Source organism: Nicotiana attenuata, unplaced genomic scaffold (assembly GCF_001879085.1).
Source record: "Nicotiana attenuata strain UT unplaced genomic scaffold, NIATTr2, whole genome shotgun sequence".
Taxonomy (NCBI): domain Eukaryota; kingdom Viridiplantae; phylum Streptophyta; class Magnoliopsida; order Solanales; family Solanaceae; genus Nicotiana; species Nicotiana attenuata.
Window position 1 is genome coordinate 684,986 of NW_017670317.1, and position 72,089 is coordinate 757,074.

The window sequence follows — 72,089 nt, forward strand, 5'->3', positions numbered from 1 at the left end:
TTTGTGTTTCGCGAACGCGAGGCGTTGACCGCGTTCGCGATGAAGGATTTTTAAGTGCTGGGCAGAATGTTTTAAAAGATCAATTCCGCGGATTTTAGCCTAAGTTTCACCATTTTTGGGCGATTTTAGAGCTTTTTTAAGAGGATTTAAGAGGGAATCAAGGAGGAACACTTGGAGGTAAGATTTATGGACTTAATGCTCAATCCTAATGTGATTTCTACCTAATTAATCGTGAAAATAGTGAAAAATAAGCCTGGAAATTTGAAGTTAGGGCTTGGGAATTGGAGACCTAAATCTAGGGATTTGAGGGGTCATTTGTGGTCGAATTTTGAAGTATTTGATATGCATGAACTCGTGGGAAGATAAGGGTTCCATTGATGTAATTTTGTCGGATTTTGAGATGTGGGCCCGGGGGTCGAGTTTGGTTAATTTCGGGATTTGTGTCATAATTTGATTATTTTTGCATGGGCTTCATTCCCTTAGCATATTTTAACGTCGTGATTCTAATTTTGGTTAGATTCGACGCGAGTTGAGGCCGAGACGAGAGGCAAAGGCATCGCAGGCTAGAGTTTGGACCAGTTAGAGGTAAGTAATGATTGTAAATGTTGTCCTGAGGGTATGAAACCCCGGAATTCACATCGTTGTGCTATTTTGAGGTGGCACACACGCTGGATGACGAGCGTGGGGTCGTGCACCATTGGGGATTGTGACTTAGACCGTCCCGTATGACTGTTTAATTGCGTGTTTGATTGAAAACTGTTTGCTATCATCATGGTTTGGGTTGAATGCCAAATTTGGGTCTCGTGCCAGGATTTTACTACTATTCCTCACTGTTTTGACATAGTATTTGTATTCAGTCATGCTATATTCTACTGTTTTCACAACTCAACCATCTTTACTTGGTTTTGATATTTTAAATGATATTTTTGGGCTGAGCATCATGTTTTATTGTTGCCCATGTGGCTTGTGAGATTCTGACTGATTAAGGCCGAGGGCCTGTGTTGTGAGGATACGATGGGATTGGGCTGCACGCCGCAGCATGTGGTACTGATTGTGACATATGAGAGGCCGAGGGCCAGATTTATTATGCCACGAGGTGGCTTGTGATTTATATGAGGCCGAGAGCCTGTTGATTATGCAACGAGATGGCTTATTATTGCGCTTGGGCCGTAAGGGACCCCTCCCGGAGTCTGTACACCTCCAGTGAGCGCGGGTACCCAGTTTGTGTTGTGATATAGTTCGAGGGGCTGATGTTGTTCCATGTTGTTGCCCGAGGGATTGATACGAGTGATTGTGAGATAGACCGAGGGGCTGGTTCTATTGGTATTTTGCCTGAGGGGCTGTTTTGTGTTTCTATCTTTTATACTTATTTTCAACCACTTGTTTGAACTGCTGAAAGATGTTTTACAAAGGTTTTATTGAACTAAGAAGTTCTTATGAGTTTTTACTGTTTACTGTATTGTGCTGGTTTTACACTGCCTCGTTGTAGCATTTTGCTGTGTATTTACGTGTTTTCTTATCGCTCAGCTGCCTTTTACTTTTATTACTTACTGAGTTGGCATACTCACATTACTCCCTGCACCTCTGTGTGCAGATTCAGGAGTCTCATGTCATGCTAGCGAGGGTTGATTTGCTTCCAGCAGGCTTGTTTGGAGTTGATGAGGTAGCTGCTCAGCGTTCGCAGCCTAGTGCTTCTCCTTCCTACTTTTCTTTCGTTGTCCTAGTTTCGTACTAGACTATGTTGTCTTTTCATACTCTTAGACGGATTTTAGATGCTCATGACTGGTGACACCCCGATGTCGGGATGTGTTTTGTTTCCGCATTTCTTTTATTTTACTTTATTTTGGGATTTATCACTATTAGTGACTGCTTATGAGTTATTATAGCTGTTAATTTGTATTGGGGGTTTGTGTCGGCTGGCCTTATTTCACGAGAGGCGCCATCACGACCGGTTCCGGTTTGGGGTCGTGACAATAACCTATCCTACAATGTGGACAGTATTTTCCATGTTCTTATCATTACCTCAAGCCTACCATAGGCAAGGTAATACTACAACACAACTAGCAATTCCTATAACAAGTTTTAAAGCCCAAAAAAAGATACAACGAGCGGAAAGCTCGGCTACGATTATCAACCATACTTCTCCAATCATTTCTTTCCTTGAAAACACATATCAATGACCACACCAATTGTATACTCAAGTTACTCCACCAATTTCCAACCACAACAAAACTTAGAAAATTACCGAATAGACGATACAACAACAAGGTCAAATTATGATTTTCCGCTATTAGTTCCATAATCCTCATCATAAAATTTAGCGATGACCTAGACAAATTAAAGTATACAAAAGGAGAGGAAAATTCTTACCTTATTTTCCAAGAAATAGTCTTATTGCTCCTTACTTCGCATCGAAGAAAGTCCGATTAACCAACGTGCCAAAACGGAACAACAAGATCAAAGTGGTGCCTAAAACCCGCATATTGTCTTTGAGAAAGATTACACTCTTATTCTAACTTACTTCGCTTCGAAGAAATCTCCGATTTGCTATTGATGGGCTTAAGGTCTTTTAATCTACGTTTTGATGATCTAACAAACTTTCTGTATAGAACCAGATAAAGGACTAGAAGCATGCCTGGTACAATCATTCAAGTTAATTGACTCAAGATAATCTAGGTAGTGTGCCTCTAGATTCACAAGAACCAAATTAGGGATCTGATTCCTTGGTGCTCCCCTGACAGAAGTATAAGTCAACTATACAGCTGGAAAGCAACTGCAGAAACTGACTGCCTGCAAGTGTACACGCAATAGTGCAGCAGACAGTGCAGCAGTCACTTCCCATTGAGAAGAAGCATGCACTAACCAAGAATTGACATCACCATAGTGAATTGACATCAACATGGTAGTGTCTTTTGTGGTATAACAACCTGGTGCAAGGGATCTGATCGGTTGAACACTTGCAAATCAGAAAAGAAAACCTTCTCTCAAGTGCTAGCAACAGACTCTCTCAAGAACAAAGCTGCAGCAACCTCAAGGACCGGATCCAAGATTAAAGATATCTTAAGTCCTTAGGTTTGTTGAGTCTTTGTTATGTGTTCTTCATTGTAACTCCTATCCTGCTTTCTTAGAAGCGTTGATTAGGAAACCTTTTGTAAAATCCGTAAACTCTCAGAGTTTATGTTGTAACTAGGTTTAGTCATAAGTTAAAGTCTTTGTTACTAGAGAGTGACAAAGTGGCTTGTGGTGAGAGCATCACTAGTTAGTAAAAGTCTTTGTAACTAGGGAGTCACAAAGTGGCTTGTGGTAAGAGTACCACAAGTTAGTTTAGTTGAATTCTTTATAATGGAGTCATTATAAAGTGGCTTGTAATAGGTATTTTAATAGTTAGTGAAGTTGAAAGCCTACATGTGTAGGTCGTGGTTTTTGTCCCCTTGTGTGGGATTTTCCACGTAAAAATCCTCTGTCTCATTTACACACTGGTTCTTTAGTTAGCACTGTAGGAACTGATATAGGACCAGATCTCTAAACAGTCTGGTTCATAAGTATTTTCAGTGGAAACACATAGAGGACCAGGTACTCTATAGTGTGTTGGACTCATACAAACTAACAATTGGTATCAGAGCAGGTTCTTTCTAAAAGGTTAACACCTAGAAAAGATCTCAATGGCTGCTCCGCCTAACTTTGAGGAAGGACAATCAACCTACAGACCCCCTAGATTCAATGGTCAGTATTACGGCTGGTGGAAGACTCGTATGCTTGATTTCATAATGTCAGAAGATTCAGAGCCGTGGGACGTCATTTGTGATGGTCCACATGTTCCAATGAAGAAGCTTGGAGAAACTAGACCAATGGTGCCGAAAAACATAAAAGAGTAAAGTGATATTGACAGAAAAGCTGTAGAAAAGAACTTTTGTGCCAAGAAAATCTTGGTATGTGGTATAGGACCTGATGAGTACAACAGAATCTCAGCATGTGATTCTGCCAAGGAAACATGGGAAGCTTTGCAAATGGCACATGAAGGAAACACTCAGGTTAAACAGTCCAAGATTGACATGCTCACCACCAAGTATGAGCTCTTCAGGATGAAGGATGATGAGTCTATACAAGATATGCACACTAGATTCACATCTATTATAAATGAGCTTCATTCACTTGGAGATGTCATTCCCAGAAACAAGCTTGTAAGGAAGGTTCTCAGTGTTCTACCTGGCGTTTGGGAAAGTAAGGTGAATGCTATCACCGAAGCTAAAGATTTACAAACTCTAACCATGGATGAGCTGATTGGAAATCTGAAGACATACGAGATGAAAAGACAAAGAGACAGTGAAAGTAGAGAGCCGAAGAAGGAGAAGAACCTGGTGCTCAAGGCTGAAAACAATGACTCAAGTGAAGAAGATAGTGATATGGCCTATCTTACTAAAAGATTTCAAAAGATGGTTCAAAGGAATGGTGGTATACCAAAGAGGGGCAGTTCAAGCAAAGCAAGGAGCAATGATCTCTGTCACAGGTGTGGAAAGCCAGGGCACTTCATCAAAGACTGTCCACTTGCAAAATAAGAGCAACACAGATAAAACCCTAACAAAGCAAGAAAAAGGAACCTGGTTCCAGACAAACGATTCAATCGAAAAAGTGCAGCTGGCAATATTGTGAAGCAGGATCTTGCTGTTTTGGGAGACTCCTCCAGTGAATCAGAAAGGGAACCAGATGCAGAGAACAGTTCCATGATGGCAGTGGAAACTGAAGCAACGAAGTATGATTCACTATTCGCGCTGATGGCTCAGTTTGATGATGATGAAGAAGATTAAGATGATGAGGTAAATTTCAGGAATGTTCAGAGAAATCTGAAATCCTATTCTTCTAAGAAGTTAAGGTCATTAGCAAATGTTCTAATTGATGGTTTTTATAGCCTTGATAATGATAAGGAAATCCTGACCATAGAACTAGGAGAAGCCGAACAATCTAGAGATGATCTGGTGGTCTGTGTAGTGGACCTAAATGAGACCATAGCTAATTTTGAAAAAGAAAAGGAAGCCTTGAATGAAAAAATAACTAGTGTGGAAAATAAGAGAGATGACTTGATGGTAGTAGTTGTCGACTTGAAGGAAATAATAGAAGGTCTTAGCGATGAGAAACACACCCTAGAAGAAAAAATTGCAGCTACTGAGCAAGAGAGGGATGACCTTTTAGTGATAATTACTGATCTAGAGGAAACCATTGAGGGACTCGATAGAGAACATAGGAATGTAAATCTTGGGAAAGGGGAGGGAGTAGCTAGTAAGACACACATCAAACTTGAAAAAGAATTAAATGATGTGAGAACTAGTCTATGTGGTGAACTCGAGAAAAATAGGCAGCTTCAAGCTGAATTGAAGACAGTAAAAATTGATCTCGAGAAATCTCTCAAGTGGACCTGGTCCTCAGATGATGTCATTGCCATGCACTTCAACAATAGTGGAAACAAGGAGGGAATCGGGTTCCAAAAGGAGAAAACTCCTTACAACCCTCACAGCAAGTACGTCACAGTTCCTGATAACTGGCTTCGTACACACTGTGGGAACAATGGGCACTTCAAAGAAAATTGCCAGGCCAGGGTTCAATCTGTACAGAAAAACAAAGTGTTTGTTGAAAAAATGACTACTAAAGAGGGACCAAGTACCACTCGCAAGAAATGAATGTTGCCTGCATGTACTAGAAAAGCCCTTATCCATCCCTTTTATCATAAGAACAGACTCAAACTAGTTTGGGTTCCTATATCTAACCCATAATTTAGATGTTCTGGGAACGGTGAGAGGAAGCGGACAGCAATGGATTATGGACAGTGGATGCTCAAAGCACATGACTGAAAATACCATGGATTTTCTCTCACTGAAAGCCCTGCAAGGAAGGGATGTACCCATTGGAAAATGGAAAGAAGGGGTACATTCTAGGTATGGGGAAGAAAATAAGTCCTATGGGAATACTGAGCAGGAATGAAAAGAGAAAATCCAAGTGAAGATGGGATTGAAAGTAGCTTACATCATATCTGACCCTGGAACAAAATTTGACTATGCAAGGACTCCTCAGCAAAATTGTGTTGTTGAAAGAAAGAACAAAACTCTGGAAAACATGGCACGGACAATGCTCACTATCAGTGGAATAGCAAAAATTTCTGGGCAGAGGTAATCAACACTACGTGCTACTTGATGAACAGGTGCATGATCAGATCTCTCCTGAACAAAACCCCCTATGAGTTGCTGACTGGAAGGAAACCCAAGCTGACTCACCTAAGAGCATTTGGGTGCAAATGCTATGTTCTCAACAATGAAAAGGATCAGCCTGGTAAATTTGATGCCAAGAGCGATGAAGGAATCTTTTTGGAATATTCCTCTTAAAGCAAAGTCTACAAGGCTGCAACAAAAGGACACAATGTGTGGAAGAAAGTGGTCATAAGCTATTCAACAAGACTCCCTCTTCTGACAAAGGAGGAAACAGTGATGATCAAGATAATGAACCACTTTTAGCTCCTGGGGAATTATCTGATGTTTCAAATGGCAAGGTTGATATGATGAGTAAGATAAAGGAGACAGGTGAGGACAATGCAACATCTTCTTTCACTTCTCAAGAGGAACCTGGTACTTTAATTACTACCAATGAAGTTGAAGAAAGAGTTGGAGATGCAGTGCAAGGCACTCCATAAGTAACAGAACAAGGAGTGCAGGGAAACCCACTTAACTTACCCAGTTCCTCTACCAATCAAACTTCAGTCCCAAATTGGAAACACAAAAGCTCCCATCCACTGGATAATATAATCACCCCCTTGATTCTGGAGTTCAGACAAGATCAAAAATCACAAATTCCCTAGCCTTCTCAGCATTTCTATCCCAAATAGAACCCAAAAAAAATATCAAGGAAGGCTTGAAGGATGCAGACTGGATTACTGCAATGCAAGAGGAACTACATCAATTTGAAAGAAACAAGGTATGGCACCTGGTACCTAGACCCTAAGACAGAACCATCATAGGGACCAGGTGGGTATTCAGGAATGAGCTGGATGAACATGGAAATACTACAAGGAACAAAGCAAGGCTTGATGTCCAAGGATACAATCAGGATGGAGGGATCGATTATGATGAGACTTTTGCCCCAGTAGCTCGCATGGAAGCTATTAGGATCCTTATTGCCTTTGCTTCACATATGGAATTCACCCTATTCCAAACGGATGTGAAGAGTGCCTTCCTGAATGGTTTTCTCAAGGAAGAAGTCTATATCAAGCTACCTCCAGGTTTTGAACGTCATGTACATCCTGAACATGTATTCAAATTGGATAAGGCACTATACGGACTGAAGCAGGCTCCTAGAGCCTGGTACGAGAGACTATCCAAGTTTCTCTTAGAAAATGGCTTCACAAGAGGAAAGATTGACAATACATTATCTTTGAAGAAACGGGGAAGGAACCTGCTCATTGATCAGATTTATGTGGATGACATCATATTTGGGGCTACAACTGACTCATTATGTGAAGAATTTGCCAAACTCATGGAAAGTGAGTTTGAAATGAGTATGATGGGGGAATTGAATGTCTTTCTGGGTCTTCAAGTGAAGCAGTCCATAAAGGGAATGTGTATCAGTCAGCAGAAATATATCAAGGAACTCTTGAAAAGGTTTGATATGGAAGCATCAAAGGTGATCGATACCCCTATTGCTACTGCTACTAAGCTGGACATGGATGATTCTAGATAACATATAAATCAAATAATGTATAGGGGAATCATTGGATCTCTACTCTACCTTACTGCCAGCAGGCTAGACATTGTATTTAGTATGGGATTATGTGAAGGTTCCAATCAAGTTCTAAGGAATCTCATCTGAAGGCTGCTAAGAGAATTCTGAGATATTGTAAGGGCACACAGAACCTGATTTTGTACTATTCTTCAGGCGACAATTTCAACCTTATTGGTTATGCTGACACTGATTATGCAGGCTATCTGGTGGACAGGAAAAGCACATTTGGAGTGGCTCATTTCCTTGGATCATGTTTTATCTCATGGGGTACAAGGAAACAAAACTCAGTAGCTCTCTCAACAGCTGAAGCAGAATATGTTGCAGCTGCCTCGTGATGTGCTCATTCACTATGGATCAAGCAACAATTGGAAGATTTTGGTGTATACATTGATTGTGTACCGCTTCTATATGACAACACCAGTGCTCTCAACATGGCAAAGAACCCGATTCAACACAAGAAAACCAAAGCACATTGATGCCAAACACCATTTTCTCAGGGACAATGTGGAAAAGATCTTATTTGTATAAGATTTTGTTGCATAGAAAATCAAATTGCAGATATCTTCACCAAAGATCTAAGCAGGGAACACTTTGAGAAAGGAGCCTCCCCTCTGCTAGAATCTCAAGGGGAAGAAACTTCATTCTTAGGGGATAAAAGGACTCTGGTGTTTTTTTCGTCTCCGATTCATGACACCGTCACAGAAAAACCTGTTGAAGAACCTGATTCTCTTTCAGCTGAAACAAACCTGGCGGTTGCAGAAGAAAGAGGCTTTTGAGTCTGCCTTGCAGAAGAGTAAGCAGAGTATTAAGAAAAAGAAGAAGAGGTTGATGAAATAGGGGGAAGTTGTGGCTGACAAACACATTCTAGTGGTTGAGGTTGATAAAAATGATGTGGAGGAACCTAGTTCCTTACTGAAAAGATCTACAAAAGTTTGTGGTTGAGAAAGATTTGTTTGAAGGTGACATTGTGGCTGTTGCAAGCAGGAACGGGAAGTTTGTTGAAATGTCTAGAAAACAAAAGTGGGAAACTGTGGGAGGACCTGGTTCAATGAAGACCATTCCAAGTGACAGTGGCCTTGGGCAGGAGAGTTAACTCAGAAAAGTCTTGTGGGGTCGCACGTTTAACCCGGCAATCTCGGAGATGGCAGGTTTGAGACAAGTTTTAGACTTAGGCAACAAGTGGAGAACCTGTAGGAGACATTGCTTGACTAACAGTTGTCTGCAAATGCCTGCATGGATCTGGTTCTCAATACCATTGCTGCCTCCTCTTCCAAGCCTCCCTCTTCTAGCGCCCCCTAGGATCCACTCAGTGGCCATATATTTTTTGCTCTGATGTTTTGTGGCTGTTGTTTTTCTTTTTGTGATGGCATGTTGGATTTCACCATTGCTGCTCCTATTGAAATAGTCTAATTTCCTATCAATGAAACAACTCTACTTTTGCTTGTACAATGCTTGTTTTCCTTTTTGCTTCTCTTTTCTATCATGTTGTGTGCACATATGTGGCATGAGTAGCTTTGTTAGACTTCTTTCTACCATTTTGTCTGGCTGTGTCTTTTTGTTGATGCCAAAAGGGCGAAGAATTGATTAAACTGAAATTGTAGCAAGTAATTAGGGGGGGAAGCATAGAGTCAGGGGGAACATATGCGGTTGCTGGTACCTTATCTATTTATGTCAAATAGTCATCAATGTTTAAAGTTTGTCATCATCGAAAAGGGGGAAATTGATGGGCTTAAGGTCTTTTAATCTATGTTTTGATGATCTAACAAACTTTCAGTATAGAAACAGATAAAGGACCTGAAGCATGCCTGGTACAATCATTCAAGTTAATCGACTAAAGATAATGTGGGTAGTGTGCCTTAAGATTCACAAGAACCAGATTAGGGATCTGATCCCTTGGTGCTCCCCTGACAGAAGTATGAGTCAACTATACATCTGGAAAGCAACTGCAGAAAGTGACTGCCTGCAACTGTACACGCGACAGTGCAGCAGACAGTGCAGCAGTCACTTCCCATTGAGAAGAAGCATGCACTAACCAAGATTTGACATCACCATAGTGAATTGACATCAACATGGTAGTGTCTTTTGTGGTATAACAACCTGGTGCAAGGGATCTGATCGGTTGAACACTTGCAAATCAGAAAAGAAAGCCTTCTCTCAAGTGCTAGTAACAGACTCTCTCAAGAACAAAGCTGCAGCAACCTCAAGAACCGGATCCAAGATTGAAGATATCTTAAGTCCTAAGGTTTGTTGAGTCTTTGTTATGTGTTCTTCATTGTAACTCCTATCCTGCTTTCTTAGAAGCGTTGATTAGGAAACCTTTTGTAAAATCCGTAAGCTCTCAGAGTCTATGTTGTGACTAGGTTTAGTCATAAGTTAAAATCCTTGTTACTAGAGAGTGACAAAGTGGCTTGTGGCGAGAGTATCACAAGTTAGTCAAAGCCTTGTAACTGTAGAGTGACAAAGTGGCTTGTGGTGAGAGCATCACAAGTTAGTAAAAGTCTTTGTAACTAGGGAGTCACAAAGTGTCTTGTGTTAAGAGTACCACAAGTTAGTTGAGTTGAATTCTTTGTAATGGAGTCATTACAAAGTGGCTTGTAATAGGTATTTTAATAGTTAGTGAAGTTGAAAGCCTACATGTATAGGTCGTGGTTTTGTCCCCTTGTGTGGGATTTTTCCACGTAAAAATCTTCTGTCTCATTTACACACTGGTTATGTAGTTAGCACTGTAAGAACTGATATAGGACCAGATCTCTATACAGTCTGGTTCATAAGTATTTTTAATGGAAACTCATAGAGGACCAGGTACTCTATAGTATGGTGGACTCATACAAACTAACAACTATCGTGTGGAGGAAATCGATTTGGGCATAATCTCTATGTTGTTCTTGCATTTTGCTTCAATGCAAGGACATATCTTTACCTCCACGCGTTGTAGCTCATATTTTTCAAGGGGACCTTTTTCTAAACTATGTTGAGAAGAACCAAAATATGTATTTCCTCCACACTTGCTAAAACGTTGCTGATAATAGCTATACATATATTTTAAAGACATAAGTTTATCCGCCAAAAGGTAAATGTAATAGTTATAGTTAGTGGACAGTGGGGTCTACCCTTGCCTCCACTTTGAAAATCATGAATTGTCCTATAGATGTCACCCTTTAATACATATTAGTCACATCTTTCTTTAGTTGCCATGGTCCCACGTGGACAACACAATTTTTACACTTATTCACTTATAACTAACTCCATATTCTCCAAGTTTATACCAACATTTAACCAATTATCCACACGATTAATTTCTAGATCTCATTTCACTTAAATACTCATATATTTCATATACCTTACTATCATGGAATGTGGTATAGCACTGGTCCATAAATACGGGGTAGTATAGTTTGGGCCGTATTTTACCCAAAAATGTCAAACTTTGACAAAACTCATTTTCTTTGATTCGTTTACTCTCTAACCTTCACGACATTACTTATCACTTGTTTGAAATAGCATAATACTTATAACCTAAAAAATAATCTTGTCCCTGAACTTATGTCAATTATCTTACGACAAATCCAACGTACAAAAGTACGGGATGTAACATCCTTCCCTCCTTTAGAAACATTCGTCCTCGAATGTTAACTCTTAGAGACTTATGAAAATTTTGTAGACTCTCCTCTATAAACTAAACTAAAACCCAACCTCTATCTGAAGTTTGGATTATTCACAACCTTCTACACTTGAGCATCTCGTATCTTCTTCACCTTTACCTTACTTACCTTTCAATCTCGCATCGTATCTTCTGTCGCTTTCACAACCTCCCTCCCACATAGGTGGAAATTACATCCACGCCTTAAAGCTCTACTATGATACTTGCACCTCTAGTGCAAACAAAATCTGGCGGAAGCTTCATACTAACTTCTTACGACTCAACTCTATGGCACGATCTGGAAATAAAAGATGGGAATATTTCCTAAATGCCCTATTACTTCTCAATTATAAGTGTGGCGCGCAACACACCCATAAGTAAGACTCTACTAGGCGCGACTTTGTAGATTTCCTAAGACATGACTTGCTCTGATACCACTTTGTTATGCCCCAAACCTGGGAGGCGTGGCTGGCACCCGGTGCCGCACTAGCCCGAGCAAACCACTCTATAACTCATGATTGTTCGACCAAAACTAGAACATACATAGGTTGAGTTGACTGAACTCATTCCTTTTGTAACTATCATGGGCCAACATAGCCAGAACTCATAATGTAAAATTATAAGTTGGAAAATGTTGCATCAGTGATCCGTCGTACTTAAAACATGAATACACACGGGCCATCAAGACCTCTGACATACTATACATAATGAACCTGTGTCTACAAAGCCTCTAGGAGTATTCAACAACAAACGGGACAGGATCTCGGCCTACCCATAAGTCTATAGAAAAACTTTGACACGATAACTTAATGACACGGCTGCACTCTGAATGAAGTAGAGTCTTACCGATCCTTCAATGAATGCTAACCTCGTCTACTATGAGAGTTTGTCAAACTAATTACCTTCGCATGCAGGCATGAATGCAACGTCCATAACAAAAAGGACGTTAGTACAGATAATGTACCGAGTATGTAAGGCATGAAAATCAGTATATAAAAGTCATGAAAGAAACGTGGACTAAAGGACTCAACCTATAAGTCTGAATAGCTCTGTGAATCATGAAACATTTATTATTTCATGCATATGCGTATAAATACCATATAATGCATGGGTGTATGCGGACATAACATCATCAAGCCTCTGAGGGCATCTCAGCCTCTATGGGCGAAATCATCAACGCATACCAGCTGATCAGGTGGTGGTGCGTATATAACGTCGTAACCCTTCCCCATGCCCCATATACATATCATGTACGCGTATATAATGTCGTCTGGTCATGGGTCAATGTACATGTATAAATGAATGCAATGCATAATGAAGTAAGTCTATAAGATCTCCCAAAAAGTAATAAGATCAATATGCTTTCGGTTAATATCATGAAATCAATTTTATTAACTTACGAATTTTTTTAGACCCATGAATAGACAATATAATAATAGGACACATGGGGAATCAAGAGCATAGGCACTCTTAGTACTTCTATGAATAGAATCATTTGTGAAAGTTGCACGTTTGATCGTTTCGTTGTATCATATGGATAATGCCAAAAGGAATGAAGGGTTAGCCTTAACATACCTGGTCTTAACCCACTGGCTCAAGAGCTCAATTCGTATGCGCTATACGATAACAAGAATAATACTATTGTTAACCACACGAACAACTCTCTTAATCGCATAACGGAAGATAGCCTATCCTACAATGAAATGGACAGTATTTTCCCTGTTCTTATCATTACCTCAAGCCTACCATAGGAAAGGTAATATAACAACACAACTAGCAATTCCTATGACAAAATCCAAACAATTATACAACCAGCGGAAAGCTCGGGTATGATTTTCAACCATACTTCTCCAATATTTTCTTTCCTTGAAAACACATATCGATGACTACACCAACTGTATACACAAGTTACTCCAATAATTTCTAGTCACAACAAAACTAAAAAAATTACCGAATAGCCGATACAACAACAACAACGTTAAAATACGATTTTCCTCTATTAATTCAATAATTCTCATCCTACAATTCAGCCATGACCTAGACAAATTTAAATATACCAAGGAGAGGAAAATTCTTACCTTATTTTATAAGAAATACTCTTATTGCTCCTTACTTCACATCGAAGAAAGTCCGGATTAACCAACACGCCAAAATGGAACAATAAGATCGAAGTGGTGCCCAAAACCCGCATATTATCTTTGAGAAAGATTACACTCTTCTTCTAACTTACTTATTCGAAGAAATCTCCGATTGCTATCATCCGGAGGAAATAGATGTGGGCATAATCTCTATGTTATTCTTGCATTTTGCTTCAATGCGAGGACATATCTTTACCTCCACACGTTGTAGCTCATATTTCTCAAGGGGACCTTTTTCTAAACTATGTTGAGAAGAAGCAAAATATGTATTTCCTCCACAGTTGCTAAAAACGTTGCTGATGATAGCTATGCATATGTTTTCAAGACATATGTTTATCCGCCAAAAGGTAAATGTAATAGTTGTAGTTAGTGGATAGTGGGGTCCACCCCTATTTGTGTCACGACCCGGATTTCTACCCTCGGGAGTCGTGATGGAGCCTACTAATACGAGCTAGGCAAGCCAATTAATTACACAATTTACCTTTTTACCCATTTTATATTCATTAACAATTTCGAAATAATAACATTTAAACAGCGGAATTTAACATAAGCAGAAGGAAGAAACAATAAGCTATCTGAACATGAATATCTAATACAACTGTTTGAGTTTCGACTACCCAGAACTGGTGTCACAGTTTCACAGACGGTCTAAGAATACTACAAATAAAGGGTCTGAAAGAAATAAATACATCACTGTCTCTAGAAATGCATGAAAGAAACAGGAATAGTAGATAGAAGGAGACGCCAAGTCCTGCGGACGCCTGCAGGACTACCTCGGGTCACCTGACGATCAAGAATCAACAACCTCATTGCGGTCTGAAGTCCACAATGCTGGGGTCTGCACAAAAGAGTGCAGAGTGTAGTATCAGCACAACCGACCCCATGTGTTGGTAAGTGCCTAGGCTAACCTCGGCGAAGTAGTGACGAGGCTAGAACCAGACTACCAAATAAACTTGTGCAGTTCAAATATGTATAGCAGAAAAAAAATACGGAAATAAACAAGTAAAGATGGGAGGGGGAAACATGCTTCGGGGAAAAACAGGTAAAAACAGAATATCAATAGAATATAAAGGAAACAAAATCCAACCACTAACAAGGATAAAGAAAAACAAAGTCAAATTTCACTTTCTTTTCACATCTTGTTGCATTCGTGCAACCTGATCCCATTTCTCATATCTTGTGGCAGGCGTGCCACCCGCTCCCATTTCATGTATCTTGTGGTAGACGTACCACCCGCTCCCATTTCATTATATCTTGTGGTAGGCGTACCACCAGCTTCCATTTCATTATATCTTGTGGTAGGCGTACCACCCGCTCCCATTTCATTATGTCTTGTGGTAGGCGTACCACCCGCTCCCATTTCATTATATCTTGTGGTAGGCGTACCACCCACTCCCATTTCATGTATCTCGTGGTAGGCGTGCCACCCGCTCCCATTTCATGTATCTTGTGGTAGGCGTACCACCCGCTCCCATTTCATTATATCTTGTGGTAGGCGTACTACCAACTCCCATTTCTTTATATCTTGTGGTAGGCGTACCACCCGCTCCCATTTTATTATATCTTGTGGTAGGCGTACCACCCGCTCCCGTTTTATTATATCTTGTGGTAGGCGTACCACCCGCTCCCATTTCATTATATCTTGTGGTAGGCGTAGCACCTGCTCCCATTTTATTATATCTTGTGGTAGGCGTACCACCCGCTCCCAGTTACAACCAACAATAATCACAAGGAATCCCGGCAAGGGAACAAGAACAACATAATAACTTCCCAGCAAGGGAACATTAATAATTCAACAACATCCCGGCAAGGGAACAATGATATCTCAACAATATCCCGACAAGGGAACAATAATATCAAACAAACATCCCGGCAAGGGAACAATGATGATAATAACATATGAGGCATAATAAACCACAACGGAGTCATAACAAATTATAACACAAGACTCGCGGGCATGCTTGACACCAACGTATAAATACTCGCCACCATGCCTATACGTCGTACTCCACAATTAACACGTAGCAAGTAGACACAACTCCTAATCCCTCAAACTAAGGTTAGACCAAACACTTACCTCGCTGCCACGAACACAATTCACTGTTCAATTATAGCTTACCCCTTGATTCCACCACCAATTCGCTCGTATCTAGTCACAAGTTACTTAATTACATTAATAAACGCTAAATGAATCAACCCCAATGCATGAAAATGAGTTTTCCAAAGTTTTACCCAAAAAGTTAAAAATCGCCCCGGGGCCACATGGTCAAAACCCGAGGTTCGAACCAAAACCCGATCACCCATTCCCCCACGAACTCAAATATATAATTTGTTTTGAAATTAAACCTCAATTTTAAATTGAACTCTGCGTTTCGAGGCCTTAAAAACCTCTTTTAGCATCACCTCGATTTGCGTGCGCAGTCCGGGCGCGTAGCGGGAAAGCCTATATGTGAAAATCTGTGAAAAATGATAAATTTTGACTATAAAATAAATTAATATGACTTCGGTCAACGTTTTGGGTAAACGGACACAGACCCGTGATTTTACGGTCCCTGAGGGTCCGTAGGAAAATATGGGACTTGGGCATATGTCCGGAATCGAATTCCGAGGTCCCAAGCTCGAGAAATGAAATTTTGAAAGAAATTATTTTCTGAAAAATATAAAGGTTTTTGAAAGTGAAATGTTATGTGAAACCTGAGGTATCGGGCCCGTATTATGGTTCCGGAGCCCGGTACAGGTTCAATATGATTTATATGTGTTGTCAGTAAAGTTTGGTAAGAAACGGAATCCATTTGACGTGATTCGAACCTTAAATGCAAATTTGATGTTTAAAGAAGTTTTGGGAAATTTCATTGATCTTGAGGATTAATTCGATGTTCATGATGTTATTTTGGTGATATGAGTACACGAATAAGTCCGTAGGATGTTTTTGAGGTTGGGTGTATATTTGGTTTGGAGCCCCGAGGGCTCGGGTGAGTTTTGGATAGGCCACGGGGTGCATTTTGAACTTAGAAAATTGTAGGTTTTTCAGCTGTGCATAGCAGGCCTGCAGGCTTCGCAAATGTGAGCGGCTTGTCGCAATTGCGAAAGAAGCTCAGGCTAGCTCCCTCTCGCAAATGCGAAGTTTCCCATTTGGCCAGGGATCGCAAATGCAACCAATGTGTCGCAAATGCGAAGTCGCAAATGCGACTTTGTTTCCGCAAATGCGAAAGTCCAGATTTCTTAAGGGTTCGCAAATGCGAGCCCTGTTTCGCAATTCCCAAGCTAGTAGAGGTCGGGGTTCGCAATTCCCACATCTGAGACCTGTAACTTTTATACTTAGACGATTTTAAACCCATTTTTCATGTTCTCTCAAACCATAAACACACTTAGGCGATTTTTCAAGGATTTCTTCTTCTCCAAATCAATTGTAAGTCGTTTTTAACTACTTTCTTCAATTCTTAACATCTTTTAACATGAATTCAACTTCAAATCAATGATCTCATGGGGGAAATTGGGTGTTTTGGGTAGAACCTAGGTTTTTCAAAAATTGGGAAATCGGAACTCAAATCGAGGTCCAAATCTTTTCCATTGAACAAAGTTTCTATCTTGCATAAGACAAGATTTGAAGATCTGCACATGATATATTTTCCATTGGATACCTTTTTGTTGAAAAATTGGATACGAATCTTCGTTAATTCAAGCGTTATATAGGTAGTAATAAGAGAATGACATCTATGAAACAACTACAATTAAAATATTCTTCCATCAATCTTGAAAGAATTTATTTTCCTAGTAGCACTAAAATGTGTGCCTTAGAATTTAAATCTTTGTACGTTTAGTTAATAAATTTATTAATAATGTATTAGCTTTCTTCAATATATACTAGCGAAATATGCATATCTTTTGAGATTTTAAATTTGAAGATTTTTCTTATCTTTTATATGTAATGAAAAAAAAAGAAAAATAATTGAGTTTTGGATAAATTTTATCTATAACAAAAAAAAATAATTTAAACGTCAAATGCTGTTATAGGTGTATAATAGCCATTCGCTATAAAAGTCAAAAAATCTCGTAATATATGATGATTGATTGATTTACCAAAATGACTTTGCCCCGTAGACTTGTTTGAATTAATGTCGGTTTAATTTACTGTTTGCTAAACCTCATTTTCAGTCTTACGCTACTCAAGCACACCCAGTTGTATATTTAGGGCAAACCTTCGATCCTTCCCGCCCAAGAACAGTCTCTCAACACACTCAAACCTAAGCTAAACAGATTGTTCCAGCGTCTCCTGAATTCACCGCGGGAAATCTCCAATGTCTACTTCCATCGAATTGGAGGAAGAGATTGAAGGAGACCAAATTGGCTCCAAAAATTATCGTTTCTCCAAAATCGGAACACCCGTACCTCTAAAGCCCGACGAGTCTTCATCCTTCGATCTCGAAAACCAATCTCCGCCTTTGCAACCTTTAGTCATCTCCGAACGCTTTCGACTTCTCTTCATTGCCCACTCCGATGGTCAGTCTCTAGTGCATTTTATTTGAGTTATTATCACCTAGTTTTTTATTGAGTTATCTAGTGTACTTACAGAGAGGTGAATTTAGAACTCTATGAGTTTGAAATCAATTATTTTTACTTATTTAGTGAATTTTTAACACATAAACATAGTTCGAGCCAAAGCTACTCGGTTCCAACGAACCCATAAGTTGAACTCTGCATTTAAAGAGATGAGAAGATATCAACTACCTGATTGTTTTGAGTTATCTAAGTGTACTATAACAGAGGCAGATTCATGATATGACTTTATGGATTCTACAGATTCGGATTTGGATGCCCCTGCGCTTAAACATATGGATAGGGATGCCGATTCTCACCATTGATATCGACACATCTGAGATCGCCAAATGCTCGGGAGTTCCTCTCGAAATGATCTTCCAGTTCGGGGGAAAATTCGCAAAATTCCGTTTCCATCGAGAATTGAATTGACCTTTCCCTTATTTCGACCGGAGAGTCTTCTTTCCGATCGAAACAAAGAGGCTGGCTCTAACGCTCTCACCCCCAATCCCCCGATCCCGGGCCCAATCACGAACCACCAATCTAATTCGACCACCTCTCCTGCATTTCCATATCCAATGCCTGGGAGCTAGGCTCGAGCTTAGCCCAAGCATCTTAAGTATTGTCCCCTCTCCTGTGAAAGAAAGAGGTTGATGCACCCAGCTACCCGAAGTAGAGCTTTCTTTGTCCCACCTTTCCTTACAAGTGGTTTACGAAAATATCCGTTAGTAGCAATCGGCTCAATTCAATAACATGTTCTATGGCATATTATTATAATAATAATGTTCGCATTTGACCAGGCTTTTTGGACGTTCCATGATTAAACCGACTAGCGGCACTTTTCGAGTTTGTGATTATACCGCAACTCATTAATTTATTGCGTTTGTATTCAATTATTTGTACTTATGTAGTGAAATTTTTAATACATATACTGTCTTTGGGCCAAAACTATTGGGTTCGGATGAACCCATACAGTGCACTCTGCATCCGCCTCTCTTAAGAGATGAGAAGAAATCGCCTAGTTTACTCGAGTTATGTGGTGCCTTTTATATCTTAATTTACACTTTTTGTTGTATTTTTTCTTTGGTTTGATTTAGGGTTTTGTGTTGCGAGGACAAAGGAGGTTATGGCATCAGCACAGGAGATTAAGGAGAAAGGTAGTGGTCCATCCATACAGGAATTGAGCATTGTGGATGTTACTATTGGGAAAGTTTCGGTACTTGCCTTGTCTGGAGATGACTCCTTGCTTGCTGCTTGTGTTGGCAATAAAATCCATTTCTTCCCCGTTAGCGCCCTTCTATACAAGGTATTTTCATTTTATCCGATGCTACAACTTTCCTAGGAATACATGGGTTTGTAACATCAAAACTTTCTGTAGCTTCATTATGTTGGCCTTGTTTAATCATATATGACATCCCTAGCTAAATGCCACGGGGTATATGGATTTGACATTATGGGTTTGAGCTTTAGTGTTGTAGCTTAGGGGGTAGTTGAGCGTTTTTTCCTCGTTGTTCTGGCTAGTCTCATAGTGTTTTGTATAAGACTACTAGCGATTTTTGTTCCATCACACTTTTTGTTTTATTTTTATTTTCAATTTTTATTATTACCATAATTATTGTCCTTCCACTTATTTGTTGTTGCTTACGGTGCTGATATTATTTGTCTGGTTTCTATAGTTGTTACAAATCTTTTGTCTTTGAGCCGAGGGTCTCCCGGAAATAGCCTCTCTACCTTCCGGGGTAGGGGTAAGGTCTGCGTACACTCTACCCTCCCCAGACCCCACTAGTGGGACTATTACTGGGTTGTTGTTGTTTGTTGGGTTTGAGTTCGGGATTCTATCACAGCCCAGTTAATTTACTGGGTTCGAAATATAATTTCTACTTATTTAGTAGACTTTTAAATACATATATAGGGTCCGAGCCAAAGCTATTGGATTTGGGTGAACCCATAAGTTACATATTGCATGTGCCCCTGAGTGCATTCTAAGAACTGCTTCTTCCCTACGAAGTTTGGACACTTTCTCGTTTTCAGTTAAAAAGGCATTGCACTTTGAGTTTTTGCTGCAGAAAACCAGTTTGTGCCTTGCTAAATGCTATCAATTTATGAGTACTGAAATTTTGAAAAATTGATGTCCTTCATTCTTGTTCGTATTGCTTATTAATAGGACCAAACACCAGCCTTTTCTCATTCTGTCAAGGATTCAAGTGTCATCACGGATATGCAATGGGCTAAAAAGGCAGAAAAGGTTTATGTCGGTCTCTCAAGTGATGGGAAGTTGTATAGCGGGGTTGGTCAAAGGCCGATTAAAGAAGTTATGGACGATGTTGATGCTGGTATGTTTCCTTTATCCCTCTTCCTCTTGATTATTGAGGTCCTTGCTATATGTGTTCTGTAGTATCTTTTGCTTAGCTTTTACCATGTAAGGTCCAGGAACTGTTAAGGCCTCTGGTAAATCGAAAGTATCCAATTCCAGCAAGTTTCCTGTTTAGAAATTTCTTATAATTGATTAAGCTTTCCTAATGGGTCTTTGTGGCTTCCTACCTTTTCAACTCGAATAAAAGTCATAAATTTAGGCATTGCATGTTCGTCTCGCAGTTCAAGTTAAAAGTACGTTCCACATCTCATTTGATACAACAAAATGCAAAAGTAAATATTCAGGGTGCCAATGAAATACAATACTTTCCAGCTTCCACGGTCTATTTCTTAGTTCAAAATCCCTCTTTAGTAGATCAAATATCAGTGGGTTGATTGTTTCGCTCTTGTTAGATGCTTCTTGTATTCATTTCCTTGATGCATTGTGGCCATTCTGGACTCAAGTTTAACCAATTAGGAGATTGGGAGCAGTTCATTTTTTTTTCAACACAACATACAACTCCCAGCTGTACTTTGCTTCTCCAATACTTGTCCCTCTTTCTTTTGTTATCTTACCAAGTCTTCGTGAAAAAACTGTGACCATAAGATTTTCAATCCAATTCGAGCAAGTTTCTAATTCAAAAATTTCCTCGGAATTGATCAAACTTTTTAGATTCCTTTTTTTTTTTTAATAAAGAGAAGTTGGGGACATAGTAAACCTCCTACTATAAGAGTGATTCCTTGGGATCGGAAGGGGGAAGATTGAATCTTGAAGGACAATGATAGGCAGACCAAGGTTTACGCTGTTGTTGCGTGCTTGCTTTGTGCACCAGCATAGCATAATTTGAATCTGCTGGCTCAGATGAGTGGCTCTTGGCTATGTGTGTGTGTGTGTGTATTCATCTAGTTCCAGGAGCCTCCACAAATGTCTCTTATGGTCTTGAATGGTTTCGACCATGAATGGAGAGGAAAACCTGATAGTTAAGCCATACATGGCAGGATCTGAGTTTCTTACAATCACATGCAATTAACAGTGAGCACCGGTCTAGCAAAAGTTTCAATACTTTCAATATCATTTCGGACTTTTATTTCTTCTGCTTCAGCTAGAATGAAACTTGAACGGGAAATACCTGTTCCTATTTGTTACCTTAATTCCTGCTGGAACTTCCCAGTTGAGTCCATCTTTGGATCACTGTGACTCAGGGATTTAAGATGTGATATAGCATCTGCTTAAATACTATTTCTCTCTTTCAGCTAATATTTTCCACCAATAAACATTCATTTATAAAGCTTTATACTTCATAAAATCTTTGCTTCAACTCTGGCCATTTTCTTTCTGTTGCTATCTTTATGTAACTCTTATTCATCTGGTTGAAGGTTGGAGCCTTACCCTTGCTGGAATCATTCTCTGCTAATTCCAATATCTTTTTACCAATATATGACCAACCTGTATCTTAGCTCTGTGTATGTAATCACTGACGTCTCCTCTTGTGTGCACCATTCCAGTGAAACTTGCCAATAATAAAAGCTATTCTAGTGAGCCATCTGTATAAGCTGAAATTTGTAGTGTGTATAGAATTGTTACTATTTCCTCCACGATTGCATATTTTACCTCATTCATATGAAGTGCTTGAAGGGGAGCCTTGGATCAACGGTAAAGTTGTCTCCGTGTGGCCTATAGGTCACGGGTTCGAGCCGTGGAATCAACCACTGATGCTTGCGTCAACCTATGCTGCCTACATTACAACCCTTGGGGTGCGACCCTTCCCCGGACCCTGCGTGAATGCGGGATGATTTGTGCACCGGCTGCCCTTTTTTTTTTCTTCATATGAAGTGCTAATATGAGAATTTTTGTACGAAGAACATGTTGCTGTCAACTTTTGATCTACTAACAAAATTTCGTCTTCTTTCCATCAGATAACACATCACTATTGTCCATTAGGTTGAATAAGTTCTCTGGCCTAAAAATAAGTCTTGTTCTTCATTATTTAAACTCTGGTTGATTCAGCTGGTTAGCACTTCATGTCACCATATCACTGGTTTTATTTACCTTGTTAACTAACTAAAATTTGTATCAGTGAAAGACTGTTTGAATTTTGTCAGAAACTCTAGAGAAAGACTACTTTTTTTTTCGTGGTAAATTATTTTATTAGCTTTTTTCTTTTGAAGCAGTAGCTTCATTCACCTTTCTCTGTAGTTATTGAGCAGTGTAGAGCAAGAATTATGAAGTCACTGATGGGTGTTCTTATTTCCTTTTCCCTTTTGGGAGGCAGGGGAATGTGCTCAATATTAGAATAAGCTATAATGCTAAACTTTCAACAACTTGATGATCTGATTTACAAGTTACATCTATTGAATTCTAATATGTACTGAGCTTGCACTTATTTACCTTCATTATGTTGTATAGTTGGGTGGAGTCCGGATGGTGAGTTTGTTGCTGTCACAAGGAAGAATTTGATTAGCATTCTATCATCAAAGTTTGAGGAGAAGTTCAGCATATCACTAGCATTTAAGTCGCTGCTTGATGATTCTAATGCAAAATGCATCATCAAAGGTATATTATGTTTTTGTGCTTTTGGCATGTTATTTCTGATATTTCAGTGAGTTAAGTACAAATAAAATCTTTGATGCATCCAGTTCTGGTATATGCTTTTGCTTCGTATTTCAGTTGTAAGCTTCTGTTATATGTTGCTTTTAGCTTCTTATATGTTAAAAGAATTAGGCAAGAAATATCTGCGGCATATAGAAGATATAACTGAAAAGAGAAAACTCCTTTCTAGCGGTTTAGGTTGTGCGATGGCAGTTATTTTTCTGAAAATATTTGAGCTGAATATATAATGCTTTTTGTAAGACATGTTAGGTACTAATTTCTCTGGATTTTTTCTAGCTTTGTAGATTTGGTATTGCCATGAAAACTTTCTGGTCTAGGGAGAGCTAATCTATATTTGGTTGAAGTCTATCTATTTATATGTTCAAAGATTGAACTTGTTTTGAAAGAAAGAAATATCCATGCAGTTCATGTTAGCTCCATAAATATAGATCCAAAAATGGGGCAGTTCTGGATCGAAACTTCCGTGACTACAAACATGAAACACTTTATTTTACTGTTGTAATACATTGCTTGTATTATTACTCTAGCTTTACCTATACTCATGTAATACATTCTAATGCTTCAAAGATAATATGTCTTACATTTGCTAATAGTGTTACAAAACCTAGATGCTAACTTGTAATACAAAATCTTTGTGAATGATCTAACAACATAAATAGTGGGGTTTATTTGCATGTTCTGTAATGTTCATTACTTTCATCATTTTCTTGATGCATTTTTAGATTCAGTTAGTAAGACCCTAGATTTTGAATTTAGTAAGAAATGGAGGTGGATTTTTAACCTGTCAGTTTTTACTTCAAGTTTATATCTATATTTGTACATTTATAGCAAATAGAGATTCGAACAACATGTTTATAAAAGCAATTATCCTGAGTGTTATACACACACACACATATATACACACACATATGTATCCTTGAGCGCACATGTTTATTGAAAAAAACCTTCATAAAAACAATTACGTAAATATACATTCTTTTTCGAGAAATGTTCGTTAAGACTGAAAAATAATTGGAGCAACAAGTGCGCGTTTAGTAATGTCAGATGAGGAACTAACAAAATGTAGTGCCACCTCCATATAGTGTTTTAGTGTTTAACCAGCTCAAATCAAGCTCTACATTTCCAGCAAAGTTATCTGTTTAATGCCTATTTATGTCTGATGAACTTGTTAGTTGAATGATATTTTTTTTGTTATGGCACAAATTATGACATTTTCTTGTAGTGTTTGTGCTGTTATGGTATTTTTTTGTTTCTCTCATGATGGTTTATTACTGTTGTATTGTTTAAAATTATGTTACTATTGTTAGATATTTATATTAATTTGTCTATACTTCTGCTGCATTTTTTGAGTTTTTACTATTTTAAATGTAGTTTCACATTTTTCATTTTTTCTTATTTTTAAATCTATAACATATTAAATGTTGAACATTTTCGATTTATGCCTTGTGCCTTGATGCTTATGCAACGTACATGCCTCGTAAAATGCACCGCCTAGAGCCACCGCCTTTCAAAACACTGTTTGAATTGACTATATTTTCAAAATGGTTGAAAATGCCTCCGCTACTTAGGTTTTAAATCTTGTTTAAAATATTGCATCTGATGTTCCATTGAAGAGTATTTTTATTTTTCTTGGTTGCTGGTGAATTTCTACTGATGCAGCATCATTTATTTAACTTTTTGTATTTCTCTTGACCTATCTGTAGATTATTGTACTTTAGCTGACTGTTGTTTGAATTAGTGGATGCTGTCAGATGGATTCGTCCTGATTGTATTATCATAGGATGTCTTCAAGTAAATGATGATGATGAGGAGGAAAATTATGCGGTGCAAGTCATCACAAGTGAGAATGGAGGAATAACTAACGTAAGTGGATAATTTGAACTGCAGAGAATCTAATTGGAGTAATAGTCTGATTGACCAAGCTTCTAAAATTAGCTTATTTTGAAAGATGCTTTCTCAAAACTGCTTTTTAAAAAAGTACTTTTAATGAGAAGTAATTTGTGTTTGGCTAATTAATTTAAAATATACTTTTGAGCAGCAATTAGTGTTTGGCCAAGCTTTTAAGAAGTGCTTTTAAGCGTATTTTTCTCAAAAGTGCTTTTGGGGAGAAGCTACTTTTTTTTGCTTCTCAAAAATTGCTTCTGCTTCTTCTCAAAAGCACTTTTTTCCTTTTAAAAGCTTGGCCAAACACCTTAACTTTAGAAAAAGCCACTTTTGGCCAAAAAGAAGCTTGGTCAAACAGGCTATAACTGTTATATTTCATTGTTCGTATCTTAATGTACTGTTCCTTAGTAGAAGAGTTCGTTCTAGTACGTGTATGACTTGTGCTACATTTTTAGAAGTCCTAGGTGAGAGATTTGTCAAAATCTCTTTAGTTATTGGCTAGATGAAGTTTTTCCTCAGGCCTGTTATAAGATCTACTTGGGTTGATAAGGCCCTCGTGTAGTGTGTTTGCTGTTACGGCTTCAGAGAGCTGGGCAAGATGTATTTTTAAAGTAGGGCTTGTCCCATTATATGCTCAACACTTGAGTTCTATTTTCTCTTATGCGTTTTTGCGATATTGTCAGTATAAGAATTATTTAGCTATCTGAAGGAGTTTTATATAAATAATTTGGGTAGTAATTCCATGATTAAATTGCTTTCTGAATTTGTACTTGTTCTCCTCTATCAATTCACAACACTTCATTTTGTGTAAATTTGAGCCATATGGAGAGAATGATGAGAATTAAAGAAGCTTTTGGAGAATAATTCTTGGAAAAATTCTTAAGGTTTCAAGGTTATATGTAACATTAGTATTCGAACATGAAATAGCCTTTTCCGACACTAGACATGACCTGTCCTAGAAAATCCTGGCGTGGTTGCAGCCTTTTACTGGCATGATGTCAAGCTCAAATATGTCCATTTTTAGACTTTCTCTTTGGTACCGAAAAGCTACAATCATGACTTACGATGCTCGCCTAAAACTCTAGATTATGACCATTCATAATGAGTTTGTGTTTGTAGTACTGGCCACCCATACTGATGCGGTGTTTAAAGCAGAAGGTTCTCAATCACATTATTTGACAAATGAAGCAATTAGAAAAGAAATAGGAAGCTAAGTGGAATTCCAAATACCCCATGCTTAAAGAAGATAAATAAGAAAAAGAACACACAAAGCTTTAGTTGTTTAGTAGCAATGGAGTTCATATGCAGACGCACGCAATGGGGATGGATCTGCAGCTTCTTAGGTTCGAAGACCACACACTAGGCAACAACCTTACTAATGGAGAAGCTAATCCTTCATGACCATGCAATGTTGATACTCTTGATCTCCACCCTCAAGTTCTAGTGTAGTTGGTAGAAAATATCCCCGGAGAGAGTTAATGATTAATTATATATTTCAGGCAAAAGCACATGTATTGATCTGATAACAATTTCTCCGGGGTAGAGGGGTTGTATTTTGATGTTGAGATTTGTTTCTTTTAGGCTTTCATTGAATAGTGAATGTTTTTATCCTCGTACCAAGGCAATTTATTACATGCTTACTTGCTAAGTTTCTTTTTCTTTTTGGGGATACGTTATTTTTTTCCTTTGCAGCCTTCCGCCAAGCCAGTTGTAAGGTCCTTCAGGGATGTGTTTCTAGACTTCCGTTATGATGCAGTTCCTTTATGCAGCGGACGCCATCTCTTCTTGAGTTATTTGGATCAACAGTACGTATTGTTACATTTTTATTTTATGATAGCTTGTCTGCATCCGGATTTAATTGCATTTTGTCCTTTGAAATTTATAGAGGATTAAGTCCTATTATTTGATTCAGTACTATCTTTTGCACTCTTTTATGTCACCGTCATGTTCAGTAAAGGTTATGAAAACTCTGCACAAATGAGACTACTCAAGAATGTTAGTGTCTCCATGAAACTGCTACAACCATATATCCGGATGTCCTGCTTCAAAATATAGAAGGAACTCTAATATTTTCATTTGAACTAATATATCTGCTGACCGCTCAAAAAGGCTCTCCTATTTTGCTGTCTCAAAACTGCATGAGGAACGATTTTGTCTACTTCCTTTTCCGTACTATGCTTGGTTTATCCACCCTTCTAATGTCCCCACTTGGACCTTAACTCCCATCCGAGAAAGATGGCCATTTTGTTCTGCCAATAATATTTTTCCCCTCCTTTCCATCCCAAAAGGGTCTTCTTTCGTTATTATGTCGCTTCACCTTCTCTCGGTTCCTCATAGGGGAATGAAGATCTTCTCATTGTGTTTTGACAACCACTAAACCCAACTACAGTCAGACCTCTCTATTACATCATCCCTATATAACAACACTTCACTATAAAAGCCAAGCTTTTCTGGAACCAATTTTTATATTATGTTATAATATATGTTCTCTATAACAACACGTCGCTATAACATCCAAAAATATTCGGAACAGACGAGGCTGTGATAGAGAGGTTTGACTGTAATAGGATAAGAGTTCAAACTGAAGAATGCCATAATCTTGGTTTTGCGAGGAAGAAACACCACATGCAAATAGTCTACTATTATCCTCAAGAGACATCCAATTCTTCCTCGTGGAAGGCTCTTGAGAGTTGATAACTGACGTTGAAGGGAATTGGTCATGTATGCGGGATTTATATTTGCATTCATGCAAACATATGTGCGACCTACATTTGAAGTGTGATTTTTTCCACTTGTGTTAGTGAAGCTGCAACCATCAGGTTTCTAGTCTATGCTTTAATCCTGACCGATATTTAGGTAATTCTGCTTGAGATAATAGACTCTCCGCCGTGTAACATCATGCTTAATGCTTTCATCACAAAGGTGAAACACAATAGTGAAAGGATTTCCTTGACACAATACTTCTTAAGCTGTCAAGAAAAACTTGACACAATACTTCTTGAGCTGTCAAGAAAAACCAATGGAGCTTTCTCTATTTGGTTGAAGACCAAGACTGAACCAATTTCTCCACCTTTGCATAGTTCAATTGATGTGATCATATGCCGTATTCATATCCAATTGACATAACATAATCATTTTTTGATAAGACAATTGACATAACATAATCAAGTGTTCCTCATGTTTATATCCATTTGACATACCATATCCTATTGATATAACAACGTTCCTCATGTTTAATGTGGACTCAGTGAGCTCATTTGCAATCGACGACACTTTAACAATGTGCGCGCCTTCAACAAAAGCATTATGTGAATCTGATACTCGACCAGTCACATCTTTTTATAGACAGAATCATTGGACGTTTTGTGTCGGCAATCCCAATCGGGCTGATGGGGCTAAGAATCTCTAATGCTGCCGGTTCTTATTTTTGCAATCAATCTATGAAAAAACTTTCTACATTTTCCCAAATGCATGTGAAGTTACAAATTTGCTAACAAGACTAAAATTAATACAAAAAGAGAGGAGTTGTACTGAGGCATAGTAGTCCATGGGAGGTATATTTTTTTTTTTTGGGGGGGGGGGGGGGGTAGAATTAGAGTTGACAATACTATTCTTGTTTGGTATATTCTTTAATTGGTGTGTTTAAACTCTGACAATTTCTGGATGAACATAACTTTTGTCCCATCGTTTGAAAGTGCCCGGGGGTGAAGATCTTTGATTTTTGGAAGTGGATATATGTTCCAAAGGTTTGGATCAGAGAGTGTTGTGTTCAACCTGTCAACATTTTGCATCTGTTACAGTATGAAGAGAATGTGTGTCCCGATTCATACATGTTTAGATTTATTGTATTTTCATAAAAAAAAAATCCTATAGGATATTCTATGAAGTACAATTAGGTAATTCTATATTTAGTTATAAAAATTGCATATTTTATTAGCTTGAAAATTGATTACCATTCATATTGTACATAGCCCAAGACTCATATAGTCCTATATAAAAGAGCACCTCTTGTATATTGTTGCTTAATTAAGTAAGTTTTTCTATTTTCACATGATATCAAAGCTATTTCTTCATAGAGACTCAAATAGCTTTCGTTATTAGCGGGTGGTGTCGGTCAAGGTACTGCATAATTCAGATCTCTTACCTCATAGTATTTTAATTTGTAAATACACTAACAACCTTTGAAATGATTTTCAAGGGCATATCTTACTTAAATTGGTAAAAGATTCAAGTTTTGGCAAGTCAATTGGTTTGTGGAAAGCACTTTAGGATATTTCGTCTAGCGATGGGCATATGTTGGACAAACCTGAAATTCGAACTGAAATCCGATATTTTTTTTTTGGATTACGGATTGGATTTCGGATTCAAGTTTTTAAATTTTTGGATTTTGGATTGCATGTTGGGATTTGGTACTTTAGATTTTTGGATATCTGAACATCTGAAATTTCTATACCTTATAGTGCTACCCGTTAGACACTAGTCCATTGTACATATGCCCAATTCTAATAGTCCTATACCCAACCCATTAAACGTTAACTCATATATCCAATTCTAATTACGAAGTTGTTAGAAGTAGTTCATGTATGGTGTCCCACATTGGTATAGAACGCTTTAGGTATATGTAAACATTTTATATAAATAGAGCTATTGTAAAACACTTAACGAATATCAATAATATATTATTTTTCATGCTTTCTCACATGGTATTAGAGCAGTGGTGGTGAGACACATCCGGGAACTAGAATACAGATCCAGAAGTCACCGTGCCTCAATTTTCCGGCGACTTTTCACGACTGTCTTGCATATCTCTCTCTCCGTCACTGTTGTGCAAAATCCAACACTACCACAAGATCCGTCATCGTCCGGCGACCAAACCCTAGTGAACCTCTCCGACACCAGATGCCTTACGTCATAAGCTAGGGTTCCTGCGTGCGCGTGAGCTCACGCGTTGGCTAGTACGACCACTTCCGGCCATTTTTTGAAAAAGTTTCTTCAGAACAGTTGGTTCGTCTACTAATTTCGACCCCATCCGTACTGTTTTCGTTTTATTCCAATCACTTAAGAGTTTTTCCGGCGACTACTGGTTTTTTCGGTAGCTGAGGTTACAATGTTTCCTTCGTCTATTTCACTAGCTTAGTTGATTCTTTCTATTATTTGGTAATAATTTGCTACATCTCTATGTTATTTGGTCAGTCTGTTTTTTCTTTAGTTCATTCTAATATATGGGGTCCTAGTAGAGTTAGTTCCACCTTAGGATTTCGTTATTTTGTTAGTTTCATTGATGATTACTCAAGATGTACTTGGATTTTCCTAATGAAAGATCGTTCTGAGTTGTTCTTTATATTCTAGAGTTTTTGTGCTGAAATTAAAACCAGTTTGGTGTGTCTATTCCTACTTTTCGTAGTGATAATGCCTTAGGATATTTATCCTCTTAGTTTCAGCAGTTTATGACTTCTCAAGGAATTATCCATCAGACATCTTGTCCGTATACTCCTCAACAGAATGGGGTAGCAGAGAGAAAATAGGCATCTCATTGAAACTGCTCACACACTTCTCATTCCATTTGTAGTTCCGTTGCGTTTTTGGGGCGATGCAGTTCTTACAACTGGTTACTTAATTAATCGGATGCCTTTATCTTCCATTCAGAATCAGATTCCACATTCAGTATTGTTCCGTAGGTCACCCGCATACTCTCTTCCTCGTGTTTTTGGGAATACTTGTTTGTCCTTAAATTAGCTCCCGGAAAAGATAAATTAGCTCCTCGTGCTCTCAAGTGTGTCTTTCTTGGCTATTGTCGGGTTCAAAAGGGGTATCGTTGCTACTCACCTGATCTTCGTAGGTATCTTATGTCAGCCGATGTCACGTTCTTTGAGTCTCAACCTTACTTTACTTCATCTAATCATCTTGATATATTTGAGGTCTTACCTACACCTACTTGTGAGGAATCCAGTGTTACTCCTCTTACATCCCCATCGACATCTACAGTACCGCCGTAGCCGCTGCTACCTATACCGACTTTTAAGGAGTCTACAGTTGCTCCTCCTACATCTCCACCCACAAGACCACCGCTCTTGACCTTATCATCGTCGTCCACGTCCAACATCAAGCCCAGATGATTCACGTCCTGCATCAGCTTCTGTACCTACTACGGACTTGGCTCCTCCTAGTCCACTGATTACACTTCGGAAAGGTGTACGATCCACACCTAATCCTAACCCCCATTATGTTGGTTTAAGTTATTACCATCTATCATCACCCCATTATGCTTTTGTATTATCTTTGTCCACTGTTTCCATTCCTAAGTCTACATGTGAGGCACTATCTCATCCAGGATGGCGACAAACTATGATTGACGAGATGTTTACTTTACATGCGAGTGGTACTTGGGAGCTTGTTCCTCTTCCTTCAGGTAAGTCTACTGTTGGTTGTCGTTGGTTTATGCTGTCAAAGTCGACCCGGATGGCCAGGTTGATCGACTTAAAGCTCGTTTTGTTGCAAAAGGATATACTCAGATATTTGGGCTTGATTATAGTGACACTTTCTCTCTCATGGCTAAAGTCATATCTGTTCGCCTTTTTCTGTCCATGGCTGCTGTTCGTCATTGGCCTCTTTATCAGTTGGACAGTAAGAATGCCTTTCTCCACGGTGATCTCGAGGATGAAGTTTATATGGAGCAACTGCCTGGTTTTGTTGCTCAGAGGGAGTCTAGTGGTCTTGTATATCGATTACGCAGGTCACTCTATGGTTTGAAAAAATCTCCTCGAGCCTGGTTTGGTAAGTTCAGCAAGTTCGGCATGGCTCGTAGTGAAGCTGATCACTCGGTCTTTTATCGGCATTCTGCTCCTAATCTGTATATTTATCTGGTGGTTTATGTTGATGGTATTGTTATTACTGGCAATGATCAGGATGACATTACTAGTCTGAAACAACATCTCTTTCAACACTTCCAAACTAAGGATCTCGGCAGATTGAAGTACTTTTTAGGCATTGAGGTCGCTCAGTCTAGTTTAATATTGTTATTTCACAAAGGAAATATGCTTTAGACATTCTTGAGGAGACAAGAATGATGGGTTGCAGACCTGTTGACACTCCTATGGACCCGAATGCTAAGCTTCTGCCCGAACAAGGGGAGCCTCTTAGCATTCCCGCAATATATATGCGGATGGTTGGCAAATTGAATTACCTCACAGTGACTAGACCTGACATTTCATTTCCTATGAGTGTTGTAAGTGAGTTTATGGACTCTCCCTGCGATAGTCATTGGGATGCAGTTGCTCGCATTCTTGGGTATATAAAATCAGCTCCGGGCTAAGGACTACTATTCGAGGATCGAGGCCATGAGCATATTGTTGGATACACAGATGCTTATTGGGCAGGGTCACCTTCTGATAGATGTTCCACATTTGGATATTGTGTCTTAGTAGGAGGTAATTTGGTCTCTTGGAAAAGCAAGAAACAGAATGTAGTTGCTCGATAGAGTATCGAGCCATGGCTCCTGCAACATGTGAGCTAGTTTGGGTCAAACAGTTGCTCAAAAAATTAAAATTTGGAGAAATCAGTCAGATGGAACTCGTGCGTGATAATCAGGCTGCCCTTCATATTGCATCAAATCTAGTGTTCCATGAGAGGACCAAACACGTTGAGATTGACTTCCAATTCATCAGAGAGAAGATTCTCTCCGGAGATATTGTTACAAAGTTTGTGAAGTCAAATGATCAACTTGCATATATTTTCACGAAGTCCCTCATTAGTCCTCGTATTAGTTATATATGTAACAAGCTCGGTACACATAATTTATATGCACCAGCTTGAGGGGGAGTGTTAGAAGCAGTTCATGTATAGCGTCCCACATTGGTATAGAAGGCTTTAGGTATATGTAAACATTGTATATAAATAGGGCTATGTAAAACACTTAACGAATATCAATAATATATCTTTTCCCGTGCTTTCTCACGGAAGTCACTGTTAGAATGCTTTCTATTTGGATATGATTTTACTATTGTTAATTAATTCTTATTGGCCGTATTAGTGTCTGATGGATTTCCTTGATAATGGTTTCATTGCTTGTATGAATACTTTATTTGGATGATTCCATTGAGAACGAGGAACAATTAAGGCAATTTAACATGAATACTTTATTTAGATGTTCATTTTAAGAAGTAGCTCAATATATACGCTCAAAAGTCAAAATTGAAAATCCGAAATATCTAAACAGATTAATTCGAATCCAGACTTAAAAAATCTGGCCCAATTCGAGCTTATTTATATTGGATTTTGATTGTAATTTCTTCAATCCAAAAATGGAACAACAACAGCAACAACAAACATTGTATAATCCCACAAATGGGGTCTGGGGAGGGTAGTGTGTACGCAGACCTTACCCCTACCTTGAAGGTAGATAGGTTGTTTTTGAAAGATCCCTGACTCAAGAAAAGATGAAAAGATAGCAATAGCAACAAGCAGTAACAATATCAAGATATTAAGAAAACAAGCGTCATGAACAACATGTAGTAATATCTAAAAATGGAAAATCAAACTAAATTTTTTATATCCTATACGAACTGCTCGTACACCCACCCCTAATCCCGTCCCTGATTTGTTCAACATTTTGTGGTAAATGAAAGCTGTGTCATAGCATGGAATGTGTTTGGGATTGGTGGTTAATGCCACACATAATTAGAGGAATAACTTGGACAGAAATTGGAGAGGAGAAAAAAGTGGGAAGTTTTGGGAATTGACTATAGTTGGAGAACTTCTACTTGTATAGAATTGGAGAGGAGAAAAAAGTGGGAAGGTATGGGAATTGACTCTGGTGCTCATGCGAATGCTATGGAAAGAAAGAAGAAGGGTACACCCATTATCCACCGAGTTTCCAATCGTGCTCCTCTAATCCTTGAGAATTTCGCGATTATCAAAAAAGAAAAATTTAAGGAAAGTATTAGAAGTGCTTGAAGAATCGAAAAGTCTTTTGGAACTTCTTTAGTTTTTCTTGTATACTCCTTTGTCCCTTTGGAGATCCCAATCACTGGTGATCGTTGGATCCTCTTTGTAAGTCACATTACAACAACAACAGCCCAATGAGCTCTCACAGGTGGGATCTGGGGAGGGTAGTGTGTACGCAGACCTTATCCCTACTTCGGAGGAATAGAGAGACTGTTTTCGGTAGACCCTCGGCACAAGAAGGATAGAGACAGTGTATCAGTAACAGCAAAGGAATCCAGAATGATAACACTAACAACGTAATAACCAGAAAATAGAGAGCAGAGTAATAACATTAAGCAGTAACAAAGGCACAGTACTACTGACGCAAGGGAATAATGTGGACACAAAGGGCCACTAAACATACTACAGCCTAACCTACGACCCTAATGAAGTATTAAGAACACAATTGGAGCCACTAGCAGCCTAAAACAAAACACTATCATACTAGCCTCCTATCTCCTAACCTACAACCCTAATGCTCGACCTCCACAACTTTCTATCAAGGGCCATGTCCTCGGAAATTTGCATCTGCACCATGTCCTGCCTGATCACCTCTCCCCAATATTTCCTACGCCGTCCTCTACCTCTTCTCGTACCCGTCAAGGCCAGCCGTTCACACCTCCTTACCGGTGCATCCAGGCTTCTCCTCCTCACGTGCTCGAACCTCTTTTTAAGTCACATTATTTTGTAAATATTCTCTATTTTCTTGGTGTGCTTTTATGCGGGGGAGCTCCCCATCACACCAATAGATTTCACCTTTTTTAGAAAAAAGCATAAGCTCCTAATCAGGGACACCTTTCGTGCGTACCACCTTGGGCCATTAACACATGTTATGGCTGAAGTTTTCCATTGTATGAATGCACCTTTGCATTAAATTCATCGCCATCTTGGATTCCCATGCTCTTGAGTTTGTTAGCCTCTATGGTATAAACTGGGCTTTCAGGGTCCTCAATTTGTTCGTAGGGGATTCAAATCTCATATCTGCATGATTAGACTTGGGGGTTCTTCGACAACCTTCAATCATCTTACCATCACGTAGTGCCTGTCATGGGCGGCTTTCCAGCCATGCCCCATGACCCCTTGGGCGCGCCCCGTGGCGTCCTAGCGAACCTCCCAATGCCTAGCGCCACGGACGGCCCCGTGGTCTTGGCCGCGCCAAGTGACAAGCGCGCTGGTGCCTCTGTCGCCCCACCGATATCCCTCGCGAGCGCCATGCCGCAGGCAGAAGCCAACAGCGCCGCGCGCGCAGACCGTGATGCCAAAGACATTGCTGCTGACAACGGGCCTGCTGCTACCTTATAGAAAACTAAGTCATTTTCATTGTAAATATAGAGTAGTTTATTTTATGCACTTTCCATTATGTTTCTCTAGCTTAATTAGGTCTACTCCTGTAACTTTGGTTTATTTTTTTTAAGTACTATTAGGGGGGATCAAGCAATCAAAACTTTCTAGCAAGCAAGCAATTCTCTGTACTGGTGTCTCTCCCCCTCGACACCGTGTTGCTTTTCTGTAATAGCTTTCATTAATGCAATCAAGCTTTCTTTCATTCTGAATTCTCACTTCTGTTCTCTCAATTGCTCTTGACATTGGTTTTCCCGTACGGCACTGACAATCTCGTCTAGCGTACGGAGGGGACCTCAGTTGGCGGACAGCAACTGGACTGACATCAGTTGCCTAGCCGTACGTCGCCCTTCCAAGGAATCTCAGGAAGGCGCCGCGTATCAGTCTTATGTCCAAGTGCCACAAGGTCATCTTTAGAGTCGTTAAACGACCATGGTAAGCATTTCTTGAAATCTTCATTACAAACTTTCAAAAACTCAACATTAACCAATCTCTATGGCTCGTAAGTCTACATATTGCTTGAAACTAACTATCCTTGGCTTGATCTCGGCCTATTTTTTTGGTTTCTAGTGATGTGAAGTGGATAGTTGGGTGAAGCTTTTAATCAGGTTTAATAATGAAGCATCTCATCTTCTATTGAAAAAATACAATGATGTGAAGAGGGTGACTGGATGAAGCTTTTGTTGAAGAATTCTTTATAATGAACCATCTCATCTTCTAATTTGGAAGCACAATCCCCTTGATATCAGCACTCAATGCATCAAGGCTATGAAGAGATGAATCAACCCTTCATGTTTTTGACTGCACACTCGTTACTAAGAGTAATGGGCACATATAATACCCCATTTTAGTAGCTTTCTCTCTCCGACAAAAATCTTCTTGTTTCACTAGGATTGTGTCTTGAAGCTCCACTATAAGGAATCACTCATAAGTTATAGAGGAAGCTCAATGCTTTGCATCTCCGGTGACATAATTTTTATAGAAAGAATTACAAGAAAATACATATGACTTCACACCATAACAAAAAATGACCCATGTTTTTGAGTTTTACCCGACCTAGCCCATATTGTATATATTTTGAAAATACTAGCTCTTGCAAATTCAAAATCTGTGTTCTTACAACTATTGCTTCTAAAAGCTATGGAGTTAAATCTGTGTTCTCACAACCATTGCTTTCACCCTCTTCTTCTCACATCTTTTACATATGCTTCAAGGGGCCGTCCACCATTACTGCTTCTCCCCTTATATCACCTGGTTGCAATGTAAAAAAATTGAAGAGTAGAAGTCCACCATTGATGACCATTCTAAGCTTTGCTTTCGAAAATAGAATTTTTTTGAGTTTGTTAGTTGTTTGGATTGGGTGTTGTTCCAATTGATCGAAAATATCAAAATGACTTCAAAATTTAAATTTGAAGTGATTTGGAGTAGATTTGAGCAAGATTTGAGTTAAATTTCAGAAAAGACGCAAGGAAGAAGACGAAGTCAGTTTTTTGTGTAGTTATGTATAATCTTGTATAATATTGTATATGAGTGTATAAACACATCTTATACATTATTATACACTTTTATACACCTTTATACAAGCGTCTGTAGACGAACTTCTTCCATGATTTTCAGTTGCAATTCTTGTTCAAAACCTGTCCAAATCTCCATTAAATGACTTCAAATTTTATATACAACCTCCTTATACTATTTCTAACAAGTCTAAATAACACCCACTCCAAATTTCTCACAAATCAAATTCGAAATTTAAACCCACATATTTAAGCTTGTTAAAAATTTAATTTTCACCACCCAAATGGATTTGGTTTGTTGAACTAATATTTGATTCACAGTTACTGATTCGAAAATTAACTTAAAAGTTTGAGCAATCTTTTTTAAAAATTAAATACTCCCTCCGTTTCATATTGAATGAGGTACTTTCCTTTTTAGTCTGTTCCAAAATAAATGACACATTTCTAAATTTGGAAATAATTCAACTTTAAACTCTTTCATTTTACCCATTTGCCCTTAATGAGAAGCTTTTATAACCACACAAATGTCATGGCCCCACAAATTTTTTACCCCTTAAGGTTTTAAGACCACAAGTTCCTAAAGTTTTATTCTTTTTCCTTAAACTCCGTGCCGAGTCAAACTACCTCATTTAATATGAAACGGAGGGAGTAGTAATTTTGAGAACCTATTGGAGTTGGATGTTGAATCTTAGCCTATTATTTTTGGGCTAGTTGGTTGTAAATTGAAATGTGGGCTATAAAATTGAAAAGTAGGGAGCCAGTTGTTCTTATGTGAAAATTTCCCATTTTTATACTCAATTATCTCATCTGTTATAAATGTTATCTTATGCTTGAAATTTCATTTTCCAGTAATTTCTGTTAAATTTATCAATTTTCTTTTAGATGTTTTGCAAAAAGGGAGTCTTGATTAAGTCTTCTTTGCCATTTGATGTGAAGAGGGTGACTGGATGAAGCTTTTGTTGAAGAATTTTTATAATGAACCATCTCATCTTTTAATTGGGAAGCACAATCCCCTTGATATCAGCACTCAATGCATCAAGGCTATGAAGAGATGAATCAACCCTTCATATTGTTGACCGCACACTCGTTACTAAGAGTAATGGGCACCTATAATACCCCATTTTAGTAGCTTTTCTCTCTCCGACAAGAATCTTCTTGTTTCACTAGGATTGTGTCTTGAAGCTCCACTATAAGGAATCACTCAGAAGTTATAGAGGAAGCTCAATGCTTTGCATCTCCAGTGACATAATTTTTATACTCAATTATCTCATCTGCTGTAAATGTTATCTTATGCTTGAAATTTCATTTTCCAGTAATTTCTGTTAAATTTATCAACTTTCTTTTAGACGTTTTGCAAAAAGGGAGTCTTGATCAAGTCTTCTTTGCCATTTAATGTAGTCAGCTGGCATTTGTTGCTAATCGGAAGAATCTGGATCAGCACATCTTGTTGTTTGGATGGTCAGTTGGTGATGAGAAGAATGAAGCTGCAACAATTGAAATTTTGAATGATAATTGGTCCCCAAAGATTGAGGCTCAAGGTGATCTAAGCTTTCTTCCCATTCCACCTTAACTTGCTTAATCTTGCTTTCTTTTGCTTGACACTATCATTTTGCCCTGTCTGTCTTAATTTCCACTTTCATCTTTCACACATTCTCGTTTTACATAATATGAAATGCTAGATTGCTAGTCCTGAAGATGATTATTTGTATGGGGGAGTGAATTTTGCTGGTACGATGCTAGTGACTGTCCATTACAACTGGAAGCAATATTAAGATGAAAATACATTATGCTTTGCTCTTTTTTCTTTTGGGGTTTAGAACATTTCCTATTGAGAAATATCTTATTTATTGTTCTCATTTGGATGTATAGTATTTTTCTCTTTTTTCCTGTTTGTTTTTTCAGTTTTAGATCTTCTAAGTGATGTAGAACTGGCGTTGAAATAATGGATCAGAGTTTAACCTCGTCAGAATGATGTAAACCTTTTTTGGACACATTAGATGATGTCAAACCTTACAACTTAAGTGATTATAACTGGCTATCCTTGTGCGTTGCGAGTTCACTTTCGTGTATTGGTACTACTTTAATTCAACAGCCCTAAATTTTTCCGATATGTGGAAAAATTAGAAGACCAAGACAAGAAATCAATCATCTTTTAGGGTGTGTTTGGTATAACGGAAAGTGTTTTCGGTGGAAAATGTTTTCCAAGAAAAACAGTAGTAATCTTATTCATTTTCTGGTGTTTGGTACGCAAATTAAGAAAAATAACTTCTCAAGAGTATTCATAAATAATTTAGATACAATAAACATGAAATCATAAATTTTCGAACCAACAACCTTCCGAAACTATTTCATAAACTTCCGAACCGCTAAACTTTCGAAACCGCGAACTTTCGAACTCGTAAACTTTATAATTTCTAAACCCGTAAACTTCCAAACACATAAACCTCCGAACTCATAACTTTGGAACTTGTAAAATTTCGAACCTGTAAACCGAAAGATAACTTTTTTGTGGGGGGTTGGTGCAGAAAAATGAAAAAACAGAAATTTTGAATTACAAAAAAAAAGTAAAAAAAAATTATTTTTTAGCCCGGGGTCGGGGGGGGAGCAGGGTGGGTGGTGATGGAAAAAAAAACTGAAATTTGAAAAAAGAAACCTTTTTGGAGGGGTGGGGTGGGTAAGGTTGAGAAGGAGCTTTCGAAAATGTTTTCCCTTCTCTTGATAAGGAAAACATTTTCCTCCAATTGGAGGAAATGAGTTCATAAGGAAAATGTTTTCCAAAACATTTAAGCCAACCAAAATGGGAAAATTGGAAAATATTTTCCGGAAAATATTTTCCTTCGTACCAAACACACCCTTATTGTTGAAAAGAGTTTACTGGCCGCTGTTGGGGAGTCTTTTCTTATTGAAGTCTTTAGTGGAAGTTGATGATTAGCTTCAGTGTGATGACTATTTTTGTTCATTTAGATGAGGCTGCTTCCGTTGGCTTGAATTGAGTGTGTGTAATCTAAACAAGGAAATGGATAAAATGTGGCTTATGGAGAGAATCGAGACGAAACAATGCACTCTACGATTGTCATGTCTGCGCCTTCTGACTTTGTGTATTCAGTTTAGAAATTACATCTTGTATAGTTGTATGACAAGATAAATTTAAACGTTTAACACTTAGTTGGACAGAGGTTTTGATTCTTTCTTTATACAAGTTTTACTGAAGAAAGGCAATTTTCGGCTTGGTTTCAGACAGTGGTGATGATATCTTGATCTTGGGACTTGCCATTGACAAAGTTTCCCAAAATGGGGAAGTTAAACTGTTGCTTGGTGAAGAAGAAAAAGAAGTTTCACCGTGTTGCCTTCTGCTTTGTCTTACCAATGATGGAAGGGTGTCAATTTTCCATTTTGCTAGGTAATTCCACAGCCATTTGAACCTATATGTGGTTATTTTTAATGGTTTGCATTCGTATCTATGCCGGTGACAATCTTTTTTCTGAAGGATGTATGAAGTAATTTAAATGTTTTTGTAGTGCTACTGCTGCTTCAGCGCCACCCCAGTCTACTGATTCTGAAGAGAAGAATGATGCTTCTATAGTGGCATCGTCACAAGATGTGCTAGTTGAATCTTCCAGCGCTCAGAAGCAAATAGATCAAGTAGATTCAGGGCTGCAACCTCATGAAATAGATAGACGACATAAAATTGTTGCAACGAATGCTCTATCATCTGCAGCGGTGAAGTTTAGCTCAGAAGAAGCGATTAAAGCCAGAAATCAGGTAATGATACCTGTCTCATTAGCTGGAGAGCTATAAGCAGCGAGAAGCAAAGATATCTTCTATGATAATCAATCTTGGTTGAGTCCTAACAGTCTTAACTTTTTGCAGAACCAAGGTGCAAATTTGGAACAGTCCACATCCAAAACATCTGTACATGTGGATGCTGGACGTGTGAGTAATTTTAGGACGCAAGAAACTCAAAAAGTAGCTGAAGTTAAACCTGGTGCATTTTCTTTCTCAGGAAATTCCTTAGGTAACTTTGCCATTCCTACAATTGGGCAGAGTACGGGAACTGGTAGTGTCATGGAGTTACCTGGAAAGATAATGTCAACAGGTTCCTCTACTGCTTCGTCCCTCTCAAGCGAACACCGCATTTCTTCAAAACCTGATGAAAGACCCTCATCCACACCATTCAGTGGTGTTCAAAGAAAAACTTTTGATTTTTCTGATAGAAATTCTTCTGGCTCAAATGAGACAGCTGGAACTTCAGTATCAATTGATTTTTTCAAGCAGCGAGCCTTGGCAGGTGCAGGGAATATTGAGTCATTACCTGCTTTTCCCGGCTCAAGGTTTCCGTCACAGAAAGGTTTTGTATCGGAGCCTTTGAAGCCTCACTTGACCAGGGAGACTTGTGAGGGAATTCCATCAAAGCAATTCTGCGATGTAAGTTTTATCTTGGATGAACTGTAAGATAGTGTGTGCTTGTGTGTGTATGTATCCTGTATCAGCAATAGCATATCACTATGCTCTCTTTTTCTTCAGTTTCTTTTTCATTTGTTTGTCATTTTTCTTTGGAAAGTTAAAATCATTCTTTTATCCATTCTGGCAAGTCTCCACGTTGACCCGGTTTTTGTTTGTCCTTTTGGAGTGATAGAAATTGTTAGTGTCTCAATTTTTAGAAGTAAGCTAGTTTCCTTAATATAGTTAAATTAATAGGTATTCATAATTTGGAACAATTAATATATTCTCAATTGAACATAACCCTCATATATTCTAGCATATGCTCCTCCTATGATTATTTTACTGTTTGCAGATTATTTTTTATATCATTCGAGTTTAATATTATATCCTGTGTAGTTTCTCAGATGCACGTGGTGGCATGCATTTTTCAAATTCTTTTATCCTTTTTACATTTTTGATGAGTATATTTGAAATGGTATTGTATTCATACAGTAGTTTATCTGCTGCTTTTCTACAAGGTATTGGAACTTGCATAATCATGTCATATTCTCTATTTCCTTCAAGGTTGAGGAGATGGCCAGGAAATTGGATGGTCTTCTAGAAGGTATAGAAGGTGAAGGTGGGTTTAGAGATGCTTCCATTCGTGCTCACAGGAGTTCAGTTTTGGCATTGGAGGAAGGCATAGAGAGTGTTTCTGAGAAATGCAGGATATGGAGAGTAAGCTTTTATGCCCATTCTCTATCTCATTTGATATCTGCTATGATGGCATGTTTCTTATGCAACTTTCTCCATTTGTCCCTGGTTTGCTGGTTTTCCTTCAATTCTCTTTTGATATTTTTTCATAAGTGCTAAGATGTGGTTTATTCACTTAACATATAGATTTTTGCTAATCTTGCTATTAGTTTCATAAGTCAAAAATCAAGCACTTCATCTGATGTACTATAATCGTGAAAGTCCTAAACTGGCTTGAACCTGGAATGCTGGCTTAAGATCAGTAGAAGGCACTGCTACTGTGGCTTTGCGTGGTTGAGGGTTTTGCTCCCTTGTAATTTCTATCTTCTAATTTGACAGCTGGAGCATTACGTTATTGGCGTTGATAATCTTTTCATAGTTGCATACAGTACATTGTCATTACATTAGATGTGAAGGTCCCAAACTTCCTGAACTTCAATAGTAGATGAGGTGAAGGAAAAAGGATTTCCTATGGTCTATTTCATTTTATGTAGACAAAACTAAAGCTATTCGGTTGTGATGATGCTTCTTATAAGACCATTGATTTTGCCTGGTTATGATTGTGTCCTAATTCCACCCATGTGAGCTTGCTCACATTGCCTGTCGGGGGCTGAGGTGTAGTTGTTGTTTATGATTGTGTCCTACCATGCATATGAAAACCTTCTAAATTAAATAAGAGATTACTTAGATATGATGTATTTTCTCCAAACAAAAAATAGGAGATTACTAAGATATGATGCAAGTGAAAATTGCTGCTGCCCTGCAGGGCTTAGTTCAAGTGGCAAAGGTTGGAGGGCTTGTGACTTACGTCACAGGTGTGTGTCCTGCGCAATGCGAACTAAGCTTGGTATTTAAGTGTAGAACTGCAGATTGGCGGGCCCATTATCCCTGAGTTTCAGAGGCTGCGGTTGGTCCTAAAGATTGGCCCCAACGGATTTCTCGGTCATAAAAAAAGTGAATTGCACGGTAACCAAGACAAAAAAAAGCTGCAGCAAAAGTGAACTGGAAAAACATAGGCAACCAAAGATCATAGAAATACAATTTTTCTCTCTAAATCTCTTCTAACTTCCATCAGATGAGTTCGGTACTATGGCACCTTTCTATTTGTGAGAAGGATTACAGCAATTATTGGGAGGAAATCGTTTGAATTAAAGGCGCAACAAGCAGATGGATTTTTCCCCCCTGTATTATTGATGGATTGGGACTATGTGAGAGAAGTTTTTACAAAGAGAGGAATCAGTTAGGAAATGCTTTAAATCATAGAGTAATTTTTTAAAGGGGGTCGTAAAGAAAGCAGTGCAGTTCTTGAAAGATGGTCATGGTGAGGGTGGGGTCATAAACAAAAGCAGTCAGTTCTTGAAAGATGGTCATGGCGAGGGTGGAGGCATTTGTGGATTTTTTCACAAAATTCTTGGAACAGGTGTTAGCTGGTATTGAAAGATCAAGGGTCTGAAATGACTGCTAAATCAATTGAGGTTTGGGATTGGAGAATTACATGGAGTATTAAAGATTCATGTTAGAAAGGTTCTCTCCAGCAAGGATATGCTCTGGGAGATCATTTGTTGAAGAAGCTATCCAGTTTGGGTAAAAGTTGAATTGATAGAGCTAAAAACTTTAACCACGAAAAAGAAATTTAAGTATATTTTTGAGATGGATAGGGGAAAGGGGACAATAACAAGGTCTTACAAGGAAGAAGAGCTTTTGAAGTACTAGTAGGCGATGGAGAACATGTCGCAGAGGAACTGCTATAATCCAATTTTTAATAATTGTCTCAAGAAACATGTAACATATTAAAAGAAATTAGTCTCAAGAAACGTGTATGCAAATAGGTAGAGAAGCGTATAATTCATGTGGGTGTTGGGTGGAGTCACTGACATGTGTGATGAAGCAGCAATTTCTTTGTGCAAATAGCAGAGTTTTGAAATTGTAGGAGAAGGGATGAGCCATTCTTCTATTACGCCAACTAACATGGGCCGTGAGGACTCTGAATGACAGGCTGGAAGATGCTGTTATTGGATGTGGAGAAACTGAAGATTGAGAGAGAGTCGGAATAGAAGTCATTGGTTCCATTTAAAAGATTAATAAATAAACCAGGCGAACAAGAATCTAGTGGGAAGAAGTGAATTGTTTTGTTCAGTTTACTTGTCTCAGAAAATTGCTAAACTACAATGAAGAAGACCAGCACATATTTTGGATAGCTAAATATGATTTGTCATTTCTTTCCATGGTACTTTTCTTCGTGGTACGTTTCTTCCTACAAAATTCAAGTGCTTTCTGTTAATGGTTTGCGAATCCCTTCGATCACTAAATGATGAATTGATACACATTGAGAAAACATTTTATTAATGCCAAGCACATCTTGGAAAAAATTATGGGCATCAACTGGTGCCCTACTTTTTGTTGTATTGATCTTCAGTAATGTCACCAAAGTTTTGAAAATCATGCAAACTTAAATATTTTTTAGAGAACGGAGTCATGGTACTGATTTGAGATCGTTGTTCTTCTCTAAAATCGTAGATAATCCGCTCTTCTTCGACATTTGGTTGGCTTTCTTGGAGGAGGGAACCAAATTTAGAAAGTTGAGGTTTATGGTCGTTCTTTTGATAAAGTAAAAAAGATTAAGGTCCCTTTCCAATGGTAAAATAAAATTGCAACCATTGAAAGGTATCACCGAGTCAGCATGTAGAAAGGGCTCTCATTTGGAAGTAGGGATTGCAATACCAAGATCCTTTAGTTGGTTGGAACCAATGGGAATAGAAGTAGAAGATCTTTTTCAAAAAAATCTGAAGTTCGATTTGGACCAAGCAATTCAAGATTGCAATACTATGTTTGGTTCAAGGAGGGAAAGAGCAATGAAGACAACTGGTGGGGGGGGGGGGATGCTTGTTAGAAGCATTTATGAGAGGAGTTATCCATGTATTGAAACTAGCATAACTTTATACATTGTTTGGTTACAAAATGGGGGAAAATAATCCCCACCTAGAATCTAGCATAAGTTATAATGTTTGGTTGGTTTTCCTTTTTCCACATAAAACATAGCATTGCTAATACAATGTTTGGTTCATATGTTCTTTTTCATATAACTAATGAACGTATAAGTTATACGGGAATCTATGTATTATTTTATGTGTGGTTGAAGATGGAATAACTAATGAATGTATCAGTAATACTTGGATTAAAACACAAAATGATAAGAATACCCTCTATTCAAACTTGTACTTTTTTGTTTAACAAAACATATTTAAAATATACTACTCCCTCCGTTTCAATTTAGATGATGTAGCTTGATTTGGCATAAAGTTTAAGAAAAAAAGACTTTTGAAACATGTGGTCCTAAAATCTTAAGGGGCAAAAGCTTTGTGGGACTATGATATTTTTGTGGCTATAAAAGCTTATCATTAAAGGTAAAGTGGGTAAAATGAAACTTTTAAAGTTAAATTGTTTCCAATTATAGAAATGTATCATTCTTTTTGGAACGGACTAATAAGGAAAGTGTGTCATTTAGATTGAAACAGACGGAGTAACAACTTTAATGGAATAAACTAGATAAATAATAAATAATACTACATTACATTTCTATATTACTAATTCCTATTAGGGACAAAGTGAGAGTGGCCTCCGGTGGACAAGATGAGGGGAGCGATGCTGAGATGGTTCGGACATGTGAAAAGGAGATGTATAGATGCCCCGATGAGGAGGTGTGAGAGGTTGACAATGGTGGGTCTAAGGAGAGGTAGAGGTAGGCCGAAGAAGTATTAGGGAGAGGTGATTAGACATGCCATGACACATCTTCAGCTTACCGAGGACATGGCCCTAGATAGAAGGATATGGAGGTCGAGGATTAAGATAGAAAGTTAGTAAGTGGTCGAGTTTGGAACACCGTATTTGTTCCTTAATTTCCATACCATTATTATTATTATTTTTATCATTCTCCTATTATTTTATCCGTCGATTTCTATTCTATCCGTTTCTTTTGCTTCGGTTATGTTATTGCTTTGTTATTTGCTGTTGTTACTGTCTTTGTCTTCATTATTCTCAGCATGGCTTCTTCACTACTGTTTTCTTTCTTAAACCTGCTTTGAACTACTTTTCTTTAGCCGATGGTCTTATCGGAAATAACCTGTCTACTTCCAAAAGGAAGGGGTAAGGTCTGCGTACACACTACTCTCCCCAGACCCCAGTGTTATCAAAGGGCTCGCTCAAAGCGCACTTAAGCCTTGAAGGAAAGCGCAAAACATGTTGAGTGCTTCGGTTCGCTTAGTTGGCGGTTTACCGCTGTGTCCAAGGCTCTAAGGCATATTTCTTTGTTAATAAGTGTTATCCAGGAGAGGCGAAACTAAATTATTGATATTTCACTTTATCTTAAATTTCTTTATCCAAATTTTTGGTGTTCATGGTTATAATTTTTAGTCTTGGACTATACATGTTTTTATAATTTTTTCTTCAGTTGCGCTTTTCTTCATTGAAACTCATGCTTTATTTGCTTTTTGCGCTTAACGCCCCAATGGACTTTAGCACTTTTTGCTTTTGATAACTGTCACACCGCACATGTGGGACTACACTAGGTATATTATTGTTTTTGTTATCCCTGCATAACTAATCCCTACATTACTAATCCCCACCTAACCAATTCCTACATAACCAATTCCTGCATAACTAATCCCTAATTCCTGAATTACTAATACCTATATTACTAATCCTTGCATTACTCGTGTTCGAACCAAACAATCCCTAATGTGTCATACAATTCACCCTTTTTATCCCATTTGAAAGGGCTAAAGAAGAAGTTCTTTGTTCTCAAAAGCTTTTCTCCTTCTTTAGGAAACTTGTTCAAATCAAACCAACAATCTGCATGTACATTCAAGTCAAATCATGTACAACTTTTTTATTTGATTCTGCAACTATCTCCATTGAGTCATCGACTATTTTAATTAAATCTTCGACTCCTTCAATTGATTTTTCAGCTTCAACATCTTTCGTTGAGTTTCAACCAATTTCTATTAAGTCTTCAACCGTTTCTATTGAGTCCTCAACTATCCATTGATTTTTCAACTCTCTGTCCATTTTTTAAAAGAAGTATACTCATACAACTTACACTCCTGGATCTTCTGTACTAATTTTTACTAGGACTAGTATTATTTATGTGAGATGAAAGAACTTGGATATTGAAAAAGAAATAACTTAAAAAAGCTATAAACAAAGTACCAAAGTGGTTGCGAGAACGATACGCTTTGGTTATCGGCGTAGGCTTTCAAGAATACAAAGAAAATCTGAATAGAGGTAGTACTAGTAGTTATCAGAAGTGATAAATGTTCTTTGACCATAAAGTGCTACTATTGGATAGTGAGTACTATTTATCGCTTTTGACCTCTTTAATGGCAACGATAAAATTGGAGAAGAAATTTAATTTTTCCTTGATTTTCTGAAGTGACAGATATTTTGAAACATTTTTTGGGCCAAAACAACATTTGAAATGGGACGGAGGGAGTATAGGCCAATTCTCCCAATCTCTTCTCTTGTATTTCCACTTCCTACCAGAATTACTGCTGGATGAGTTTTAGAAATATTTCTTCTTCTAATTGCAGGGGGTAATGGATGAGCAACTTGGCGAGATACAGCTTCTCCTTGATAAGACAGTACAAGGTATATATAACCGATCTTGTCCACTAAGTAGGCTGCTTTATTATTCCTATGGTCTCCTAAGTAAGTTTATTGTTAATCATTTATTTGATATATACATCATAATTGCGACAAAAAAACGATGAAGCAAAGCTTTAACAAGACAAATGGGTAAAGTTTCTTTTTACTCTTATTTGGAGTTCAATCATTCCCAAGATCTGGATATGAAGTACTACACTTCTAAAAAGTTGTGAATTGTGATCTTCACAGTTCAGTTTACACCTCAAAAGTTTAGGAAGACTATAACTAGGCAAACAAGTTACCATGTTGGGATGTGCAAGCTGTAGTTGCGGATGATTTAATGTTGTCTTATAATCTGGTACCGAAGATAGTCCTCATAATTAGCTCAGTCAAAGTAATAGAATAGGTATTTTGGTCCTTTGCATCCGGTGAAGGTAAGCTTCTAGCTCCAATGGTTTGATTATCAACAGCCTGCTTTTCAGCCATTTTTTTTTTTGGGTTGAAAAGAAGAAAGAATTTGGTGAGGATGGAATGGATTAAGGAAAAGGACTAACAACCAGGCTCTGATGTGTGAGGAACTTGGAAAATAGAAGGGAATTTGGGAATAGAATTGCTTAATTATTCCCTCAAGCATGTTGGGATTTTAATTGTGTTTACAAGTAATCAGAAAGAAAGTAATTCCTCTTCCTATTTACACAATAATTCAAATTTGAGATGTACCAAGGGTGTGGCCTAGTGATCAATGAAGTGGCGTTGAACCATGGGGTCTCAGGTTGAAATCTCAACGGAGACAAAAACACAGTGATTTCTTCTCGTTTGTTCAACCTTGGTAGATAGAGTTATCCAATATTTGTGCTGGTGGGAGGTAGCAGGTAACCCGTGGTTATAAAAAAATCGGATTTTAATCATTTCCTATATTTTCAAGTAATGGGTCCTTACGATTACCAATTTCGTAAAAAGGAAACCGACTCTTAGCACAATTCTTTTTCCCATTTCTCTGATTTTTCATACCGGTCTTTGCCAATGTCTCGGCCATGGGATATGTTCAGAGGGCATTATCTTATGAAATTTTTGTGCTTTGCCGCATCAGCTTCAGAATGTACATCTGGAAACACAAGGGAAATGTTCAGAGGACATTATCTTCTGAGCACCCTGCTTCATCTCTCTTCAATTACCTCTCTTTTGGGATGTTGAGCTTAAAACCATATAACCGTACCACAATCACTGCATTCATTTGAAAGAAACAGCTTGTGATTAAAGACATTGAGAGTATTGCCTAATCATTTTAATAACCTTATTGTTGATAGCATTTATCTCATAATTTTATGGTGTATGCTCTCTTTATTCTCAGTTTTGGCGAGGAAAGTATACATGGAAGGAATATTTAAGCAAGCTACTGATGAACGGTACTGGGATCTCTGGAATCGCCAGAAATTAAGTTCTGAACTGGAGTTAAAGAGGCAACATATAAAGGAAGTTAATAAGGTGCCAACAGAATGTTCAATGCTAATGCTTTTGTTCCTTCCTATCCTAAAGTTTTCCTTATCACTTCTGATTTTCTCCTTTTTGTAGAGCTTAACCAGCCAGCTGATTGAATTGGAAAAACATTTTAACACACTTGAGTTGAATAAGTTTGGTGACACTAGCGGGATACAAACAAGTAAAAGAGGTTTCCAGAGCAGGCCTGGACAACCCAGGTATTGGTTTGGCTCTTTATTTTTTGGCTACACAATTAGTTTATCTTTGTTATGATTGTCTACTTTCTGCTATCACTTCAAAGTATTGCACTTGTTGCATCCAACTTTCTTTCCTCCCTACAAGAGTAAATTTATTTCTCCAACCTGCTTTCTCTCTGTATTGGAACCTTCTTTTTCTTGTCTTAATGATCAAATTTAGGGTGAACTTTGGATCTATTCACATTCCAGGCATGTCCAGTCCTTGCACAGTTTACGTAATACAATGACTACACAACTAGCAGTAGCAGAGCAGCTCTCTGGAAGTCTCTCGAAACTGATGACTGATTTGAGCATAGATTCTCCTGCAAAAGGTCAGAATGTTAGGAAGGAATTATTTGAGACAATTGGTCTATCCTATGATGGTGCCTCTTACAACTCTCCAGTTAGGGAAAAGGCTGTAGATACACCTTTTAACAAAGAATTATCAGCATTTCTTGCTGTTAAAGAGCGATCCAGGAGAAAGCAAACGAGCCCTATGAAGAGCGCTGAACCAGAGACAGCAAGGAGACGCCGTGACTCACTTGATCGGGTAATATTCCAACCTTCTCTTGAGATGCAGATAACTTTTTTATTTTCAGTTTCTTACCTTGAGCACGTTTACATGGGCCTGTGCTTTGTTGTGTAAAACGTCATTTCAATATGAATAATTGCTGCTGTTATATGTTGCTGATCCAACTGCTGTTAACCCTCATTACTTCACTTATTGTGCACATGAAGGAGTGACATTCAACATATGTTCTGTAGTATAAGATAACAGATGATTCAGGTTTCATGAGGCAGCTCTGGATCAGAAAAAGCTACATCCAGTGCAAAAAACTGAAAAATTTCAGTTTTTTCATGGTTAATCTTTCTGTAGTTTTGGTTCTTTGGTTCGCTTCTTGGTTTCGAGGATCCGGTAAAAACTATAAAACTGGACCAAATTTTTGATAAATTGAACGACGGACACCCACCCCTATGAAGAATTAGGGTTAAGAAGGACAGCTATAGTTGGGATAGTAGAAGCTGAAGAGTCGTCCAAATGATTTAAGTACTATTTTCGACTACTGGAGAGGCTGCATGATTCAAGCAAATAGTATCTGGACTAGTGAACAGTCATCAAAAAATCACCTTACGGTATCATCTGAACAGTTATCAGAAAGTCACCATAAAAAATTGGTACTTGTAGTTACTGATCTACTATTACATTACTGTTTTTTCGGTAAGTATTACATTTACTGTTATCCAAGTGTTACTTAAGTTTTGTTTATGTTATATGCATCTTTTAGTTTTTAATATTGAGGCTTGAGGGCCAGAATCTTGTCGAAAAGGTTTTCATTTTCCGAATGTCGAATAGAAGTTTCTGGAGAAGTGGTTGGGACAATGGATGGGATAGTGGTTGAAAGAACAGTGAGAATACTAGTCGAAAAGAGGTGGACATTGGAAAAAGACTCATTGTTGTTGAAACAGTGATAGGGAAAAAATGGTGCCACCAGTAATTTAAACAGAAGAGAGGTGCATTGTGGTCGAAATGATCATAGGAAAAGAGGCATGGTGCATCCAAAGCACTAGGAAAATTGAGTTGCATGCTAGGACAGTAACACCGTTTTATAGGTGTTGAACACATTATAGATGATATTTGTCCTATGTAAAAATATCTAACAAAACATTTCAAGGTTCTAAATTTTGTGGGAGGGTAATGTACATTTGTTTCAGTTGGTAGTAATGGAGGTGCTTTATAAAACAGCTCAAGTTTTTGGATGCAGAGTTGGTCAATCTTTCTATCACCTATTTAGGGCCTTTAGGGCCTTTTAGAATAAACATAGAACAGGAACAAGGATTATGTACTTTGTAAGTTTTGGTATCGGAATAGTATGTTTATTCATTGAAAGACTATACAATACATCAACAAATATTGGAAAATATTTTCTTGATTCTAGACAGTCTAGAATTAACGAATAAGTCTAGTCTAAATCTAATCCCTACGATTTTAAAACTTTCCTAACTTATCTGATCTGATTTGATCCCATAGGATCAATAATCAGATAATACAATTCAATATATCTGATTTGATTTTATCACATATGATCATAGTCAGATAATACAAATCAATAGTTCCCCTCAAGTTGGCATGTAGATATCTGACATGCCTAAGTTGCTTACAAGACCTTCAATTCTTGGATTAAAAACCCCTTAGTAAAAATATATGCTGATCTGTTGGCACAAATGGCAAGCACATATTGCTATTAAAACAGAGTAGAAATCACATTCAAAGAAATTGTTCTAAGACTACTTTGATTCTCTTGGAAACAAAGTGATATTAATACGAACTAAATGTCTTTTCCTTTTGTGTGCTTTAATAAAAAAACCAAAAAATATTTCTCTTTCAGAATTGAAGAAGACATCGTTGGATTACCTTTTGAAGAAAAGTAGGGTTCCTAAAAAAATAATCACACTACCTTTAAAATAACCGTGTAGTTCAACCGTGTTGTAGCTTCTGTGGGCTAACCTCGCGATGTAGACCAAAGAGGAGTTGGCTTACAAATAAGTATTTTCATTTCAGTTAGTAGCACGTGTGATGGAAATTTCCATTGAGTCAATACATGATTTTGAAACAAAAAGAAAGACAACATGTTAGGCTTGGTGTATACTAGACATAAACTGTAGGGAATTGCAGGGAGCTTCACTAGGTTGTTGGGAGTGGGTAACCACAATGCAGGTTGGCTTTATACTTGGAATGGCGACCTAAGAGGAATTGGTTCGCAGTAGGTATTGTCAGTGGCATCTTTCAGCAATTAGCTTGTACAATGGAAGGTATATGTATTTAAATTATTTTGCAGAGCAAACAAAAGACAAGCTGTCAAGCATTCTGAATTCTTGATTACCTAGTAAAGCACAAAGTAAAAGTAGCTATTATGTCTTTGCTGACTGTTAATCCATGGAGTGATGTGAGTAAACTACGCAGGTTTGTGTGGGGTATGTAGTTGGGAACTTGTAATTAAGAGGGTAAACTTTAGCATCTATTCTAATTGTTGTTCCAATTAGAAAATTAAATTTGTTGTGCAGTTTTTCATAGATCTGAAGCTTCATTATTCCTTTAAAGCTAAAGTTTCTCCTGCTGCATTCCTTAAATTGGTATCTGAAGAAATATACTTGGTAGTTGGCATTTTTATGCCTATATAATAACCAAGTGCTTGTTTTATCATTCATCTTGTTCTACGCTTAACTTGTACGCATCATTTGTGACCTTTGGCAGAATTGGGCTAGCTTCGAACCTCCAAAAACAACAGTGAAAAGGATTGTCCTGCAAGTAGATCGCCAGAAGGATATTGCAAATAGGTCATCTTTGTCACTGGATAAGAAACATCACCATTCTCAGATGCGAGAAAGATCAGCGACTGCTCAATATAATATCTTTAATGCCTCTTCCACCTCCTCACAGCAACTTAAAAGCAAAGGTTTCCACCCTAAACCAAATAATACGGTGAATGTGTGCTTCATTAAATGGATGTTATGTAATTAAGTATATTTTGCTGAAAAATATGTAGGTCTTCATGATATGCCAGCAAAGCAGTCCACTGAAAATCCTTTTTTCCAATGGGCTGATGGACTTCCAAGACATGCAGCTGAAATGCCACCAATGGGTTCTCCAGTATCTTTAGTGCAGCATGAATCACAGTCAACCGCAGTCACTAGCCAATATAGTTCAATAGATACTCACAACCTTGCTAAGGAAAGATCAGGTAGCAGCACGATACCTCTTAGAGATACTGTGCAAACAGGTGGACTGAAGGCCATTCAGCAATCTGAGAATAGAATGCAGCAGCCAAACTCATCAAATCCTCCTGCACAGACATTTACCCCAATCAAGTTAATTGAGACTTCAAATGCAGTTGGTAAACCTGGAATCACCAAACCTACAATCAGAGATTGGAAGAATGCAGAGGTGACTAGTGAAAGCACGCAGTTTGAATCTAGCAGTAGTCCTAACTATTCCTTGCCCACTGCAACTGCTGGTGATTCTCCCTTCACTCTATCTTCGAAGGTCATACACTCTGAAGTTGTGAATAAGAGCCAGGTTACTGAGAGTCCATTTTCTTCCCAAGCATCAACATGGAGTTCCTCGTCACAAGTAAAAATCATGCCATCAGCATCTGTGTCTTCTTCACAAGAGCCAATGTTTTCACCAATATCATCTACATCATTTGATTCCATTTCTAAAGCCAATATGGGTTCTAGTCAAAAGGTCTCTCAATCTCAATCATCAGCTGCTTCCATGACGCAGTCTTCATCTCTTCCGAGCACTCAAAAGTTGGATTCCTTACCCATTACCCCTCCCTTGGATGGTGCAAAGTCTGAGTCTCCAACAGTCTCGTCTCTGCCTTCGGTTGCCATACTTGATACGAAGGCTGATAGGAATTCCGACAGACCACCTTCACTTGCGAATCAAAGTACGAAGATTGATACACCACAAGATTCAGCTTCACAGCCTCCGGTATCTGTCAGCGTATCTAATTTACAAACTGGACCTTCGGTCCAGTCAAAATCCACTAACGAACAATCAGCCAGTTTAAATTCTGCAAATCAGATCAGTTCTGGTGGGATATCAAGCGAAATCTTAGATGTGGGCTTGAATACTACACCGGGACAGCCATTTTCTGCTTCTGCCATTTCACCACCAATAGCGACATCAAGTACTGGTAGTGCAATTAATGTGAAAAGTGGTAGTTCAGATGTTGTCACCCATGAGGATGAGATGGAAGAAGAAGCTCCGGAGAGTAGTCAGATGACTGAGAATCCACTTGGAAACCTGGCTGGGTTTGGTATTGGGACTGCTGCTACTCCAGTTACTGCGAAACCTAATCCATTTGGTGCAGTATCACCCAGTAAAGCTTCATCTCCGGCAAATTCCTTATTTACAAGTACAGCTTCAGGCGGTGAGCTATTTCGACCAGCATCGTTTAGTTTCCAACCAATACAGCCACCCCAACCGTCAGCATCTGCAAATTTTGGTGCTTTTCCTGGTTCCACGAGTCAAGCTCCTGCGATGGGTGGGTTTGGCCAGCCGGCTCAGATTGGACAAGGGCAGCAAGCTTTAGGATCAGTTCTTGGTACTTTTGGACAATCAAGGCAGATTGGTGCTGGGCTACCCGGAACTGGTGCGGCATCTGCAAGCTCTTTTGGGAGGGGTTTTGCAAGCAATAACTCTGCTGGTGGTTTTGGAGGCGGGTTTTCTGGAGTTTCTTCTACTGGTGGTGGGTTTGCCAGTCTGGCTTCTGGTGGTGGTGGATTCACTGCTGCTGCTCCCGGTGGTGGATTTGCTGCCGCTGCTGCACCTGGTGGTGGATTCGGTGCTGCTGCTGCTGCTCCCGGTGGTGGATTTGCTGCCGCTGCCACATCTGCTGGTGGATTTGCTGCTGCTGCTGCCACATCTGCTGGTGGATTTGCAGGTGCTGCCACAGCTGGTGGTGGATTTGCTGCTCCAACAGCTGTTGGTTCAGGCTTTTCAGGTATGTTTCTTTGCTATTCGACCAAATCGTTCCTATTTGATTTGGATTAAGTAGAATGAAAATTTGTAAATAGCAAAAAAAAGTGAGTCCATTCTTTGTTATGAAGTATCTTGTTACAATTTATATATGGTTTCCCTCACTGGAATTTTAAACTATTTTATTTTACGGATTTCTCGTTGTTTGAAATTTCCAGCGAGGGAAACCATATATAAAAAAGAAAAAAATTGTCTTTTGGAAAGCGAGTGAGGAGTATCGTTCTCTCTTCTATCTGTGGTACACACTAGTATGCTTAATTTGTGACTTTGTGCGACTCAAATGATTTGAAATTTTACATAATACTACTGATATAGATTACTTGACATGGTAAGATACCCTCGCTTAAATGTGTGCTAAATTTTGAAGGCGGTGGTTTTGGAGCTTTTAGCAGCCAACAAAGTGGTGGCGGTGGCTTCCCTGCATTTGGTGGGAGTTCAGCTGCTGCAAGACCACCTTCTGCACTCTTCACGCAGATGAGAAAGTAGTTCCACTGACAAAAATCTTGTAAAGAAAATTAATCAGAGAAACAAGGAGGATAAATGAGTGTTGTAGAAGTTGTACTTAGTAGATTGTTTCAGTTCACTCTTTGTTACAAATTATCTCCTGTTATATCAGTTGTGGATGAAGCTGAGTGATGGGACAGACTCTTTGCATCTTTGTTGTGTATTATTTCATGTCACTTTTGCTCTTGGCGAGTTGGAACTACACTTATCCTACAGCTTTATCCCATGTTTACCCTTTTTTTTTTCTGGATTGTGACTCTGGAAACTCATTTTACTCCCCCTTTTCATTGCATTACTCCTTCTGTTTCCCTCGTTATACAAAAAAGAAAAAGAACAGAAAAAAATAATTCTCTGGACATAAAAGAGTAGATTTTGGGCTTGAGCGGAGCTATCGACCTAGTTGTTACAAAATTGCGCTGAGCCTGCTGTGTCAAGCTCCTGTCATTTGACTGTTGTATTCCGAGATAGCTAATTTCAGGATTGTTATCGCACATTGAATGTGGTATAACATAACGCCGAAATTTGTGTTGTAATTTATCTTGGATTACTACACCAAAAATAATATTCAACTAAATATGAAATTAAACAACACCACATCTATTTCGCGATTTTTTTAGGTTCTTTATCCCATGAATAAAACAGAGGAAATGTCAGAAGCAGAGGGCGAACATGTTTAGTTGTAAAACAACACTTCTACTCTTATGCTCTGTTGGTAATCACGATCAACCCCAAATTACTTCGAAAAGAAACGCTTTAACATACTAAGATTCTTTTATTGTTTCACTTGGACAACGTTAAATTTTCATGAGTGTAGCCTGTTATTTACTTTTCTTAGTTGATTTTTCTTTACATATTGCTAATGGATATTTATTTTAAATATTTTGATAATAGAGGGGAAATTATACTTTAATTGATAGGATGGCAAATAAGAAGATGCACTTAGAGTTTTTTTTTGAGGACTTTGCACCCATATATAATTGTTTTTAGATTTGTTTTTTGAATGTCCTTCAAAGATTCGGAAAAAGTTCCTTACATCTTTTTCAAGCCAGTTAAATAGAGTAAAAACTGGAAATAAAAATTAGAACAGAATAGTCCCAAAAAAAAAAAAAACTAATTAACTATAATATTGCTTGAGATGAGCTCAAATGGAGTGACACGATTGGAGTTCATACAACTGATCTCCAACTTGAATTAGGTATTGATGAGTAATAGTATTAGCCAAATGAATAATTATCATAGTACTAGTTGATTTATTTATAAGAGTTTGTTGCAATTAAATTGAGTGACGGTGACAGACAGTTGTTTTGGTCTTATAATTTTGCAATCTACAAATCTTTATTTCAAATGATATTATTTTGTACTGACAGATTGGTGAAAACATCATTGTCGAAAATGAAGCTAAGATGACAGACTAACCTCCATGTCTGACCTTGAGCTCGTGTAAAGAGAGGAAATGGAGATTCTAGAGAGATGATATAAAATGGGAAAAATTCTGTATGTTTTCCCATTAGCTAAGCTGAGTACCTATACACGTAAAAGGAAAAGAAAATAAGAAAGTGTGACAGCTTTGTGATAGCTAATTATTAGACTACCCCTGTAACTAATTCAACTCCTAACTCCTAACCGCCTAAGCTAACCAACTGACTAACAAACTCAATTACAACACAAACAAATAATACAATATAACAGCATATAACAACTCTATAATCTCAATACCCTCAAGTTGGAGGTGAGGAACTCACTTCCAACTTGCTAAGGAGATCTGAATGCTTGATCTCTATGAGAGCCTTTGTTAAAATGTCAGCTAGTTGATCATGAGTAGAAATATGATGAAGTGTAATCAGATCATCATGCAGCTTGTCTCTCAAAAAAATCTGGAATAGGATCAGTACATGGAACTGTTAATTCTTCTAACAATCTCTGCACCCAAACCAATTCTCCAACCACCTTTCTCAATGATCTGTACTCTACTTCTGCAGAAGACAATGGGATGCTGCGCCCCCTTTTTCTCGCGAAATTGGGTTTATGACATTTGAAAGGACAACTCGTTCCCTCTTGGGAATTGGGTTCAAGAGAATTGGAGAGTCGCCACCTAATGATTTAAGTGTATTAGGACACCAAGAAGGGTTTTTGTTTGGATAACCAGAGATTGGGTAAGGGCTTGAAATTATTCCAAGGGGAAGGTGTTAGGCACCAGGCACCCCTCAGAATCCACTAGTATGGTTTCCGACCAAGCTATTGTTGTGACTTTGAGTACAAATAACATGCAAGCAAGTAAGACTTTCAAATAAGAGGGGATTTCACATAACGGTTGCAAATTGATGAAGTAAAAAGAAACTGAAGGAAAGCTGAATTTTGAGAAAAACAATTTGAAATTTGAAAGTAAACAATGAAATAAACAAGTAAAAGAGGGGGGGGGGGGTCCTAGGTTTATAAATAATAGAGAAAATGCATAAAGACCCCATTCAACTTGTCCTGGAAAGTCATTTACACACCTAAACTTTACGGGTGTCCTAACACCCCACTATTTGAAGAACTGTATTTATTTACTCCCTCCTAAAGCCTGGCCCATCTATATTAATTTGAGTGGGAAACACGCGCTTCATAAACAGCCCAAAGAACTCCAGTACTAACATAAATGGCATATCTCCTTATATTATCCCAAAATTACTCCATTAATGGACCTTCTGGACCCAAAGCCAATGCCTTATTTTGATCATCAAAACCATTAAAAACAACATTACCCCAACAGATACAGCTCCCAATACCAAAAGTTTTGAGCTTTTCTCATTTAAACTAGCTTCAGACTCAGAAATTTCAGTTCTTGAAATTTTCTTGGATTTGTGCAAAATTTGTTGAGCTATTGGTTTAACTAAGTTTCTTTTTTCTGCAGCTAGTTGGTGAATTTCTTTCTTCCCATATGGCGAATCTTGAGGTTTATTAAGGGGTGAATTGTGCTTGAGTTGGATGAGTAATGGCAGATTAGAGCATTGGAAATGGAGTTGAAGTCTCATTTTCTCTTTTTGTGAGATAGAGCAATGAAAGGTTGAAGAAGAAATTAGGGCTCTTCAATTGGGTTTGACAAAAATTGGGGAAGAATGGATTTTACTGATGGTTGGGGGTTATATTGAAGCTAAAAAATTAATTTTTTCTTTTTTGGGTGTTTTTAACGATTAAAATAGAGCAAAGACGCGCTCAATTGCGTTGTCAAACACGCGCTACTGGCCAGGCCTTAGGAGGGAGTAAATAAATATAGTTCTTCAAACAATAGTGGGGTGTTAGGACAGCCGTAAAGTTTAGGTGTGTAAATGACTTTTCAGGACAAGTTGAATGGGGTCTTTATGCATTTTCTCTAAATAATATGGATCACTCCACATAACACCCGGTAATCACTTATACACGTGGTGTTATCGCGTGGTCATCATATCCATATCTACCCTTTCTCACCCTGTTAAGGTATTAAAGCGCGGAATAGTCTCATTTTCTTATTGCATGCTATTACCCGCCCCAATCCTATTAGTCCCGGAGGCATTTAGGACTACTAATCCTAGAGGGAAGGGATGTTGGGCTTTTATAGTTTCAAAGGTAAAAATACTAAGGCGACAAGCAAGAACACATATAACAAGCATGGGGAAAGCACATAAACAAATAAGGCTCAAACAGGCCTCCTTAGATCAAAGAAAAGCATATAGTTTAGCATGTCTTGCACGTACTGATTAAGGTCTGATTAAACTTAAAAGTTAAAGCAGGCTGATTTATCACATATTTTCAGATAAGAAATCCGAATTAGACCTGCCCGATGGTTGTAATTAATAAAGACTGATTCAGTTTATAACTTTTACCCTAAGGTTTGCCTATGTGTTAGATGGAACCTATAGGCATGATATCTACTGGCTTCAGAAATAAAGAAGAAAACTGATTGCAGATCGATACAGGTATAAAGAAAGTTCCCAGTTAAAAAAAAACGAGCACAAGTTCTACCATTGGTAATACGTTATTGCTGCTAGTTTTTAACTTACCAACGAATGAGGCGATTCAGATTTGAATTAGAACCCCTATAGGCATGCTTTCTATGTGTTTGTCAACTTAAAACATTGTTACAGACATAGAAGAGTACAGAAATTCTATAACATGATATCTAAGCGTGATGTGATATCTGATTACATTTTTTCGGTTATTAGGACCTATAGATAAGTTTGCCTAGAGAAAAACGGGTATGCAAGAATCAGAAAGGATCTATAGGCATATTCTCTACGTGCGTGTGCAGGAGCTATATACATAGTGTCTACATGAAAGTGCAGGATCCCAATAGACATGGTAGCTAAATGAGATGCAGAAGTTCTTATAGACATGGTAGCTAAATGAGATGCAGAAATCTTATAGACATAGTGGCTAAATGAGATGCAGAAATTTTATAGACATGGTAGCTAAATGAGATGCGGAAATCTTATAGGCATGGTAACTATATAAAAAATGCATGTCTTATAGTCATGGTAACTACATGAAGAATGCGGAAATCTTATAGGCATGGTAACTATATGAAAATGCAGAAGTCTTATAGGCATGGTAACTATATGAAAAATGCAGAAATTAGAGATTCCTATAGGCAAGTTATCTACCCATGTACATGCATGGTTACCCCTCCCTTTTCACTAATCATCCCCAAAAGTTTATTACAAAGTTATTACAGTCCAAAGAAAATAAAGTAAAGAAAATACATCAGAAATTGAAAATTAAAACCAAGGAGAGTCTGATTCAGATTTCCTGTCTGAAGTATGAAGTAAACCAACTCCAAAGATCAATGTTCAAAGCCTTTCTACCACTTGGGTATGTCAGCATGTTAAGCTAAAGTGCAGTGTGGAAGGGCCAGCCCTCAGGTGTCCAAGTTCAGAGGGAACTCAAGGTCCCAAGGCAAGGCTCACAAGAGGGGGGCAGAACTTAGGAACTAAGAGGGAGAGTGCAAGTGCAGAATTCCAAGAGGGAAAAGGGAAAGGGAAACATTACACATAGGGATATAAGGAATGGGGAATAGCAAGAGATAAATGCAGGCTAATGGGCATAACCCAACAATGAGAGATGCTGGCACACCCATAAGCCTACTAGAACATATTGTTTAGAGGTTAGGATCCCCTAAGGGATCAAGTTTAATCCATAGACAATAACTTGCATATTGCCCTATTTTAAACTGTAACTCAAAACACATAAAGGGAATAGGGAAGCGGAGTTCATAACAGAAACAAACAAAAGAAAATCAACATGCTAGTTTAAGTATTTAAATCTGCAGAAGTAGTAAAGAGACAGAGATGTAGAAAGCTGTAAGTAAACACATTGTGGTGATGCTGTTAATTAGAATTAGGACATACCAGTTTCAAGGAAATAAATAGGAAAAGCAGTAGTCTTGTGAAAGTCAGAATGCAGACAAGAAGAGAGAGTTATCTTATGTGAGAGTGAGAGTTCAGAAGAATTATGAATTGTAGTAGTGGAGGATTATTAAAATCATGTGAAGTGTGAAAGAAAAGTAGTGTATTTATAGTGTAGAAAGTAGGCAGAAATAAGGTAAGAAAATAGTTTGAAAACTGACTGTCAATCAATTACACAAGGCTTCCCTTAATTAAGGGATTCAGATTCAAACGGGTAAAACCAATTAAGGAAAAAAATTAATCAAACACTTTGTGCAAAGTAGTAAATTAGGGGCAAATACATAAAGGCTATTTAAGGACAAGGTCTTTGAAATACACGGTTGTACAATTTAAGGAAAGAAAATCAATTAATAGCCAAGAAATCCGAGGCCAGAGATTTTGTATGAATGAACCAAGTCAGAAAGATGGGAAAAATTTTTAACTTAAGGAAAATCAGCAACCAAATCAATTGGACCTATTTAAAAGGAATTTTGAATCAATCACAAGTTCGAAAACCTTTTTTGAAGAAAGATTCATCACATATAAAAGCATACAGACACGTTAAACATGAAGGAAACTTTGTCATGCCCTTGTAAAAATCAGTAGAAAGAATCCAGTGTAGAAGAGTTTAGCAAAAGGTTCAACATTGTATGAAAACAAAGGTGTAAACTCAGTTCAGAGACTCAAAGTTAGTCTGATAGAGTTAGGGGTTTCGAAATGAAACCCTAGTTCAAGCAAACCATAAAGCAAGGATGAGAGGGCAGGCAATTGAATCAAAATCATGTTCAGAAGTTTCAGAAAAGGACGGGCTTCTTCAACAACAGAACTTATGAAGAATATGATAGCAAAGTAACATGCAATCACAGTAGAAGGATTCAAAGAACATAATGGCAAATACTGATACGAACAGTAGAAAAAGCATGCTTAGAAGAAACTTAAACAGGGCTAAGTAGAAGGAAAACAGAGAAACTTAAAAACTTAGCAGGAAAATACAGTAGAAAAACACAAGAACACCGGAAAAGTATAGTAGAAAAGCATATAGGAAAACACAGTAAGATAAACATATAAGAACATGGTAAAAATATAGTAGAGAAGTCTACGAGACCATAATATAGGAAAACACAGTAAAGAGAAGCATACAAAAGATGATACGAGAACACAGCACAGGCAAACACACGAATAACAAAGAAGAAAAAATCATAAAAACTTAAACACTTTCCAGAAAACCCTAAATCGGAAAAGAAGGGTGTTGAAAGTAATTTTCAAAATAAAAATTAGGGAAATCGTTTGAAAACTCAAGTAGAGCATAGATACTCAACAGATCTAAAAAGAATCGGAGAAAAACCTCGAAGGGTTAGGGTTTTAGAAGAACCCTAGAATGAGAAAGGCTTTGAAAAGGTCATTGACCTGAGTCGGAGAAGTTAGAATCAGGCTCAGAAGACCAGGATACGCCGGAGCAAGGCCGGAGATGGTCGTGAAACCTCGAGTCGGCAAAGGTCTGGATGAAAACCTTCAAGGTCAGACCTCGAATCTCCAGGTACCAGGCACATAGGAGTAATAGGAGGTGAGTATAGGACTCCCATGGCCTAAGAAGCCATGATTTCCGGTGGGTTTCACGGTGGAGGTGGTAGGAGACGATTAGGGTTCCAGGAAGGTTCTAGAGAGTTTGAGAGAAGGGGGTGTTTAGAGGCGGCTGATTAAGTGAATGATTTTAGGGTTGGGGGGTTTAGAAATTAAAAAAGGAAGGGGGAATTGTGGCCGTTGATCAAAATGATCAACGACCTGGATCAAAAGGGGAGCCAGGCGGGTTTTTTTAATTGGGTCATGGGCGGGTAAATTTAGGATTTGGTCCGGTCCAATTGGGATTAAAATTGGGTTAGCTGGGGTGGTCGATTTGGGCTACAATTGAAATGAAATAGGGCTAGATTTTAAATAGCCACTTTTCCCTTTTTATTTTATAAAAATAGTAAAATGATTTCTGAAAATAAATTAAAGGTGCCAAATTAAAAAAAAATATACATAAATATTAAATTAAAAATACTGGAATCAATTTTATAATTATAAACGCAATTAATTCTTAAAATAGGCTAATATTGCAATTATATGCAATTTAGCTTTAAAAATACTAAACAAATTTGTAAAAAATGTGTGAAAATCACCTTAGCTATATTTTGGAATAAATATGAGAATAATATAAATTAATCACCAAAATGATAATTTGAGGAATAATTATTAGTTTTTATACTACTAAAGTAGGGCAATAAATCAATTTAAAAATCTTTTAAAAATTAGGAAAAATACTAAAATATTTGGACACACTTATATATGCATACGTATGCTATTTTGAAAGTATTTTGCATATAAAAAATATATAGGGAAAAATTGGGTATCAACAAATACAAGTATGACTAGGTCTTGGTCAAAGATTGACCAATTTTCGATAAACATCGGTGGGAATTTTTATATCTTTATTGTGGGACCACTATTTCTGACCGATAGTGGTAGGTATATTTGTCAAGAATATTTCTTTGACTTTTGCGACGAATTTACTTAATTTCCGACCGATTTCGGTCAGTTTTATTTCCGAATGATCTTGGTCGGTATTGATATTTTAACTTCAATACCACACAAGAGAGGGGGGGGGGGGAGGTGATTTGTGTGGTGTCCAATTTCGCTTAAACTGATTATGGAAGGAACTAGTTCTTCTAAGTGTTCCTTAACCTACTATTGCTGAGATAGTAAATGCAGAAAGTAAAGAACACAAGTATTTTATGTGGAAAACACCTGTCTCAAAAGGTAAAAAAACCACGACCTACTTCTCAGTAGGATTTCCCCAAACTCTCCACTAAATCAATGAGCGAAAAACTGCATTTACAAATCACTTTTGTAAACCTAGGATTAATTCTAATCCCGTTGTGGCAAACACCCTCTAACTGTTGCGACAACTTCAAGTAAACTCTAACTTGAATACTCTGAGTACCTATTACATTTGCCTCTAGATAAATCTAAAAGGTACAATATGAAAACACCTACTACAATTGAACTAGAATAAAATACAGACTCTTGGAACTGGTTCTTCTATCTGGTTCATGTAGCTTCAGGTTTGCACACTTGAACTACACACGAACTGCTTGCAAAATGCCTTGATATTTTGCTCTCAATTCACGTTTAACTTCTGCGTTTGTGCATGCCTGTAAAATGAGAACATCCTGCAATATATAAATTTAGTAGATTAAGAAATAACTAGGGTTCTAATGCTACTCTTCCTTGGTGGAAGAGTTCTAGCTGATCTCAACTTCTAACTCCTCCCTTTATCTTGGATAGTGTTCTTTTTGATCAAGGAGTCCTCCTCCTTATCACTTATGCAACCTTTTCGATCAGGAGATATCAATGATACCAAGTTATTATCTCCTTCACGTGCATCTCACATGCTCGAATCTGCCCCGTGTCTATGCACACAAGGGATGGACCTGGTTCATGCCTGAGCTTCCTTGGTCAATATTCAAAAACAAACCTTCACTTGGGCCAACAAATTCCCCCTTTTTGATGATGACAAACTCTGTGCTTTCATAAGCTTAGGCCTTGTTTCAACGCAGCTCAACATCAACACAATGTTAGGCCATTTTACCTTTTTATCACTTATCATCAAGGACCAAGTTCATTAGTTTATAAACAAACTCTGTGCTTTCATAAGCTTAGGCCGTGTCCATCCTTAGCCCCACTTTCTTGCACCAAGGCTCGCACCTTGCTATTCACTGGTACCTTCTTGGATGAACCAAGTTCTTTAGGAGTGGCATGGACTTCATAGTCACAAGCAAGCAGAGTATTTGCCCCCAAAATGATTCTTGCTTGTACCAACCTCCCACTTCTTCATAGGTACCTTGAAATGTGCGAGCATAGTCGTGAGAATGAAGCCATAGGGAGTGGCATGAGACTTGGTGCCAATAATAACCCTATCAAGAAGCTGGATTATAAATCCCGGCCAATTAATCTACCTCTAACTATCCAAACACTCCATGAAGACCAAGTCCATGAAGCTTGTAATGTGCCTCCTTTGTTGACGAATTCAAACATCACTTTAAGGGGTGGCGTCATCTTACTCTTGTACACAACCTTAGGCTCAATTTCCTCCTTATTGTCACCAAATTTTCTTGTAATGGCAAGGGCAGTAGGAAGATTTTCTTGGCTTGGCCACTTGAGCTTTATATAGTCACAGTACCCCTCAGCAGGTACACCCAGAATTTCTCCCAACTCCTTCATATCAAAAGAGACTTGCACTCCTTTCACCATACTGGTAACCCTTCCATTTTTCACTTCAACATTTGCCATAAACTCAACAATTTCATTCCTGGCTAACCTGCCATCCATCTGAAGGACCTTGTCCTTCCAGCCTTGCAACTCCAGTTTTCCAAAAGAAGCACCATTCCTTCCTCCTCCAAATTCCTGAGGAGTCTGCCCTACAGAATTGTCCTCTTGCCAAACTTGGTCATCTTGTCCTTCTCAGTGTCTGAATTATCTTCTTCCTCTCCACTGTATTCTTCTTCCTCAATTTGTACTTGTTTTTATTTCACAGCAGACCTGGTCCTTTTTGCCAGGGTGGATGGTTTAGCAGACTTTGAGCTGAAATAGACTTCTTAGTGGAAGTCTTGGCTTTCTTGGTTTTGGGAGTCAGAACCTCCACTTCTTCAGTCTCTTCTTTATCTCGAAGGACCAGGTCCATCTCATCAACATCAACAGCCTCAACAGGCTCATCCATCTTCTTTTTTCCCTTAGCAACCGCTTTCTTTTACTTTCCTCTTAGGCTTTCTGTAGTTCTGCCTCATTCTGCTTTAGCTGGCTTCTTGTGGCTCTTCCTCTTGTGGGAGGAATTTCAATAGTAACAAAAGGGGCAGTCTTCCTTTTCTTATTTACCCTAGCAGTGCCAGGGATTTTAACCTTTTAAATCCCTCTTTTCTTTGGATTATATCTCTCGGTCACTTTCTTCAGTAGGTCTGCAGGGTTTTTTCTACAGATTAACCAGGTTCATCTACATTTTTTTCAAGTTGAACAAGCCCTTCAGCGGCTTCGCCAGACCCACTTCCCCCTGTTCTCTTTACACTCTCCTCTACTCTACCAGATTTCTCTCCCCAAACAACCATTACACCTATGTCTTTGGTTAAACTCAGAAGAGTGGGTGAAGAATCAACCACTCCTTTACACTTTACCCTCACAACACTTCTAACACCCTTGCTCTCTTTTTCTTTTCCTTTTTCATTTTTACCACCAACTTCTCCAGACTCTGTAGTTTCAACACCTGCTATAGACCCTACCAGTATAAATCTAATTTCTAGATTTGCAACAACTTCAGAAATTGTCTCAAGAGTAACTTTAGGGCCAGAAGATACCTGTTTAGCTTCAGAAGAAACAGTTTCTTCCCCCTCAGTAGCAGATTTGAAGGATTCATCAGATTTCTATGATTCTTCATCCCTACTCGCTTTCAGTTGTTTGTTAATTTTCTGAATTTGCTCTCCACCAGCAACAATTTTGCAAGCCATCAGTTTTTCTCTTTTCTTAGACGTTGGGGTTTTAGAAGGAACGATAGTGGGTGAGGAAGTGGTTTCTTGTGATGGTGATGAAGGGTTTTCAGAAGTGTTAGACATTTCTGTGCTTGGTTCTGGAAGAGAAGAGAGTTGGATAGTGTTTGGAAGATGAAAGAAGATGAAGAGTATTTGACGGCTTGAAAAAGATGGAGTGAAGAAAGCAATAATGCTGATCAATTTAAAGGAGAGGTAATTAATGGGTAATGGCAGCTTTTCAGACTTTCAGAAGTCTAATCAAACTGAATGTCAATTTTGAAGAGATGTTGGAGTCTATCCCTAATATCTAAGTAGTTTAATTCGGTTAGGAGTCTTTGAACGGAGCTGGTTCACTTGTAACGGATAAGTTCAAAGGAACTTTGGAATTAGGTAGGACTTTGCTCATTATCCAAATATTATTATTTCAAATTATGCAGAGTGTAGAAAACATACCTTGTAATCTTGATGAACCAGGTTCTTCACTGAGAATTCTCCTGTGTAAGTCTAAATTTTCCAAGAATAGAAAAAATATCATTAGAGATTAATGAGTCATTTTAACACTTGTCACAAGAGTGTACTATTGAAAGTATGAGATTGAGCAAGATCTAATCTACTTATGTACAAAATTTATAGATTTTCTAACCAATTTTTATTTTTATTTATTTTATAGTGAAATTTTGTACTGGTCCTTTTAGGTGATCATAATCATCCCTAATTCTAACCTGTTCCTTTCAAAGTGATCTCTACTTATAGATTTTATGAAAACGTCAGCTATTTGCTTGTCTGTAGCACAAAATTCCACACTGATCAAACCGTTTTCATAGTTATTCCCTCAGAAAGTGATGCCTAACATCTATGTGCTTAGTTCTCTTATGATGAACCGGGTTCTTGGTCACACTAATTGCACTAGTGTTATCACAAAAGACGGGGATACAACCAACATCAATTCCAAAGTCCATTAATTGCCATTTGATCCACAACGATTGAGCATAACATGAAGCAGCAGCAACATACTCAGCTTCAACAGTAGATAAGGCCACCGAATTTTGCTTTTTGGTAGCCCAAGACACAAGACATGGGCCAAGAAAGTGTTCCATACCTGAGGTGCTCTTTCTATCCACAAGAAAACAAGCATAATCAGTATCAACATATCCCACTAGATTGAAATAACTACCTTTTGAATACCAAAGACAAAGGTCAGTGGTGCCTTTTATACATCTCAAAATTCTCTTGACAGCAGTCAAGTGAGACTCCTTTGGATTTTCCTGAAATCTTGCACAAAAGCCTACAATGAAAACAATGTCAAGTCTACTAGCAGTGAGATACAACAATGAGCCAATCATTCCCCTGTACAACTTCTGATCAACAGATGAACCAGGTTCATCTATATCCAACTTTGTAGCTGTTGCAATAGGAGTGTCAATTTCTTTGGAATCTTCCATTTTAAACCTTTTAAGCAACTTTTTTACATACTTCTGCTGATGGATCATAGTTTCATTTGAATTTTGTTTAATTTGTAAGCCCAAAAAGAAATTAAGCTCACCCATCATACTCATTTCAAATTCACTCCCCATTAGTTTAGTAAATTCTTTACTTAGCTTATCAGTAGTTGCTCCAAAGATTATATCATCAACATATATCTGAACTACTAAGAGATCTTTACCTTTTTCCTTCAAGAATAAAGTATTGTCAATTTTACCTCTCTTGTAGTCATGCTCAAGCAAAAACTTTGATAATCTTTCGTACCATGCTCTTGGAGCCTACTTGAGCCCATAAAGTGCCTTGTCAAGTTTGTACACATGATCAGGATATTCCTTGCTTTCAAACCCCGGAGGTTGCTTGACAAACACTTCTTCCTTAATATAGCCATTGAGGAAGGCACTCTTCACATCCATCTTATGTAGAGTGAATTCCATAAAGCAGCAAAGGCTATAATGAGTCTTATTGCTTCTAACCTTGCAACTGGAGCAAAAGTCTCATCATAGTCTATGCCCTCCTCTTGGCTATATCCTTGAACCACCAATCTTGCCTTGTTCCTTGTAACTGTTCCATTTTCATCAAGTTTGTTTCTGAAGACCCTTTTTGTGCCAATTACTGATCTGTCCGTGGGTCTTGGTACCAGATGCCAAACTTGACTCCTTTCAAATTGGTTGAGTTCATCTTGCATTGCATTTAACCAATTTGCATTCTGCAAAGCCTCAACAACATTTTTAGGTTCAATAAGATATAAGAAAACATCAAAGCACAAAGATTTTTTAATGAAGATCTGGTTTTGATTCTAGAGGTTGGATCAGTGATTATGTTCTCAATGGGATGAGAACTTTGATACTTGTAAGATTTCACAACCAACTGGTTTCCTCTTGATGTTCCTTCAATGTTTTGTTGCTGTGGAACAGGTTCATGGACAAGTTCCCTTGAGGTTGAGAATCAGTTCCTCTTTGTTCAGTTCTCCCTATCAGGTTTCCCTAGTTAGAAGACCCTGTTCCATCACTTGTTCCTTCCTCTGGTGCAGCTTCAGTTCTGTGGTTTCATTTGAGTATCTTACCAGCCCAATTCCTTCTTCATCATGTTCCTCTCTCTCCGAAAGAATGTTATTTTCATCGAAAACCACATGAACACTTTCTTCTACACACATAGTTATTTTGTTACATACCTTATAAGCTTTACTATGTGAAGAATATCCCAAGAATACTCCCTCATCACTTCTGGGATCAAACTTACCTAGGGAGTCTTTACCATTATTGTGCACAAAGCACTTGCATCCAAATGCCCTAAGATGGGATATGCTTGGTTTTATCCCTTTAAGTAACTCATAGGGGGTCTTCTCTACAAGAGGTCTAGTCATGCACCTACTTATGTTGTAGCATGCAGTATTTACAGCTTCTGCCCAGAAGCTATGGGGCAGTTTACTAGAAAGAAGCATAGTCCTAGCCATATCCTCAAGTGTCCTATTCTTTCTTTCAACTACTCCGTTTTGTTGTGGAGTCCCAGGAGCAGAAAAGTTATGATCTATGCCATGCTCATCACAAAATTCAGCAAATTTAGCATTTTCAAATTCAGTGCCATGATCAGACCTAATTGATGCAAGTTGGTTACCTAGTTGTTTCTGAGTTTTTCTAACAAAAGAAGTGAACATGTCAAATGCTTTATCTTTAGATGTTAAAAACAATGTCAAAGTAAACCTAGAGTAATCATCAACAAGAACCATCACATATCTTTTACCACCTCTGCTTAATGTTCTCATTGGACCACAGAGATCCATATGGACCAGTTCCATCGTCCTGGTGGTACTTATCACTTTCTTGCATTTAAAAGAGGATCTTACTAGCTTCCCCCTTGCACAAGGCTCACAAAGTTTGTCTTCCTTTAACTTGATGTTAGGTAACCCTATCACCAGGTCCTTGGAAACTAATTTGTTGAGTTGACTCAGACTTGCATGTCCAAGTCTCTTTTGCCAAAGGAGGGGATCATTGTCCAACACACTTAAGCAAGTGAGTTAGTGTGGAAATATCCACAATATAAATATTGTTTACTCTTTTTTCCTGCAAAACAATCTTGTCAGTGATAAGTTTTATCACAAAACATTTGGTAGAGGTGAATGCTACCAAGTTACCTTTATCACATAGTTGTGATACACTGATTAGACTGTATTTTAAGCCATCTATCAAGTAGACATTCTCAATAGAGTGAGAATCCGTCTTACCTACCTTTCCAACCCCAATGATCTCACCTTTCTTTTCATTTCCAAATGAGACATTACCTCCTTTGAGGTCCTCAAGTGAAAGGAACTGGTTCTTGCTTCCTGTCATATGCTTTGAGCAGCCACTATCCATGTACCATATTTGACTGCTCCCCTTCACTTGGACCTGCAAAAGAAAATAAGGGGTTAGTCTTAGGAACCCAAACTAGTTTGGGTCCCTTTCTATAGGCAAAAGGATGAATCTTTTTTTTATCCCAACTTGGTAGCATATTCTTCCCTTGAACAAATTCTTTGTTCTTTTGGCTTGCCTTTTCTTTTGCATTGCATTCACTTTTATAGTGACCAGTTTTACCACAGTGAGTAGAAATCTTGTTCTCAGGAAGTGCAAGGTACTTGCTTTTGGGATCCCATTTAGGTGGCAGATTCCCAAAGCCAAGTCCTTTTCTATTGCTACTATGATGTTCCTGTAGCCATGAAAGTGCATCGGAGGACCTGTTCCATTTACAAGTTATGTCCAGTTCATGCTTGACCTTGCCTAGATCCTCCTTCAAAGTTCTTACCTGCTCATCCTTCTTATACTACTCATATTTTAGTTTACCTACATTTTCTTCTAGAGTGAGTTGTATGCAGCCAGCTGTCTTCTTACTTGTTCCTAATTTCAGTTTTAGGTTTTCAAATCTAAGTTCTACGACATTTGATTCAAGTGCATGAACCTGGTTCTTTAAAGCAATATTTTCACTTACAGTATCACTAACCCTAAGTTCCAGGTTCTTACACTTGGCTTTCAAAATCACACATTCCTTAGACAATTGCTCCTTTTCATTGTTTACATCCTCAGATTCATCAATGAAATCTTGAAGTAACTCAGATAGCTTTTTTTTAGACAAAAATTTAATCTTGTCTTTGAGATGAATTACACTTACCTCAGATTCCTCATCAGATTCTCCAATGGCCATAAGTGCTTGTTCATCTCCATCTTCATCATCTGAGCTTGCATCCGAGCTTTCACCCCAAGCAGGAACCATAGCCTTTGTTGATCTTTTGTTCTTCTTGGGTTGAACCTGTTCCTTCTTCCTATTTTTTCTCAGCTCTTTCCTTCTTCCATTCAATTTCCCATTGAGGGCTATTTTTTATGTGGTGATTAGTCTTCCCACACTTGTAGCAACCCTCATTGGTCTGTTTTTCAGGGAACCCTTGGTTTACTGTAGCTTCCACTTCTTGAAGGACCCTTTCCTCTCATTAGGTACTTCTTCAAATCCTTTGTGATCATAGCCATTTCATCATCTTCTAGTTCAGAACCTTCAGTGATTCTGAGTGCCAGGCTCCTTTTCTTCTTGGGTACATCCATCTTCATGGTTTGCCTTCTAAGTTCATAACCAGTGAGATTTCCAATTAACTCATCCAACTTAGGAGTGGCAATGTTCTTTGATCCCCAATGTCAGTGATTTTGCTCTCCCAAGTGATTAGCAGAATCCTTGTCAAAATTTTCTCAACTCTGTCTTTTTCAAAAATAATTCTTTCAAGAGACTTAAGTTTATTTGTCAGTGTAGTGAACCTAGTATACATCTCTTGGATGGTTTCCCCTTCCTTCATGGTGAAATTCTCAAATTTTGTACCGCATCTTCGTACACCAGAGGCATACTTCCCTAAAACAAGTGCTCCCATTGCTGAAATTCCACTATCTCCAGAATTTGTCTCATACCAGCCATCTCTGAAATTGCTGGGTCAAACGTACGACCCACAAGACTTTCTGAGTTCTTAATCTCTCCTGCCAAAGACCATTGTCACTGGGCATTGTCCTTACAGAACCAGGTTCCCTTATAGTTTCCCTTTTTTATTTTCTAGATCCTTCAACATACTTTCCTTTCCAACTTACTAGCCCCACAGTATCATCTTCAGACATGGCTTGCTCAACTGGACTCTTCCTAGACTTGATGCTGCCTTTCACGGATGCACCATTTTGTTTCTCAATAGCTGCATCGGAAGCTTCATCCATAGACTTTTGAGCTTTTAATGATTTTTTCACTAAGGAACCAGGTTCCTTTAGAGCATTTTTGTCAACCCCACATACTGGAACGCTCTTGTTAGTAATAAATTCCC

General features: G+C 38.1%; 1 protein-coding gene across 1 annotated transcript; it reads left to right on the forward strand.

Annotated features, from left to right (window-relative positions):
* Positions 1-17,674: 17,674 nt before the first annotated feature.
* Positions 17,675-55,567, forward strand: LOC109237757 (nuclear pore complex protein NUP214). The gene is made up of 18 exons (XM_019404122.1): positions 17,675-18,039; positions 19,173-19,381; positions 20,240-20,408; positions 22,835-22,981; positions 24,777-24,901; positions 26,615-26,727; positions 38,158-38,297; positions 39,997-40,159; positions 40,278-40,521; positions 40,630-41,184; positions 41,767-41,919; positions 47,520-47,577; positions 48,926-49,059; positions 49,147-49,271; positions 49,500-49,839; positions 52,543-52,744; positions 52,835-54,796; positions 55,199-55,567. Exons 1-18 carry the CDS (start codon positions 17,838-17,840, stop codon positions 55,315-55,317), a joined length of 5,160 nt encoding a protein of 1,719 aa, XP_019259667.1. The 5' UTR covers positions 17,675-17,837; the 3' UTR covers positions 55,318-55,567.
* Positions 55,568-72,089: the final 16,522 nt, after the last annotated feature.

Excerpts from the sequence above, each read along its gene's own strand:
- LOC109237757 (XM_019404122.1), top strand. The coding sequence starts at position 17,838 with ATGTCTACTTCCATCGAATTGGAGGAAGAGATTGAAGGAGACCAAATT. Across the intron at positions 19,382-20,239 it reads TTAGCGCCCTTCTATACAAG|GACCAAACACCAGCCTTTTC; the intron begins GTATTTTCATTT and ends GCTTATTAATAG. Across the intron at positions 49,840-52,542 it reads GCCGTGACTCACTTGATCGG|AATTGGGCTAGCTTCGAACC; the intron begins GTAATATTCCAA and ends GACCTTTGGCAG.